General features: G+C 39.8%; 1 protein-coding gene and 2 pseudogenes across 2 annotated transcripts; 1 reads left to right on the forward strand and 2 right to left on the reverse strand.

Annotated features, from left to right (window-relative positions):
- Nucleotides 1-19043: 19043 nt before the first annotated feature.
- Nucleotides 19044-58497, reverse strand: SNX3 (sorting nexin 3). Of its 2 annotated transcripts, XM_045844134.1 has the most exons (4): nucleotides 58128-58487; nucleotides 26412-26507; nucleotides 21170-21294; nucleotides 19044-19792 (listed from the first exon to the last, which is right to left on the reverse strand). In XM_045844134.1, exons 1-4 carry the CDS (start codon nucleotides 58287-58289, stop codon nucleotides 19687-19689), a joined length of 489 nt encoding a protein of 162 aa, XP_045700090.1. In that variant the 5' UTR covers nucleotides 58290-58487; the 3' UTR covers nucleotides 19044-19686. The 2 variants fall into 2 exon arrangements, with proteins under 2 accessions (XP_045700090.1, XP_045700091.1); XM_045844135.1 differs by lacking the exon at nucleotides 21170-21294 and having other exon boundaries at nucleotides 58128-58497.
- Nucleotides 36796-38089, forward strand: LOC123821418 (annotated as a pseudogene).
- On the reverse strand, nucleotides 49395-49645 carry LOC123822181 (annotated as a pseudogene).
- Nucleotides 58498-71749: the final 13252 nt, after the last annotated feature.

Here is a 71749-nt window from a genome sequence, read left to right on the forward strand (position 1 = left end):
TCATTTAATGATCAAAAAAGATAAAGTGTGAAGAACTTTACTGTGGAGTAAAATGGGGAAGGAGCAGTAGGAAGTGCAGTCAGATGTTCCCAGGAAGTCTCAGGGCACTGGGTCCACAGCCAGAGGTCAGGGGTGGAAATCAGAGGCGCCCAAGGCCACGGGCATCATGGATTCCTCTTGGGGAGCAGCCCCAGCAAGTCTGGAGCAGAAGCACTACAACTGTCGGCAAACTGCCCTTGCAGATTGCACGTGTGGCAATCAGCCATGCACTTGTCTGCTGATTCCACAGAGAAGTTAGTCTTAAAGAAAAGCAAGGCACTCAAAGATGTGTGCAGAAATGTTCCTGAAACACTATTCACATTTAACAACTACAGTGTCCACTGACAGAATAGATACATGGTGGGAAATACAGACAGCATCGCAGGAGAGTGAGCAGACTGGAGCCAACAAATCAATAGGAGCGAACCTGAAATACAGCAATACTGGGGAGGGAGGTGAGAAGTGAATCGCAGATGACAGGTGCAGCATGGCATTTCTATACATAGGTCATGTTTATAGAATGTATATAAATGTACAGAAAATGTTTGAATACACACGAGAGTGATAACACTGATTACAGGAGAGTGGTTGACTCTAGGAATAGACAGGATTGGGGGAGGATACCAAGAGGAACCTCAAATGTTTCTGAATGGGCTTCTTTCAAAAGACAAAGAATCAGAAACAAATATGAGATCAATGTCAAGATTTGTTAAAGATGAGTAATGGGTCCAAGACAGTTCACCCATGCATTAGTCAAGCTTTGCTTCAGTAATGCTGAATCATAACCCCAAGCTTACAAGAACAAACCTGTACTTTGCTCATGGGACTGCCAGTCTCCCGTCTCAGCTGGGCCTGGCTCTTGGTTGTGATTTGTGTTCAAGTGTGCTCTAGTGTTTCGTCATTCTGGGCTGATGACTTCCCTAAAGCGATGTCTTTGCCTGGAAGAGGGCAGAAGTGCATGAAGCTGAGCCAAACTATGTGCATGCGTTTAAAGCTGCTGCCCCACGTCATGCTGTTCACTTTCCACTGGCCAAACCCAACCTCAAGTGCTTAGGGAAGTGGACTCCTCTCACGGAGGAGGGAAGGGGGGATATTACTCACCTATAATAAAATCTATCAATCATAATCTACTGTAATCTATTTTAAATAATCTCAGAAAAATTAAAATGAAGTAAGTTGCCTGTGACATGACACAAATACTGATTCCCTCTGGAATTACCTTTGCTTTGGGCATCTCTGTCATTACAAATAAGAATCAAACCTGGTTTGCAACGTTTGAAAAACCCAGAATTAAAAACCCAGCTATCTCTTCTGGGTGTTAAAAAACAGATGCAGCCTGGGTATTTTTTAATCCTCATTCAAGGATATGTTTATTGATTTGAGAGAGAGAGAGAAAGCACTGATTGGTTGCCTCCCACATACACCCCAACTGGGGATTGAACCTGCAATCTAGATATGTGTCCTGACCAGGAATGGAGCCCACAACCTTTTGGTGTATGGGACGATGCTTCAACCAAGTGAGCCACCCAGCCAGGGCCAGCCTAGGTATTTTAAGAACCTCACTGCTTACCTGGATGTTAAGGCTGGTGTTGTGGGGTAGGTGCTGCAGTAGTATTTGAATATATAAATTCAAGATATACAATTTTAATACATGTGATTTAAATACACAAACAAGAGAAGATGAATCCAACCAAATGATTACTGCAGCCAAAAACCAGTCTTCATTGCTTCTCCTTTGACAAATGGTTTTCCGAAGTTTGGAAGTGTCACTTTTCAAAAGTATCATTTATACACTGTGACAACTAGGTATGAAGTTTTACATTTAGGTTTGAGTTCCTTTTTAGTTATTTTTGGATACTAGGGAAGAGGAAGAACAGAGGATGAGTTCAGAAACTGAATTGAGACTCCTAGATTATTTCATTTGGGGATCAAAGTGTTCAATCCAATTTAGGAATTCACAAACTGAATGCATTGGCCAGAGACTTGCACTGTTGTTACTGTGCTTAATCATTTCTATAAAAATGGAAATCTATTTTTCTGCAAGTTATTTTTGTGCATGTGTGTCTCTCCTGTTGGTATATATGGCCCTGACTCATTCTTTTTAACATCTGCCTAGTATTTTATCTTATGGATGTCCTACAGTTTGCTCAACAGATTCCTTATTGCTAGATTCGGGTTGCCTGTAGTGTTTCACTAATACTGTACATGGTAAAGAACCACCCTTCTGTGTACACTTCTGTAGACTTGTGAGGGTATCTCTGTACACTAAGCTCTTAGAAGTGGCATTTCTGGGTCAAAGATTATATGCATTTTTAATTGTGATACATACACACAGCCAAATGGCTCTCCAAAAGGATCGTATCAATTTGCACTCCTGCCAAGAGGGCATGAGAGGAACCATTTCATTGCTCAGAATTTAGAAGTGCTTAATCAGACAGAGGCTTGATGAACACTTCAGAAGCTGTTAGAAAAATACAGAGGATGCATATGTTTCTATGATGAATATGCCTCTGCCACAATGCTTACTGAACTGGGCAAGTAGGTCTCATCCTGTACCCATGGTTAGAGCTTGGGTCCTCAAATTTTGTGGTCCAGGCCCCTTCTGTGAACTTTTGGGAGCACCCACATTAGAGTGAAGGTTGAAGTGATAAATGAAAATGTCGAAGCAGTTGGCAGACCTTCCTGCTGCTAAGATGATGCTCTGAGAATCTCAAGTCATTCCCTTCATGATGGCATTTTTATAATCACAGAAATTGAGGGACAATAACTTTAACTGAATAACTCTAATATCTTTACTGCAAATGACAAATTTTTATGTAGTCTGCATTTTAAATCATGCTTTTGGGTTTTTGAAGCTCATTTTGGAACATGAAGTGGCTCTTTTTTTCTCCAAATATTGCTGACATGCACATAGACCGTGAAGAAAGGTCACCAGGACTTCCAGCTGCCCACTGAGCTCATCAGCAACGTGCAGAGGGAAGTCTCTCCAGTGAGGAAACTGAGATGTTACCAACATAGCATGGGCATCTTTCTGACATGACAGAATATTGCAGCGCTCTGCTGGAAAATGGTGAGTAGGATTAAAGTATTTAGGAGGCCAAGGTCGTAGGTTTGACCTTCAGGCGGAGAAAGGTGTCCTTATTGTGGCCCTTGTGTCTCTAATAAATGGCGATCATTATGTCCCAGGACACTGAGCAAGGGACAGAGGTGTCCTGGACTCCTCTGCCATGAGAGGGGAAGAGTGGCTCCCAGCTCCTGTCTCCACCCCCACCCCACGCCCCGGAGTGTCATCCGGGACACCTTCTTTGCCCTGGCTGAGTGATAAACCCAGTGGAAGGAGCACAAGCCAGGGTGAAAAGGCAGGGTTCTAGTTTTGACCACTGTGATAAGTCAGTTCATATCTCTGCATCTCAGTGTTTCTGGTCCGTGCGAGGAACACTAGGCTCAGTGAGGCCTAATTTCCCTCTTTCTCTTCTCATCACCATCATCTTTAAGTGGGGCCAGGAGACCATGAGAACGAAGTCTCCTTGGCGGCAAGAACTAATCAGATTAAGTGCATTTCCACCTGTGCTCAGCTTTGACTTCTAGCCCCCTAAATCCTTTCATCAAGGCAAGTTGTTCTCCGTCTTGGTTGTACACAGAATCACCTGGGGAGCTGCCGAAACTGTTAGCGCCTAAGCTGCACCCCAGGCCAATCATGCAGTGTCTTGGGCGGAGCCCGGGCATCAGCCTTAGAAAGCTCCACGACAGCCCCAGGGTGCGATTGAGGATGAACAGCAATGATAGTGCCTTTGGCCGGGAGCCCTGGGACAGGGGTTCCTGTTCAGGGTCCAGGATCATCCGTGCCCCTCATCCCTCTTGCCTGGCTGCTGTCCCCGCACTTACTGGTGACCTTTAAAAAAGTTAATTCTTTCCCTTCTTTCCCTGTTCTGGCCTGTCATTGAACTCACCCAGCTGATTGTGGCGCTTATGATTGAGAACCTCTTCTGACCGTCTTTCCCCAGAAATTAACGTGATCATTAAGGCTTATAATTTCACTCACCAGTGCGATCAATCAAGGGGCCTGCGAAACAGAGTTAAGAGTCCTTTTGTAATTGGCAGTAGCCTGTTATTTGGAGCAGCCTGTGGGGAGGTGGGAGGAGGGGAGGGCCTGGTGTGCAGGAAGGGGCTGTGCCCTTGGAATTGACTCCCCAAGCTCTTTATGACCTGCTCCCCACAGGGACCAGCAAGCTCCTAGCCTGTCTGCCTTGAATGTCAAAAGGAGGACGCCAGTTCTTGCCAACAGTGCTACTCCTTACCCAGCCCAGGCTCTCTGCAATGGAAAGCAAGGTCTCTCCAGAAACCAGAAATGGGGAAGATCTGCAGAGTGGTAGGGAGGGCCAGTGGGTCCCGATTATCTGTATTTCACAAGTGGGGTTGAGGCTGTCGGGCCCAAGGGAGCAGCACATTTCTCCCCAACCCCTTGACAGATACCTCAGAACCCTGTAAACAGCAGCTGAGCCTGGAGAAATGCACACTCTGCGTGCCCCTCTCAGCCCAGGTTAACTCCAGGCTTCCTGCTGCCTGCAGGGAGCCGGCAATGGGAGTGGCCCCGGGACTGAAGCTGAGTTTTCCCTCCTGGGAGGGCTGGGCTGGCTGACTCAGTTTCTAACACACACAGCACCCAGTAGAATATTTTTTTACGTACATGGTAGGCATCATATGGGCCAGAGGTGAGAGGCAGTTACTTTATTTCAAATACATTATACAAACATTAAAATTGACTTTCCTTTTCTAGCTATAGGAAATTTTGGAGGGGGAAGAATAGTCTATAATCCCACCTCCCCAATACAACTATTTTCATTTTTGCCTATTTTTCTTAGTTTAAACAGCAATATAATAACATTACAAGCCAGACTACTATTTTGAGTTTTTCAAATCCTTTATTCTCCTCTTTTCAAAGGAGGAACTTAGAGAACCCAGTTCACAGAGCTTTGTAGTGCAGAGAAATTCTGCCTGGCCCATGACAGTGAAGCCAGGAGGTGAGCTACCTGCGGCTTGAGGTAAAGAGGGGAAGTGGGGGGAAAAAAAATCTCCTTATATTTCTTCTTCGCAAATACAATGGGAGAAGGGAAAACAGAGCGAGGCTGAAGCAGAGTGGACCAGAATGAGGTTTATGCCCCAGTTTCCAGACCTTTGACCAGGTGTGGGGGTCTGGAGAAGTGAAGGTAATTTTGAGGGAAGAGTGGTTTGGATCTCCATAACCCACAACACTGGCGCTGCTTCCACGATACTCCTGAGGTGTCCACATCAACCTGTTTACAATGTGTGGAAGGAAAAGCGAGGGGCTAAGGTTTCATTTTCTTTCTGTTCCCCTGCAATGTGGGAGCTGGCCCAAGAGCCATGGGCAGGGCAAGAGGACAGACCAGTCAGCAAAGGGTAGTAAGGCTGGCCCCCTGGGGCTGTCACTGGAGCACTTGGAAGAGATTCAGGAATCTGCAGCCAGCAAGAGCTGAAGTAGGGCCCTGGCAGCAGGGACTACCTGAGGCTGTGGCCAAACCTGGAGACCAGAGTCTACAGTTGCTGTGAAGCGCAGCATGTATGCCTGCTGGTGAGCAGCAGAGACGTCTTTCCGGAGTCCAGCAGGGTGGGGGTGCTGTGCCTGAGGACCCCACTGCTTCCCGCAGCCAGGAGCACATTGCTGTGCACTAGCTTCCATGACATGGACACCTTTTTTGGGAGAAAAAGGGAAAGGGGTCACTCTCTGGAACACTGCAAACTAGAGAAAAGGTTATTTAAGTTAATCCCACAAGAAGAAAGAAAAGTTGATTTTTATCTTTAAGCAGCAGTTGTGAGTTTGTGAAGAAGACCAGGTGCATAGTAGAAAAAAGAAAGAAATCAAATATCTATGCAATTTGTGAGAGGTTCATTTGGGCCCCTGACATTAGCTCAAAACAGCTGGACCAGCCCTTTGAACTGGGGAATGAGGGGTTAAGCAGAGAGACCTCAACTCTGGCCCAGCTGGGGCATTCCAGGGTCATAGTCCAGAGCCAGAACTTTGAATGGGGGAAGAGAATGAGATGCCATAACCCCATGGGTTAGTCATCATCCATTCATCCTTTATCTAGTCATGGTCTTTTTTAAAAAATATATTTTATTGATTATGCTATTACAGTTGTTCCAGTTTGCCCCCTTTGTCCCCCTCCTCCTGGTATCCCCTTTCAGCATTCCGTCCCCTTAGTTCATGTCCATGGGTTGTACATATAAGTTCTTCGGCTTCTCCACTTCCTATAGTATGCTTAACATCGCCCTGCCTATTTTTTACCTACCAATTATGCTTCTTAATCCCTGCACCTTTTCCCCCATTCTTCCCCTTCCCCTTTGCAGATGATAACCCTCCAATGATCTCCATATCTATGATTCTGTTCCTGTTCTGGTTGTTTGCTTAGTTTGATTTTTTAAATTCAGTTGTTAATAGTTGTGAATTTGTTGCTGTTTTACTGTTCCTAGTTTTGATCTTTTTCTTTTACTTAAATAAGTCCCTTTAATATTGCATATCATAATGGCTTGGTGGTGATGAATTCCTTTAGCTTTACCTTGTCTGGGAAATGGAGCAAGTGCCTGGCAAACCTCCAGAAGCCAGGCAGCAGCATTGTCCCCTCCCCAGGTCCTCCCCCCACACAGTCACAATACAGTGAAGGAGGTTGCCTTGCCCTGGTGATTACCTAAGGCTCCACCCCACACAATTGACAAGTGCTTTTTCTACAGTAGGACACAATACTAAGACAAGGAGTCAAAGCATCTCTACCTAATCTTTAGGCCCAACACTTTATCTGCCCTTCCATTCTAAGCAATAGCTTTGCTAGATAGAATGATCTAGGTCATAGGTCCTTTGTTTTCATCACTTTGAATACTTCTCTTTTTATCTTTAACTTTTGGCATTTTAATTATGATGTGTCTTGGTGTGGTTCTCTTTGGGTCCAACTTGGTTGAGACTCTTTGTGCTTCCTGGACTTGTACATCTATTTCCTTCACCGAATTAGGGAAGTGTTATTTCACTATTTTTTCAAATAAGTTTTTAATTTCTTGATCTTCCTCTTCTCCTGGCATCCCTATGATTCAGATGTTGGCACATTTGGAGATGTCCTAGAGGTGCCTTATACTATCCTCATTTTTTAAAAATCTTTTTTCTTCTTGCTGTTTTGGTTGAATACTTACTTCTTCCTTATGTTCCAAATTGTTGGTCTGAACCCTGGCTTCCTCCCCTCCACTGATGTTTCCCTGTAGATTTTTATTTCACTTAGTGGAAACTTCATTTCTTCCTTTATGTTGTTGACATACTTGATGAGTTCTTTGAGCATCTTGCTCACCAGTGTTTTGAACTCTGCATCTGATAGGTTGGTAACCTCTGTTTTGTTTAGTTCTTTTCCTGGAATTTTGATCTGTTCTTTCATTTGGGCCATGTTTCTTTGTCTCCTCAATTTGGCAGTTTTCCTGTGATGTTTCTGTGTGTTAGGTAGAGATGCTTTGACTCCTTGTCTTAGTATTGTGTCCTACTGTAGAAAAAGCACCTGTTAATTGTGTGGGGTGGAGTCTTAGGTAATCGCAGGGCAAGGCAACCTGCTTCACTGTATTGTGACTCTGTGTGGGGGGAGGACCTGGGGAGGGGACAATGCTGCTGCATGGCTTCTGGAGGTTTGCCAGGCACTTGCTCCATTTCCAGTCACTTCACCCACTTCCCATATGCGACTGGCATTCTTCCAGCTGTTGCCCTGGTGGTGAATCACAGAGTGGGAGGGTTGCCTATGTTCTAAGACTGTGCAGGCCCTTTAAAAGGAATCTCCTGAAAATCTAGCAGTTTCTTCCACCATCCCAACTCCCCCTGGTTTTTCCAGTCAGAAGTTATAGGGATCTATCTGACTGGCACTGGAACCCTGGGCTGTGCTGTCTGGCCTGGGACTGGGATCACTCACTCCCAAGGCATCCCTCCCTGTTTTTATCCACCACATGTGAATGTGGCACTGTCTGTTCCATTGCTGACGCCATCCCGGCTCTGTGCCTCTCTGGGCAACTCCACCCCTCCCACCCACCTGGATGAATGTGGCTTTTTTAAATCCTTGGTTGTCGGACTTCCACACAGCTCAGTTTTCTGATGGTTCTGGGTGTTACTTGTTTTGAGATCTGATTGTAATTTTTTCTATAGTTGCATGAGGAGGCGAAGCGCGTGTGCCTATGCATGAGGAGGTGAAGCGCGTGTGCCTATGCCTCCATCTTGACCAGAGGTCCCCCTAGTCACGGTCCTTGTGGGACCACTGCACACCAGACCCGGAGCTCCATGGGGAGGACAGAAATGAATAGTAAGTAAAGTCTTTAGGAGATCATTCGTGGTCCAGTAAGGGAGACCAAGGCACAAAGAATTACCACACAGTAAGATGCTCATCACACATGGAGACACAGACACTGCCTAGGGAACACCAGAAAGGAACACTCAATCTTACCTCTTTCTGAAACAAGCAGGAGGCTTTCACTGAGCCGGCAAAAGTTAGGCTGACTCTTAAATGATGAGCAGGGCTGAGCCAGGGGCGAACAGGTGTAGCTGGAACAGCATGGGTAAATGCCTGGCAGAGTGGCATTTTTAGGTCAAGGCTTCAGAGGCAGGAAGGTATCTTGTTAGAGGCTGAAGATGGGGGCAGGGGGTGGCAGACAGTGTTTGAAACTAGGTTGGAATCACGTTGTATACATCTTGCTTTATGCACCACTTTCTACCTTGAGTTGTTATTTTCAGACATACCTGTGGTCCCCTTGACTGCAACGCTCAGTGCTGTGTGCTGTGCCTCCAAAGCCGTCAACAAGTATTTGTTGACTAAAGAGTTAAATGTCTCTATCTAGAATATATGGGGTCCGAGAAGGTGAATTCTATAAAGCCATTTGACAAGTGCCAAGACCAAATCAATTAAGTTTAGGGATTTCCTCTGGGGAAGTTAGTAAAATTCTGCCGTCACCTTGAATCCCTTTAGGAATTATTGACTTCTGTGTTTCCCACCAAATTATTCAGCCTAATCCAGCATCTGATTTTGCCCAGAGATCCCCCTTTTCCCTGCATTTTCCCAAAGCACTGTACCCTACCATTAAAAAAAATTTGTCTCCTCTGCAAGGGAAACTAGGCTGCTGCTGAAGAAAGAAACTGATAGCAATCCATTCACTGTATACATTGCCACCATTACCATTTAGAAACATAAGCAGTCACCACTGGAGGAGATAAGGCCAGCAGGTTATATTGCCCGAAGAGCTGGCTAAGGCCTGGAAATAGTATCTCTCTTCCAGAGAGCAAGCCAGCAGCAGGACTAGAATGCCAATTTCACCGCCTAGCTGAAAGAGTACACCTACCAGTGAGGCATCTTCTTCAGAGTGAAAGGTGACACAGAATTTTTACAAAAGGCTTTTATGGTAAGTGGGCACGCAACTTCTGTGAAAGATGATTCAGAGACTTGTATCACAAGCCAAAGATATCCATTCATGCCTTCAGATTCACTTTTAAAACTCGGGCTTAAAGAAGAACCTAAAACTTAGCAAGAGCTTTATGCATAAGGAATGCTCACCATAGTGTTATTTATGTTTTTAAGTTGGAAACAATAAACATCTCCAGTTGAATGTGGCACAAAGCCATTTTGTATACCCTCCACATTTATTTTCTCTGCAAAACCATTGTGGTAGTATTATCACCTGAAAATCTACCTAGGAAAAAATGGTAGGAGTATGGGTAAGTTATTCTTTCATCTGTTTGCCAAACAATCTAGAAGATGGTTTTGTTTTTAAAAATTACTTGTATTTATTTTTATTCTTTTTTTTTTAAGATTTTATTCATCCATTTTCAGGGAGGGAAGGAGGGTGGGGTGGGAGAGAGAGAGAGAGAGAGAGAGAGAGACATCAATGTGCAGTTGCTGGGGGTTATGGCCTGCAACCCAGGAATGTACCCTGGCTGGGAATCGAACCTGGGACACTTTGGTTCCCAGCCCGCGCTCAATCCACTGAGCTATGCCAGCCAGGGAGTATTTTTATTCTTAAAAGGATTTTTTCTATTTATTTTTAGAGAGAGGTGAAGGAAGGAGAAAAGTGAGGGAGAGAAACATCAGTGTGAGAGAGAGCATCAATCAGCTGCCTCTGGTACACACCCCCAATGGGGACTGGACCTGCAGCCTGGGTATATGCCCTGACCAGGAATCAAACTGGTGGCTTTTGATTGTGCAGGACGATGTCCAACCAAGCCATACAGGTCAGGGCCTAAATTATTTTTAGTAGCATGGCATATTTATTGTATTGATATATATTGGTGTTTTATTACTTATATTTATTTTATAGTCAAATTTATTTAAAATTTCCAAAGCTAGAGCATTGACTGATTCAGTTTTTTTAAATTTATTTTTTATTGTATTTTTTTCCCCATCACCATCTATCCTTCTCATACCTCCCTTTCCACTGATTTCAGTCTTTTCTGCAAGGAATTCACAGGTGCTGGAGGGTCTGTGGAGACACATTCAGTCTGAGAGTCAATAGCAGGTGCCTGCTTTCTTGGGAATCTCTATGCAAGTTCAGGTAAAACCTGCCCGTCCACAGGAAATACACCTATAGGAGAAACACAGCCATGGGGCTGGAGAGAACTGACGAGGGCGTGACTGTGAGGGAAGAGAGATGCGGGGAGACAGACGGAGCAGAGGGTGCGGGGCTGAGCTGTCCACTCCCATGGCTTCACACCGGAGGCCCAGGAGGTGAGCATCACCTCCCAGGCCGCTCAGCTGCTCTGAGCCCAGAGCTCAGCTCCTTGTACAGCTCCATTTTGCACTCCATGCAAAATCTCAGCCCCTTGCTTCTTAATAAGGGATGTGTCTCGGAGCCCACTTTTCTCCTCATTCCCTCTCACTGTAGCCTTTCCTCCCCTCCCCCATGCTCCTTCCCCGGCTTCCCCTCAGCAGATCGGAGCCTGAGGACTGAGGGCTCAAGTGTCCCCTGGAAGGGAGAGTGTGATCAGTGGTGTCACATTTCAGCACAAGAAAGAAAGATCAAGGATGGAAAAACACACTTTGTTTTCTCGACAAATTCTTTGCAATCAGAACTGCTTCCTCAAAGAACTGTTTGTCTGTTTGTTTGGCCTTTTAAGCAAATTACTGATATATGCAACAACATGGTTGTATCTTAAAACACTCTGAGTGAGAATCTAGACACCCCCATAAAAAAGAGAGTACCTGCTGGCCCAAGGACTCAGAGCTGGGATTTGAACCCAAGTCTGGGTGGCTTTAAAGCTTACCCTCTTTCCACTACTCCCTAGGGACCCCTGACTCACCGCCACCCCCTTGGTTTCTAGTTTGAGCTCTGGGGAGGCACTCAGACAAGTCCCTTCCTGTGTCTGAGAAATGAGAAGCTTGCATTGGATTGCTTCAAAGATTCCTTACCATTCTACCATCCTATGGCTCTGTAAGTTGGATTCTGTGTTAAAATTTACTTATTTTTGACTAGCTAGTAGTAGTCAGATATACAAAATTTCAAAAGTCTGAAGGGCCTCCATGTCAAGGACCACGGAGACTACAGAGACGTGCTGACTAAGTGCAGTGTGGCCTCTGGGGCTGGGTCCTGGAACGGAAAAAGGACATTAGTAGAAAACCTGGCGAAAGTAGGATAAAGTTTGGATCATAGCTGATGGCAATGTACCGCTGGTTTCTTAGTTTTCACAAAAATACCCTGACCATGTAAAATGTCAACACGAGGAGAAACTCAGTGAGGAGGTATATGAGAACTCTTTGTACTGTCTCTACAACTTTTCGGTAAATCTAAAATCACTCCAAAATAAAAAGGTGTGTGTGTTTAGGAGCATATAATGAAATGTTTTCCTCCCTCCTCTTGTCTTGGGGCCACTCAGTCCCCTCAACCAAGCAATCAATGTTATCCATTTCTGATATAATCTTTCAGAGATATTCAATCAATACTCAGAAAATATTATATTCTATAAATACCACTTCTCAAAGTGGAAAGTATGCCGGTGAGACTAATTCCTGGAAGTCAAATCCTGAGCTGGTAGTTTTGATGGTTATTGCCCAGCTGCCCTCCATGGAAGGTGTGCCAATTTCTTCTCCCACCAGATAATGTGTGTAAGGCCCTGTCATCTCAGTAGCACTGACGGCTGTCTGAGACCAATCCACTGCAGTTTAAGGGAGACTGTCCACTCTCAGACCTCTCTGGAATGCCGTCCCAGAACACAGCTGAGGCCAGTGGGGCAGCCTGGGAGCAGTCCGGCCCTGAAGAAGTGATGGCTGAAAGATTAGCCTTCCCAGCATCAATTACTACTGCCCTTGGGCGAAGATGTTCACAGAAGGGCATTGTCTCTGCTCCACAGCACACAAAAAGTCAAGCCTCACGAATTTGTTCATAGTGGGGGGAAAAACACAACAAAACCCCACAGGTCAAAAGTGTTCAGATTACAGGTCCAAGAAAATCCCTTTGCAGAAAGACAGCAAATCCCCAGGGCAGTTGAAAGGACAAAACTTTCTTCACCTCAAGACTCTTCAATGCATAAACCGGTTAAACATGGTCTGGATTTACTGAACATGAAAACAACTGGATTAAAGTATAATCTAGCTAGAAAGGAAAGAAAATGCACTGAGAAAGCTAAGTGACGACAAAGCAGCAGTGTTTACATCTGCCAAGCAGGGATGGCCACTCCAGTTTTATAACCAGGTTCTCTTAAATATTTAACTTTCCTTTAGATGAAGACAAGGAGTCTGCTCTCCTTAGCCTCTTTGATAACAACACTGGTGTCAAGGCAAACTGTGCATGCACCAGGGGCACCGATGCCCAGGAGGCCAGAGGCTCTGCTCAGCAGTCCGCAGGCACTGGCTATCAGGGCCACATGCTGGCACGGGCCCCCACCCCACTGCCCACAGTCTAGCCTCACACAGGCACAGGTGTCGGAATGTCAGGTCCGAAAAACTTGGATTTGAATCCGTTTCATTGTTTACTGGCTGTGTGACCTTGCACAGATGACATCAGCTCTCAGTTCTTCTCTTGGTAAAAGGGGGATAATACCCACTGCATAGGGTTGTTTTGAGAATGAAGTAATAACAATACATGTAAAGAGCCCAGGCTGAAACCTAAGCACTCAAGAGATGGTAGGCTGGCTGTTTTCCAGTCTCTCTCCCTCCTCCTCCACACACAGTGGACAGCAAGCTCCCTGCTCCGCATGGTGCAGACTCTGGGCACTCCCACATCACACTCTGGGGTGGGAGGGTTCAGAATCTGTTATTTCCAGGGCTCCGAACTTTTTTTGTACCAAAGATCCCTACTCAGGTGTTTTTAAAATAATACAATAAAATGTATAGGATTACAGAAGAAACCATTCTGTTAAATACATTTATCAAAGTGTTTTTTTAAACCGGTGATAAAATGTGTCTCTCTTTAACACATTAAGCAAGATCTTGGGGCTGGTGTAATAACTACAATAATTTTCAAGTAGTGAGGGTACATATTTCAAGATCTGCAGCAACAAATGTGATATTCACAACTTTTAACTGGCAACAGTCACAAGATCTGCTTTTCTAGTCTTAATGGTTTGTTCCTATATTCATAATGAAAGAAACACTAAATTTCACTCAGAATAAATACTAAGTATAAAGATGTGACTTTTTTCCTATTCAAATTCAGACTGTAGGTTAATAACTCAGGTGTTATAAAATATCACCAACTCTGGTGATAACATCTCAAAACTACTGATAAAAGGTGTTTCAAAACTGCCAAACCTACAGAGACTTTGCTTGAGGTGGTGTGCAGTGTGCAGATGATGTTTTATCGGGCTGTACACCTGAAACTTATGGTTTTGCAAACCAATGTCACCCAATAAAGTCAGTTAAAAAAAACAAACCTGTCAAACCTGACCCTAGTCAGGTACCTCAGTTAGTTAGAGCATTGTCCCAGTACTCCAAGGTTGTAGGTTCAATCCCCGGTCAGGGCATGTATAGGAATCAACAAATGAATGCACATGTAAGTGGAAAAACAAACCAATATTTCTCGCCGTGGCTGGTGTGGCTGAGTGGATGAGCGTGGGCCTGTGAACCAAAGGGTTGCTGGTTCAATTCCCAGTCAGGGCACATGCCTGGGTTGCGGGCCAGGTTTCTGGTACGGGGCATGGGAGAGGCAACCACACATTGATGTTTCTTTCCCTCTCTTTCTCCCTTCCCCTCTCTCTAAAAATAAGTAATTAAAATCTTTTTAAAAAGTTTCTATCAATAACAAAATTTAAAGAAAATCTGTCAAACCTGCACTGCTTTATTACACACTTTTCCTCTGGCTTTTTCGAGATTTTCTATTGGTTTTGATTTTCTGCAGTTAGAATGAGATGCCTGTGTTGTTTTTTGAAGTTGTTCTCTTAGCTTCCTGGATCTGTCATTTGGTATTTTTAATTTTGAAATATTTTCAACCATTATTACTTCAATAATTTCACTCTGTTTTCTTTTCCTTCTCGTATTCCAATTTACACCTATGTTATACTTTTTGAAAATGATCCCAGTTGTTGGATGTTGTTCTGTGTTTTCTATTTTTTTCTTTGCATTTCATTTTGGGAAACTTCTATTGACCTACCTACACAGTTCAAGTCTTTCCTACACTATTTTGAGTCTATGGATGAATCCGTGAGTCCATGGAAATCATTCACGTCTGTTATGGTGATTTCTAGCACTCCCCTTCTTAAAGTTTCCATTTCGTATTACACAACCTTTCTGTTTTTGCGTGTTGTCTTTTTCCATTAAAATCTTTGACACATTCATCAGTTATTAAAATTCCATTTGATAATTCCAGCATCTGTGTCCTGACTGTGGTTCTGATGATTGCTGTACCTCTCGAGGCTGCTTTGTTCTTGCCTTTTGTCATGACTTGTAATTTTTTATTGAAAGTCAGACACGTTGTACTCAGTAACAGGAACCAAAGTCAGCAGGCCTTCTGTGTGAGGGTTTATCTGGTTAGGGAGTGACTGTGCTTAATGTTCGCTGTGGTTATTGTACCAGAGGCTTCAAATTCTTGTTGTCTTTGCTTTTGTCTCTATCTTAACTTTTGTTACCCCTAATTATTCTTCCTCAAGAGTCTGTCTTGCAGCTTTTACCTGTAATCCACTATGATTACACTGGAGCCCTGATGGAGCGGTGGTAATGGTGGGGGATGGGATTCTAAGCTCCAGGTCAAATCTGTGTTTTGTGGCCTGTGATCTTCACAGGTGTTTCCCTGGTGGTATAGCTTCCCTCCTCCGGCCCTTCGTCCCTTGCCTGCCTGAAGCACTCTCAGTACATTTCCTTTAAGTCTTGACCCCTGTTACATTTTTCCCCCTTAGGTGAGAGAGGAAGGCTAGATGGGCTGGTGTGAGAAGAATGCCCTTCTCCCAACAGGACTAGGGCTCTGGCATCTTTTTTCCTGCACAGTAGGCCTTTGTAATAAAGTTCTATGCATATTTTATGATAATTATTTATCTCCTCCCTGCTAGAGCCATAAGGAAGATCTTTCTTGTTCTTCACTGTGGGACTCTGGTGAGGTTCCTGGAGGTTAAAGCCCAGGAATTTGTGGGGACCCCCCTAAGACTGCGGTCTCCACTCAACCTCCAGCAACTCATCAATATTACCATGTAAGTGTTCCTGCCAGTTTATCGATCCAGCAGTTTCTGCTCTGGGAAAACAGGTTCTGTCTCTAGAAGAGTCTGTTTCTTGAGATTTGGGGGTGGTGGTTTGCCCTGCAACCTCAATTCTCTGATGGGTGGGTACACAAAAAGTCATTTTCAGTCTGTTCAGCTATTTCTTGTGAGGACAAGACCTGCACATTTCAGGCTCTTTAGCCTGACACCACAAGTCCCCTTTATTTCCCTCCCCTCCATCTGAACTCCCGTGTTCTTGTTGTCCTCCTCACATCTGCCACGCCCCCAACCTGGCTGTACCAGCAGTGAATCTTTCAATGACAATGTCCTAACAAGACTGTGTTTCTTGAGAAAAAAGCTCGTGTTTAACTTCTTGTCTATGTTAACACTTTGCACATATAGAATGCCTAATGCTTTTGGATTTTGGGGGGTCTCTTCATTTATGGCGCTCATCTCCCAGTGGAAAGCATCCTCTGAACTGCCTTTTGCACTTTCGAATAAATTTGCCTGGCCTCCAAATGAAGGTCTTATTTTCTTAGCAAGGTTGGAATAAGGCAAACTTCATCTACTATAAGTCACTACTTACGAAGTTATTCCTCAAGATCTGGTAAGTCCTGACTCTTTCTCGATTTCCTGGTGTCTTTGTGTAATGATGTAAGTAGCCAGGTTAAAGTAGCCAAGATAAAATCTGACCAAATTCCTGGAAATCAAAGGGCATCCTAGCTAAGTGCCCAAACCTGGCTGTTTCAAAATTATCTGGGAAGCTTAAAAGAAATCTTGGACTTAATCCTAGAGAGTAATTGTGGTGCACAGCTAAATTTAGGAAAATAAAATACTTCTGATCAGCAAGCTCTTCATGTCCAAAACCAAACTTAAAAACAAAACCAAACCCAGCCATTTAATCACTCGTGTTCAGCCTAAAGGATGTAGGAAATGTTACTGAAAATTCACCCTTCCATTTATTCAATACATTTACTGAACATCAAATAAGGCCTGGGTACCAAATCACAGGCACTGTCCCCAAGAGTCAGATAGACGTATTCCAGGGCCATCAACATCCAGGCTAACCTCAACCATCTTTAAAGGAGAATATTATTTATTTCATAGGAAAGTTCTGTGACAAAGATCACAAAGAAACTTGAGGAAAACTTTTATTCTATCCTTCTAAAACAGTTTCTAACTCGTTTCCCAGTCCAAACACTTGCATACTGTAATAAATCCCAGCTAGCATCTGCATGCCAGACAGTACACTAAGCCCTCTGTCCACCCATACTTCAAACAAATCTTATCTGTCAAGACCTAGGGGCCAGAAGACTCCTCCTTTCATTTGCTACATGTATCCTTGCTCCTGTAACCAGAACAGGCAAAAAAAAGTGCTGAGGCAACAGCACAAGGACTTTTCAAGCAGAGTGGACCATATGTAACAAGAGGGTCAAGTTGAAAAGCCACACGATGTAATAAAGAGATGTTCTCTGGCACCGCGCTCCCCCCCCCCTGCCCCGAGATCTTCATCACTACTGAGGGTCATGATGGCAAAACCTCTAAGGAAGAAACCAAATACCAGCTAAACCCACCCCAAAACAGCCACTCGTTTAGTGGTAACACTTGCTGTTACTACTAATGTACGTCTGATTACCACTGCCCTGATTACCACTGCCATCAGAGAACTATGATTAGGGCTTTATGTGTCTCAGACACTGCTCTCCTATGGATTTGACATTTAGTTCTCGACAACTCTGAGTTATTAAAGGTCCCACAGGGGTTTACCCTCTACAACTGGCAGGAGTTGAGACAAGGAAATTAGGTGCTGAAAAGGCACAGAGCCTTAACTTGTGCTGCATAAGCCACTGCCAAATTCACTTCTATTCTTTTAGGAAGACTCTTAAGGGCTTCTGGAACATCTTCCTATGAGTAGAGTTAACAGCCCCCACAGTTTTACTCTACAGGGTTGAAAGTGCAGTTTTAACATAGACCACAGTTTCAGTTCTTTCCAGTGTTGAGAAACAACACTGGAAAGTACTTTCCCTGGCAGAAACACATTATCTGGAATAGAACAACTTTTCACCTAACTTAAAACCTTCAGCTTTCTTACAGTATGCATGCCCTTAGGAAACTGTAGGGGTTAGAAGGAAGTGGGGCCAGTACAACTCACCCGAGACCACATTATTCCCTCATATATGTGACCAAAATCAGAAGAATTCCATGGTGAGTGGAAACCTCAGCACTACTGACACTGTTCTGTTGTGGGAAGCTATCCTGTGCATCGTAGATTTGGCAGCTTCTCTAACTTCCGCCCACTGGTTTTCAGTGTCATTCTCCAGTTGCGACAAGCAAAAATGCCTCAGGACGTTGCCAAATATCCCCAGGGAGGAAAGTCATCCCCGGATGAGAACCACTGCTTTCGGAGGCATCGTGCCATTTAGCAGCGCTCCCACTACTTTGTTCTGAATACCCAAAACTGACAGACTTTGATTTTATTCTGCTAGCTCAATGATAAAATTCACATTGTTTAGCGTTGTGTGTTAATGCATAGCAACTGAAAGGTCCAGTACTATGGCACTGTGAAATACTAAGGCCTTATTACAGGGCAGCTCTGACTTCTTCCTACGGTTTCCAGCCTTCTTGGTGGACATCCTAGTTGGGCCAAGCTCTAGGCTGGTTTCCTCTCCAATGACTGACCTGTCTCCAGGTGACACTCTGGTGTGGGTGGACAAACCTTCCTTACCTTACACCTTGGGGATTAACTCTAGGTCACAGTGGGTCCCCAAAGCACCAGATGTTGTGCCATTCAAACAAGAGGCCACATTCTGGCCACAACAAAGGTTAGGCACACGAAGGCATGTGTTTTCTCACTTTGTATCACACCAGTCAGGGAGAACACTGTGTCCCTCTCCCTTGGTTAAAGAGGACCAAGACTGCCACTATCCCAAGGCAAACCAGAGAGGAAGCATGAATCTGTTGACTGAATAAGGAGTTATTCCACCTTTGCTAAGTTTGTTTTAGCACGTCATGGAGATGAGCTAGGAAATATTCTTCTAAATAACAGGAGGCATGGCACTGATAACCTTAAAAGGGCTTTTATCAAAAGAATGACTTGAGATTATAAAGCATTTTTCAAATACACAAAGTGCTTCATAACGACTCAAGCCTTAAGGAATGCTTTTTTTTTTTTTTAGTACATTGCTTTTTTAGTTGTTTAAGAGAAAATACCCCATTCAAAGGGTGGTGGCATATTTGATATCACCACTGTTTAAAGAGGATTGAAGTTACAGGAATGAGAAGTATATAATTAGTAAATAATCCCTCTCAACAAGTGAGTTAAGTAGAAAAGCCATAAAAGAAGAAAAGCTGGATGCAACACAATCAGTACATATCAGAAATGCATTTTTATTTTTATTTGAAAACAACTTAAATTTTTAGACAAATGATTTTAGTATATAAATTTGATTTTGTTCTTATACAGAATATAAAGATTTCCCTCACTGATCTCCTATGTGAAGGGCATTGCAAGCCTGCAGGGAGATACTTTCAGCATACGAGTGTGTGTCTGATGTGCAGGATGCTGGCGACCGATGGTGCAGGGCTCCTACACATCAATTAGGTCAAGTGACGTCACATATTAAAAAGGGGATAAGAGAAATATCCTAGTTATTCAAGAAGCAAACATGACACAAAAACTGTGCAGATAAGATCAGGTCAGTAATTTAGTTAGGACACTGGAGCTTATGCTGGAATAACAACGTTGTGAGGCTAGAGAGTGCACCACGTTAGAACAGCAAGGAAGAGTCATTGTACAGAAAGGCTGAAGGAGGGATTTTCACTAAAGCAAATTAACTTCTCGTCAACTGCCCAAACAAAACAAAACAAAACAGAGCATATGAGTGTTAGTATACTAAAGGCATGATATACCAGTTTCTGTGCAGCATGCTAAAGTTAGAACTTCTTCACTGGTGCATACGGATCATTAATAGTCACAGAAAGTTTGTTTTTGTTCCCCTTCTCGCCAAATTTCAGGCATGTCTTATTTTAGATGGAGTATAGCTTTTATCTATTATTTCATCCTGTAAAAACATGTGAAGACAACGTTCATTCTGTGCCAGAGGATGACCAGCGACCCTAGGAATAAAAAAAGACAAATTTAGTCCAATATTTTATAAAAACACATATTTTAAGCTTAGGAAGCATAAACAATTTAGTAATAATAAGTGTTAGTCTGAACTGCCTGTAAATCTATGCTTTACCAACTTAAAGGAAATTCTTTTTACTTTGGTTCACAAGGATAATTTAGAAAACATTCAGTCATGAGCTTTGCACTGCTTCTGGCATATGTACCCAACTCAGCTTCTTTACCTATCAGACGGTGCATTTATAAGAAACTTAAATTAATTTTAAAATTAAAAGTGAGTATGTGCTGACTCTAAGAATCCATGCTGAAGAAGGAGAAGACCCAGGGCTGGAGTCAGAAGTGCAATGGAGCTCGGGGAAGGCCCCAGACAATGACAGGCGCACATGCACAGGGTTCTTGGGAAAAGGGGGGGCGGTGGGGCCGGGGGCCGGGCTGCTGGCTTTTAAAAATTTTAAAGGTTTCCATTAGACTAAACACAAGATCAGACTGGGCAAACAGACTTCTATTTCAGAATTTAAAAACATCTACTCTAGCACTGCCTTCTCTAAAGGGAAAGTTCATAAAAAGACAACGAAGGATGTCTAAAATAACAAAAGTTAAAGGCTTTATTTAACTTCTTTTTCCTGTTTACCCACCACTCACAGATCTTCCAACCACTAGTCAAAAAGTTAAGTGCTTCTAATAAATAGTTCACACAACCACAGTCTCAATGATCTGACCTTATTTGGTTGATTTTAAGGTCAATACTTAACTATAGTGAACCCTTTCCTGGTATAACTCTCACTATCTAGCTTTTTAAAAATGCCTGTATTTTAAATGGAAATAAAATTTAAAGTTACAAATTTTGCTTTGACCTTAGGAGTTTCTAAAGTAAAAGATAACCCCATCTTCTCACATTTCCAAAAGAATACATTTTGCCATGAAAATTTTAAGTGTGCACATTTATAAGACATGCTGATAATACCTCCATCTGCAATCAAACAAAATGATTTCAAGGATATTGTAAGTTTTATTGTTCATACTAGAACATACCTTAAATCAGAAAGAATCATAAGTAAAACTGTATTTTTAAGTGCTATAATTTTAAATGTAACTTGCATAAATTAACCAAGAAAAACAAATACATGCAAAACTTAGGTCAAAACTAAGATACTCATTTCAATCACTTAAGTGTGTTACTATTTATCACATGATATTTAACTTGTTATATACTTTTACTTTGTTTAAATGATACAAAAAGTTAGGAAATGGCCAAAAGGAAAGGCAATATTACAGATTTTAGCTTAATATCAAAATTACTAGCAGTCACATAACATAATCTTAGAGCACTGTCCACTCTTACACCCTGAAAAACAGAAAGAACTTACTTGTTTATAAACTGCTCCAGCCCTTGCTTCCTTTCTTCAATAAAATTGTCATCAAATATTCCATCATCTCCTCTAAAAGGAAGCTGACGCAAAAATGCTTTCCCAGGGAGTGGGGGAACTACAACCTAAAACAACGTAAGGAAAGAAAGTTCTCGAACATGCTGACTGAGTTGTGGACATCTACAGATCCCAACATGAAGAAAAAGTATATCCTCACTATAAGAGCCATCCATCCCACTGTCAAACTTGTTTAAATATAAAAGGGAATTTGTAAAAAACACTGAAAAAATACTCAATTTTTTGGAGGCAAGATAACCAAATGCACAAGAGCTGATCAGAACAACTTTCTCCTCAATAGCTGGGCCCCTAGTTTAATTATCATTTTTCCTGGACTTATTAGCAAAGCACAGTACACAAAGAAAACATTTAAGAATGTTGAGATAAAAGCTACCATGCCCCTCAGACAAGTTCTGATGTCACCTGAGGAAGACAATGCTTCATTACAGTGGAAAAGGTAGAAATCAAAATCAACTCTCAATCCAATAAAGAAAAAATCATGTAGGAACTTCTGGCCAAGTTGGAGGCATAGGTAGATACACTCTGCTTCCTCGTATAACCAAAAGAAGGATAATAACAAATTTAAAAACCAAAAAACAACCAGAATTTCCAAAAATCAAACTGTATGGAAGTCCAACAACCAAGGAGTTAGAGAAGAAACATTCATCCAGACTGGCAGGAAGGGTAGAGACAGGCAGTCAGAGTGGAGAGGACATTTGGCAAGGCAGCGGCTGGTGGTCCCATATTTGCAAGCAGATAAACCAGGATGAACAACTTGGAAGGGAGACAGACCGTGCAACTCAGGGTTCAAGTGAGGGGAAAAAAAGCCTCAAAATCTCTGGGTATAAAAACCTGTGGGGGTTGCAGGGGCAAAAGAAATTCCCAGCTCACAGGAAAAGTGTTAGAGAGACACACAGGGTCCTAGAACGTACACAAACCTATCCACACCTAGGAATCAGCGCCAAAAAAGCTCCAATTTGCTTGTGGGTAGCAGTGGATGTGACTGAAAGCAGCCGAGAGCCCAGCAAATGGCACTGTTCCCTCTTGGACCCCTCCCCCACATACAGTGCCACTAAACAAAGCAATGTGCCCCCCCCCCCACTCTGGTGAACACCTAAGGCTCTGCCCATTACAGGGTAACACACGCACCGAGACAAAGAAATATGGCCCAAGTGAAAGAACAGATCAAAGCTCCAAAAATAGAACTGATGAAGAAGAGATAGCCAACCTATCAGATGCAGAATTCAAAACACTGGTAATCAGGATGCTCACAGAAATGGTTGAGTATGGTACAAAATGGAGGAAAAAGTGAAGGCAATGCAAAGTGAAATAAAGAAAAATATACAGGGAACCAATAGTGATGAGAAGGAAACCAGGACTCAAATCAATGATCTGGAACAGAAGGAAGAAATAATCATTCAACTGGAACAGAATGAAGAAACAAGAATTCAAAAAAAATGAGGAGAGGCTTAGGAACCTCTTGGACAACTTTAAATGTTCCAATACCTGAATCATAGGGGTGCCAGAAGGAGAAGAGGAAGAGCAAGAAATGGAAAACTTATTTGAAAAAATAATGAAGGAAAACTTCCCCAAACTGTGAAAGGAAACAGACTTCCAGGAAGTCTAGGAAGCCCAGAGAGTCCCAAAGAAGTTGGGCGCACAGAAGTACACACGAAGCCACATCATAGTTACATTACTTAAGATTAAAGATAAAGAGAGAATCTTAAAAGCAGCAAGAGAAAAGGAGACAGTTACCTACACAAAGGAGTTCCCATAAGACTGTCAGTTGATTTCTCAAAAGAAACCTTGCAGGCAAGAAGGGGCTGGAAAGAAGTATTCAAAGTCATGAAAGCCAAGGACCTACATCCAAGATTACTCTATCCAGCAAAACTATCATTTAGAATGGAAAGGCAGATAAACTGCCTTCCAGATAAGGTCAAGTTAAAGGGTTTCATCATCACCCAGCCCTTATTATATGAAATGTTAAAGGGACTTATCTAAGAAAAAGACCAAAACTAGGAACAGTAAAATTGACAACATACTCACAACTATCAACAACTGAACCTAAAACAAAAACAAAAAGGAACTAAGCAAACAACTAGAACAGGAACAGAACCACAGAAATGGAGATCACATGAAGGGTTATCAGTGGGGAGTAGAAGAGGGGAAAATGGAAGAAAAGGTACAGGGAATAAAAAACATAAATGGCAGATACAAAATAGACAGGGGGGTGTTAAGAAGAATATAGGAAATGGAGAAGCCAAAGAACTTATATATATGGCCCATGGACATGAACTAAGGGGTGGAAGGGAAAGCTGGTTGGGAGGGGCAGTGCAGGGCGGAGGGGGATAAAGGGAAGAAAAAAAAATGGGACAACTCTAATAGCATAATCAATAAAATATACTTAAAATAAAAAATATAATATTAACAATGTTCAGGCATGGTCAGATAAAAATTCTGTTATTATCAATTTCTTCCACCTCATACCATCTGCACATAGACTTCCCTACTTGTGGTGAGGTGATGCCAAGATCACCAACAACTACTTGTCACCAACTATTCCATTTCCTAGGCTAAGAAACATGTTACCTTCCTCCCAAATCAGCTATCCTATCTTTTCTCAAACCAGTCATTTCTTCCAACACTACAGGAACACCCCAAATTTCCACCTTCAAAGCCTGACTATCCTCTCGAGTCAATTTACACTGATTCCTATCTTCTGGGAACTATTTGGAGCTGAGATATTTGTTTTTGAACACTGTTAAAAGAGCAGCGAGTTATTTATTTTACAGATGAGTCTGGTCTCTATCCTAGTTTTCTTAACCATAGCACTACTATATGATTCCCTGTATTAGAGGAAGGCTTTCTTGTACACTTAGAATGCTTAATAGCATCCCAGGTCTCTACCTGTGGTCTGCTACCATGAGTAGCACTCCTATTTATGGCAATAAAATAGTGAGATATATCAATATATAATATCTCAGATGGTGATATCCTCTTTAAAAATTAAACTAAGAGTTTAAACTAAAAGAGAGCTACTCTCATGTAAGATGGTCAAGGGAAGGCCTCACTTAGAGGTGGCATTTTAGCAGTAGACTTGACAGAAGGCAGTATCTCCTAACTTATTTACAAATCAATAAAATTCTGACAAAATTAATGAGGGTCTTTATAAACTTGCAGATTTATATATGAACTTTAGAATTTGATAAAGCTCAAAAACAGTCAAATTATTTTCAACATGTATTAGGTAACTGAAGACATCAGAACGTATCGTCAGGCTGTTCTGGAGGGCAAATAGATTAGTGGAATGTAATAGAATTTAGAAACTGTCCTGGCCAGCATGGCTCAGTGGATTGAGCACCAGACTGTGAAGCAAAGGGTCACCAGTTTGATTCCCAGTCAGGGCACATGCCTGGGTTGTGGGCTGGGTCCCCGATGGGGGAACATGTGAAAGGCAACCACATATTGATATTTCTCTCCCTCTCTTTCTCCCTCTCTTCTCCCTCTCTAAAAATAAATAAAATCTTTAAAAAAAATAGAAACTGTTCCATGTGTTTATTGGAAATTTTGTTCATAACAAACATAAATTGTTGACCAGTAGAGAAAGGAATTTGTATCCAGTAAATGGGGTTGACAAAACCGCCCCTGTGGAGAACCACCAATCTAGCCTACTGATGCCCTCAAATCAAGGACTCTCTTTCAGGCTACTTATGCTTATTCTGATAAAAGCTGGGCATATTACAGAAGCCTAAATATCTGTTAAATGACCAACCACTTCACTGGAACCTTATCTTACACCAAAATAGAAAAAAGATGGAAGTAAACAATTAAAACAAGGAGAAATATAAATAGTAAACACCAGTAATACAAATTATACCTATCGTAAGGGATAAAACTTCAAATTCTTGGTGCAGAGTTTCTATAACTAGGAATTATCCTAAAACAATAATTCGACAAGGTAAAAAAGGAAAGAGCAACACAACTTCATACAGATCAGCAATGATGATGATAATAATAATAATAAATAAAATTATAAAAACAGCAAAAAAGAAACATAAAACCAAATGCCCTCCCTTTACCAGCACCCAAACTCACCCAACAGAATATAAGCACCATGAAAGTTGGGGACATTAATTTGTTCACAGCTCTGTTACTCAAAGAACACACAGAATGAGCTCTCTTACGTTTATAAAATAAATATATCTTCAAAAGTGAATATTTCAAAGCAAGAATGTAGTATTTTTATTTATTAAGGTCTTTTTCTGTCTTTCAGTGAAGTTTTAAGTTTTCATTACATGGGTCTTATATTTCTAATTTTATTCTTAAGTATTTTATGAATAAAATGGTTTTCTTTTACATTTTGACAGAATGCAATGACTGGCATATGTGCTCTTGTATCGAGCCCCATCTATCTGGTTAAGGAACTTTCCTTCCATTTCTATCTTATTATGCTTCAGAAATAAGCACAAGCTACCCCTTAATCTACTTACAAGCTCCTTATTCCTACTATACTCTAGTCGCAAAATAATTTTTCATCATTCTGGGCACACCATGACCTATGATGTTATTCTGACATAGCTGAAATAGGGTATTAGAGTATGACCATGCTCTGATTTATTTTGCAGCCAAAGCTTATGAGAGAAGACAATTCTTACTGAGGTCTATGACTGTTTTCAAATTACAGGTAGATCATGGTCATCATTTAAAAACACTAATCTGAAGAGTATCAGCATGTATCACAAAGAGTAAGCAAAGTACTAGTTTATAAACTTTTGTTATATGTAAATGTATGATGATGCAAAGTGTATTTATTATGAATCAGTAAAAAATACTACAAATACACTGACCCATGAGATGTATGGAGGGAAGAAACCTGGCTAGGGGTGGAGGGGGAAAGTGGAATAGGAAGATGAGGGAAAGGAAGTAATAGCAAGTAAAGTGTCATCCCAGTGTAAGTCAGCAAAGGCCTTAATTGGGACACTAAAGTAGACAAAAGAAGAAAGATAATTTTATAGAAAAACTATAGACTTCGTCCATCTTGCATGAAATAAGGTAAAACTGAACTCTCTGAAAAGGAGAAATTGTATTTACTTTTACTCATTTTATTCAAGGTAATTCTCCTGAGAAATCATACATAGAAATTTGGAATGCTTTGCTTCAAAGTTGCATTACATATAATTCTTACCTTGCTCTCTCTTTCTAATTCACTTCGTAGCCATTCAAAGTCACTGTATCTCCTTCTAACAGTAGACTCCTTCAGCTTGAAAATAGGCAGATTTGTCTGAAACAAAAAATGTCACTCCTAAGTTGAAGCATATTACAGGGAGTTCAGAACAAAGAGGGGTGAGATGTGTTTGCTTAATTAATGACGTGGCAAGCCTGGTTACCTTAAGATAAAAAATCAAAGTTATTAAGGTGTCATTTTTACCTTCAACAAAATAAAACTTAGCTAACTATTAAAAAACATTATTTACACTAGAAGAAAACTTTCAATATGAATGTTAGCACATATGCTACCCGATGTCGTTCTGCCTGAGGTTAGTTACATAAACAAAGGTCATTTTTTCTATTTCACTGACCTGTAAAAATGTCAACTGAGCAGGGGTGAAGATAAAGCTAGCTGATTGTGATCCATTTTAGATAGCAACTTAATATATAATGCTCAGTGGAGAAACAGACCTTAACTACTTTGAAATAAAATACAAAATACTTTGTTGTTATTTTTTCCACTATATTGCATATTCTTAATGATCTTTAAAAGTGCCAGAAAAATCACTCAATAGAAGTAGGAAATTAGGAGCCATACACTTTATATCAGATTCATAGGTCTACAGCTTTACAGACTGAGGGCAAATTTAAGAATGGGAAACACAATGCCCAGTACTTTGAGGTTACACCAGAGTGGAAGAAAACTTTTATTTAGAGATTATTCCTTACAAGATTGCAAAAATCACTTCTGTCAACTTTTAAACTTAAAAGTAACAAGAAAGATTTCTATTATCTTTTAATGATCTTTAAAAAAGAGAATACATATTACCAAATCCACTGAAAAATGGTTTATGATTAAGGACAATTAGCAGAAGCTGTGTAGCATCACAATTTTACCATCAAAAGTAGATTTTATGAACCCCCATTCATTGCTTGTGGGAATGTAAATGGATTCAGTTACCATGAAAAACAATATGAAGGTTCCTCAAAAAAATTAAGAATAGAGTTACCATATGACCCAACAACCCGTGAGTAGATACCTGGAAAATTTGTTCATAAGAACATATGCACCCCTATGTTCACTGCAGCATTATTCACAGTGGCCAAGACATGGAAACAACCAAAGTTTCTTTTGATAAGTGATTGCATAAAGATGTGATACTTATATACAGTGGAGTACTACTACTCAGCCATAAAGAAAAGATGAAATACCATCATTTCCAACAACACAGAACCTGAGATACCATGCTAAGCAAAATAAATCAGGATATAAAACTGAAAACAACAAATGAACAAACAAGACAAACAAAAAGAAACCCCCCCAGACTCACAGACAGAGAGAACAGTACGGTAGTTACCAGAGGGAAAGGGGGTTAGGGAGCGGTAGTAAATGGTAAAGGGGGTTGAATACAAGATGATAGAGGGAGACTTACTTTGGGTGGTAAACACATGATACAGTATACAGATGATGAATTATAGAACTGTACACTTGAAACATAATTTTATTAACCATTGTCATCCCAATAATTTTAATTAAAAAAGAACAGATTTTAAAATGCACATAATATCACAAAGTTTGGAGGGGACAAAAAGGACCTAACACAAATAATGCTATATCATACTGAAAATGCTATTTAATATTATAGTTGACCTTTGAACGACAGGTCTGAGCTGCACAAGTCCACTTAGGTGTGGCTTCCCCCCTGCCCCCATAAGTACACTGGAAACTTTTTTTTGAGATTTGAAATGATTTGAAAAAAACCCAAACTACTGGCCAAGATGGAGGTGTAAGTAGATACACTATACCTCCTTGCACAACCAAAAGGAGGACAACAACCAAAAAGAAAACCAAAATAAGGACAAAAACTAATTTGAAACAAAAAACTACCAGAGCTGCCAGAAAATCAAAATCAAACTGTATGGAAGCCCCAAAAGCAAGGAGTTAAAGAAGAAACATTCATTCAGACTGGTAGGAGGGGGCAGAGAGGTCGTACGGCAAGGCAGCGGCTGGCGGTCCCACGTATGTGTGCAGATAAATCGGGAGGAACAACCGGGGAGTGAGAGAGACTGCACAATCCAGGGTTCCAGTGTGGTTAAAGAAGGCCTCAAAACCTCTGGCTGTAAAAACCTGTGGCAGTTGAGGCAGCTGGAGAAACTCCCAGCCTCAAAGGAGAGTTTGTTAGACAGACAGACCCACAGTGTCCTAGAAAGTACACAAACCCACCCACCTGGGAATCAGCACCAGAAGGGCTCAATTTGCTTGTGGGAGGTGACTGAAAGCCAGCTGAGAGCCGAGCAAGCAGCATTGTTTCCTCTTGGACCCTTCCTCCACATATAGCACCACAACAAAGTGACACAGGTTCCCCCTCCTTAGCCAACACCTAAGATTCTGCCCCTTACAAGATAACACATGCAGTGAGACAAAGAAATATGGCCCAAATGAAAGAACAGATCAAAGCTCCAAGCACGGAACTAAGTGGCAAAGAGACAGCCAACCTATCAGATGCACAGTTCAAAACACTGGTAATTAAGATGCTCACAGAAATGGCTGAGTATGGTCACAAAATGGAGGAAAAGTGAAGGCAATGCAAAGTGAAATAAAGAAAAATATACAGGGAACCAACAGTGTTGGGAAGGAAACCAGGACTCACATCAATGATCTGGAACAGAAGGAAGAAATAAACTTTCAAAAAAGTGAGGAGAGGCTTAGGAACCTCTGGGACGACTTTAAACATCCCATCATCCAAATTGTAGGGGTGCCAGAAGGAGAAGAGGAGGAACAAGATATTGAAAACTTAATTGAACAAATAACGAAGGGACTTCCCCAATCTGGCAAATGAAACAGACTTCCAGGAAGTCCAGGAAGCTCAGAGAGTTTCAAAGAAGTTGGACCAAGGAAGCACACACCAAGGCACATCATAATTACATTGCCCAAGATTAAAGATAAGAAGAGATTCTTAAATGCAGCAAGAGAAAAGGAGACAGTTACCTACAAAGGAGTTCCCACAAGACTGTCAGCTGATTTCTCAAAAGAGACCTTGCAGGCAAGAAGGGGCTGGAAAGAAGTATTCAAAGTCATGAAAGCCAAGGACCTGCATCCAAGATTACTCTATCCAGCAAAACTATCATTTAGAATGGAAGGGCAGATAAACTGCCTCCCAGATAAGGTCAAGTTAAAGGATTTCATCATCACCCAGCCCTTATCATATGAAATGTTAAAGGGACTTATCTAAGAAAAAAAAGATCAAAACTAGGAATAGTAAAATTGACAACATTCTCACAACTATCAACAACTGAACCTAAAACAAAAACAAAAAGGAACTAAGCAAACAACTAGAACAGGAAGAGAATCACAAAAATGGAGGTCACATGGAGGGTTATCACGGAGGGGCGGGGGAGAAGAATTGTAGTAAAGGCACAAAGAAAAAGAGGCATAAATGGTAGGTACAAAATAGACAGGGAGATGTTAAGAAGAATATAGGAAATGGAGAAGCCAAAGAACTTATAGGTATGACCGACCCATGGACATGAACTAAGGGGATGGGTGGAGGGTGCTGGTGGGATGGGGTAACAATGGAGGGGAATAAAGGGGAGAAAGAAATGGGACAACTGTAATAGCATAATGTATAAAATACACTTTAGAAGAAAAAGACCTCACTCATTAGCCATGTAGCCTAGAAATATCAAACATATTAAGTGGCACATTATGAACGCATTAATTATATAAATACTAGTCTATTTTACCATTTACTGCCATAAAACATATACAAATCTATTGTAAAAAATTAACAGACACACACTTACAGACCATACATGGTGATACTGGCTGTCAAGAGAAATGTAAACAAGTGTAAGGATTAAGTCACAACTGCATAAAATTAACTACAGTACATACTATGCTACTGTAACAATTTCATAGTTACCTCCTATTGTATTAGTTACACTAGGCTACTATAAAGCAATCACATATGCTGGTTATCAATGCATGAATCTTTATACCTGTAATAAATATGGATTTCTTTTTCATAGTATCTTTTCATTTTTGAAAATTACTAGTATAATACCTGTATACTATATACTAGTATACTGATATTATACTAGTATAGTATCTATAGTGTTTTATATCACATATGACAATATTGATGTAGGTACTGACAAAGATTCACTTAGAAACAGATGACAGACTTAATGGTATCAATAAAGAGTGCTGCAAATGTAGTTTATTATCCTTATGATTTTCTGTTTTCTGTAGCTTACTTTATTGTAAGCATATAGCATGTAATACATACAACATACAAAACATGTGTTAATAGTGTTTGTGCTATTGGTAAGGCACCTTTTCAGTCAACAATACGCCATTAGTACTTAGGTTCTGGGGGAGTCAAGTTATTGGTGGATTTTTAACTGTGTGGGAGATTGGTACCCTTACCCTCAGCATTATTCCAGAGTCAACTGTATATACCTTGAGATTATATTTTGTCCTTTAATCAATCTTTGTAGTCGTAGAACTGAAAACTCTCTTACAGCTGAAAAGTTAAGTGCCACTAGAAGGAAACATTGGCTTCCTATGTTGTACACAGGAACATCGTTATTATATAAAATTCACTCGTAAGAAGATTCCAATCATTTGTTAAACTTAATGCCACTGGTAATTGTCATTCAGCTAAAGAAAAGCTTTGTATGTAGGATCTTAAACCTACTTTGTACTGGTCTAATTTTTTTCCAAAGTGTATTAACTTCTCTATGTTGTATACCTTATAGCTTGGAATCTTCTACAGATGCTATTGGGCATAACACTGTATAGGTTTCAAGCATGAAACCAAATCTCACAAGAGGTTTAAAAGCACTTGAATTTTCTTTCCCAGGTAACCACAACATTTGTTCATTGTATTAATGACCAGGAGCAAATTGTACCTAACAAGACTCTTATTATACTAGAAGTCAAGCTTATATTTAGAGATGCTGGCTTGCTGTACAGAGAGGTATTCTCATTACCCACAGGGAATAAAATTAGGTCCCCTGGAGAGTAGGATGATAATTCCCAGAAAGAAAGCACTGGATTATTTATCTCTAATTTCACCCATTGGCTTTTTAACCAAGTTCAACCTTCCGCATTAAAATATTAAGTCTTTGTAAGTGTCTAAAGGTAGAAAGGCCTTTACAGAATTGAGTGTTTTCTGCAGGTGAGATTTTACATTTTGAATTCCCTCTTCTCAAATTACTTTACAAAGGGGATTAGCTGCTCTCTTTATTCAATATGTTAAGATCAAGCTTGTGAAAAGCGTTCCCTAAGAATTTTCATACTTCTGGGCACGGAAGTCTATAAAGTTAATCTCTGAAACAACATATCAAGCTTACAGGTACAATGTTGGGGGGAAGAGTGCCAAACCAGCTCATTTTACCTTCCATTTTCCCTTTTGAACTTTTGACATAATCATGATTATATCTCATTCACTTTAATAGAAAGGGGGGGTGGGTGGGAGGGAGAAAATCCAATCCTTTCTACGATTAGCTAATAGTTTGACAGATTATACATTAAAAAAGGATCATGGTTAGTTTAAGAAAATTCTTTTATTTAGTTTTCGCAGCTGGCTATGATTTCTCTTTATACGAAGACAAACTATACTTTTGATGAAGTCTCAAGTAATTCTTAATATTATTTGCTCATTACACTTAGAGTGGTCAATTTGCCTGTTAATGTCTTCCTTGCCATCATAAGGAATTTCAGTTCAACCTGATCAAAATACAAGTGAAAAATGTGGAGATTTTTTGTTTAAGTCACTGAGCTATCACCACTGATTACAAACTCTTATGATTGGTCACTTTCAACTTGTTAAACACATAAAATGTTCTACTTTGGTTTTTAAAGAATGAAGAGTAAGGACAATAATTTTTCCTATAGTTTTAGGAGGATTCAACTGTTATTACAGTTGGAAGCATCTGTAGCAGGGCATAGTGCTAGGTAAGGTGGGGGATATAGTAAGATGTCCTGGCTCTCAAGAAACTTATGTTAGCAAGGTTAAGACAAAAGTATATAAAAAGTTACATTTACATGGTTAAAAATACCGTGCACCTAAACAAAAACAAAGCTGAAACAACAAGAATAAGCTGTAGACAAATACCTGCAACATAAAACAAAGAGACAACTTCATTAAAAGATAAAGAACTTAGAAAACAGTGAGAAAGATGAATAACCTGACAAATAAACATGCAGAACAGAGAAAAAGGTGTATCTCCAATGAATAATCTAACATCCCACCTTGAGAAACACGCTAAACACAAAACAAGTAGAAGAGAGGAAATATTGAAGCAGAAATAAATGAAATACAAAACAAAAACAATAGGAAAAACAAATGAAAAACAATGCTTCAATAAAGAAATGGGAGACTTTTAATCAAATTTGAGATTATTTTTGATATGTTGTTTTACAAAACTTTTGACATAAGTCAGTCATACTATTTCTTCTATAGAAGAAAATCAAACTTAGTGACCCTAATAACTCTTTCTCATTCTTACCTTCAAATTTAGAAATTCATTCATTCAGTATAAAACTATGTACTTTCTAATATTCTGTATTATAGTGGTTAAAAGCTCTATCTCTGTGTAGGGTCAAATTCCCAGCAATGCCACTTAGCTATGTGAGTTGGGCAAGTTACTGTATTTTTTGGACTATAAAACACCTCCCCCCCCAAATTTGGGAGGAAAGGGGGGTTGCGTTTTATAGTCCGAATGTAGCTTACCTGGCTCACGGTGGGGGGGGAGGGGTGGAGCGGGGTGTCACAGGCTATTAAATATTTTATCACATTTTTTGCCTCAAAATTTTTTTCCTATTTTTCTCCTCTAAAACCTAGGTGCATCTAATGGTCCGGTGTGTCTTATAGTCCTAAAAATACGGTAATCTCTTTCTCAATTTGCTCACTTAAAACTAGAAATAATAGTGTGAATGTGTATCAAAACAGATGATTTAGAAGTTAAACTAACCTAGATGATTTCTTTTCTACTACTTGGGAAATCATACAAAAGAGAACTATCTTAAAATAAATAAGATTTATAATACTGTCATATTCTTATAATCCTACCTCAGAGTTGCAATGATGAAATGAGGTAATATATATACACATGCTTAGAACTAAACCTGTCACCCAATAATTGTACCACAAGTTTTTTATTTCTTTGTTTTTCTTACATTACCCATATTGTGTCTTTTTAAACCTAGCAAAAAGTTCTATTATTATAATACTATCCTTATACCTTTAACCAATTGTTATTGTTATATTTTGCTCTACACAGTTAATTTAGCTAAACCATTTGAGAGTAAACTGCAGACATCATAACGCTTTACAACTAAATACACTTCAGTATGCATTTCCTAAAGACATTCTCTTATATAATCACAGAACAAGGACTAAATACAGCACATTTAATATTGACATACAGCCCATATTAAATTTTTACCAGTTGCCCCAACACTATCTTTTATAACTTCTTAAAACCCAGAATCCCATGAAGAATCAAACACTTCCCTCGTTAGTACTTTAGTCTCTTTTAATCCAGAACAGTTATCCTGCCTTTTAGCCATTCAAGTCACTGACAGTTTTAAAGAGTGCAGGCCAGACATCTGAAATACATGACACATCTGACTTTGGCTGTTTCCTCAGGGCCAGTTTCACGTCCTGCATTTTTGGCAGGAATGTTGAAGCCTTCTCAGTGCATCACATTAGAAGGCACATGATGTCAGTTTCTCTTAGCATTGGATCACTTGGTTATGATTAGGTAAGCTAGGTTTTTCTTAAGTCACCTTTTTCCCTCTTTATTGTAAATTTTTCTTAGTCTTGCACTTGCCTTCATAATAAAATTTAGAGCCATCTGAAATTTACCCAGCTAAATTTAAAACTTATAGAACTAAAAAAAAAATTTGCTTCTTGCAAAAATCACACTTTTAGGTAAAGTTACTTGCTTGATTTAGCCATTAGGAGAGAGGCTGGATTATTGCAGGAAATCCCTACTCTTTGCCATATATAGTGTGAACATGCAGAATCAGAAGAAGATTTATAGTCTTTCCGGCTATATAATGGAGCCATGGATATTTGTACTTGCCTCAGGAGAAATTAATGGCAATTCTCAAGCTTCTGTACATCTTGCTTTTTTATGTGCATAGGTTTTGCGTAGCTCATGAAAAAGTAAGTGATGGACTGTTTACATAAGATACCTGGGAAGTACAGAAAACTAGAAAAAAAACAAGCCTAAATATCTGGAGACAACTGTTCAATATTGTTTTGTTGCTGCTCACTTGTTCTAATACTATACCAGAAACAAAACTCCAAGGAGATGAAATGCTATGATGACTGTATGCCTGATATCCTTAAACTGCTATTTATATAAAAGAGATCCAGCTGTTTCCCACAAAGTATTACTAATCACATGGCATAAAATCATCAGGAATCTAAACACACTATAGACAAAAGAACAGATTTTTGAAACCATGTTACAGAGCCCTAAAACAAGTGCTTCCTTCACATCTAAGCAGAGGAAACTGCCACGTTAGTAGTCTCCAAAAAGCTGGGTCTTACACACTTACACAGGCTGACCTATTAAAGTCAGCAGCTCACAAATACCCTATATGTAACCTGATTATCACTGATAGCCAAGCAGAAAGCCAAGCCTCAAAATGTAATAGCCTGAATCTAGTTTAACAATAGATATTAAAAAAATGTTTACTAGGCGTTTCTAGTATTTCTTCAGATAGTGTCACGTGTACATTTGAAAAGAGACTGGCAACGACATCAAACGTATACTCAATAGACCATACTCTATTCAGTCAATCCTAAGAGATGTAAATGGATGCCTCACTACAGTTCTCATTAAACGGTTGCATTTCTCCAAATATCTACATCTAGAGATAAAGGATAAGCTGAGAAGTGCTTAAGCTATTACCTCGCCCTTCAGTACTTTTGATACTTGTTTTACCCAATCTGGAACAGCATGAATAATTGGAGATATGGTTTATAACCTAGATGAACTCTAAATATGTCTGGGGAGAAGTCATTTAAGTGAAGAATAAGCTTTTAGTCTGGTGAACCTTTGAAATGTAGATTGTTACTAAGCCAAGGTATTCAGTTTTCTTTCTTTCTTTTTCTTTCTCTCCCTCTCTTTTTTTAAAATAAGGATATGGCCTTCCAGTGATATAATTTCCTGTTATTTTAAAAGAAGTATTCTTTATGGTATAATTTCCAAAACTGTAGAGAAGAAATTATCTAAACTGCTTTAATGCATAAACCAAGTAGTTTCATATACTTTCTTCTTCGTCCCTATTCATTTGTGAAACTGGCAACAAGAATCATTTACAAGCTCATGCAAGGTTTTCAATGAGCAACCTTTAATGGACTTGTGCAACAATAATTCCACAGTAAGGAAAAATTCACTCGTATTATTTCACTAACATGTACACAATCCAACAGACTTCTACTGAAAGAAACACGCCTATTAAGACCTTTTCTGAACAACTTTAAAAGTGCAAAACTATTTCCTATATCTTCCCAATTTGCCTATTCCTAAGAATTGCCTCAAGAATTTTGAAACACCACCCACCCTCACACACCCCAAGCACTACTTCCTACAAAATCTCATTCAAATCAGTCTGGGATGGAATCTGAACATCAATAGTTTTAAGTGATTCTAAGGTGCAAGAACCACTGTCCTTGACCTACCAAATGTAGAAATGCTGAGGGGTGCAGGGGGTCCAGGTGGGAAGGGTCAGTGGTCAGGAATTGGTATAATCACCAAGTGATTCTAGATTAGTGGGGACAGATCTGGGCAAATATATATTTCACCTCCTTAAGGATAACGATTTGGAAGTAACACTGTGAGAATACTGAACTGGAAATGGGATGCAAAGTCATTGTAAGTAAAACTCTGAAGTGGGAACCAATGAAAGAAAATTAATAAGCTCTACTGAGTAAGTGTATTACTCAATACACTTACAGTGTTAGGCACATATAACTACAGGGATCTAAAACAAATACCCTCAAGAGATATTCATAGCATGAAATAAGGGGGACAGTTACAACCATTATCATCATGGACCTTTACTGTTTAGAAACAGTAATCAGAGTAGAAATAGATATAAAACAAATACATAGGAATATACTAGATTAAGTCTGTATGGTAGGTTCATAAAAAGTATCCTTACAATTAAAAAAAATAGAATATGTTCATTTGTAGATTTCATTTTGATAATATCCTTTCAGACTCATATATATACAAATTTTATTCTGGCTAAATATACCTACATTTTTAGCTCCTCATCTGATATAGTTAACATGATTGCACAGATGGCACACATGAGACAAAGTGTAAGTACAATGGTAAAGCGCAAAGCTCTGGAGCCTGACGATCTGACTTTAACCCCAACTCCTGCATTAACCAGCTATCTGACCCTGGGCAAAATGCTATGGATGACAGCTAGATGAAACCTTGATACAGATCCAAGTAATTCATATACTCTCTTTGGCACAAACCCCTAAAGGTGAAATTACTGGGCCAATGGCTATGAATGTTAAGGCTTCAAAATGTCTTTCAGAGAGGCCACTTTGCTGTAGACTGAAGAGGTGCGTAAGTGTAGCAGGCTATTACTTTGGTGGCCCACAATAAACTGTGCCTCTTGGTATCTTTCTGTCTGTTTCCTCTCCAGTATTGACTTGGCCATATGACTGCCTTTGATCAACAGTACATAAGCAAATATTTGTGAATTGCAGCTTGTCTTCATGAGACATTTAAGGAAAAAATTTTGTTTCTGGAACCCAGTCACCATTATTCTGTTCAAAGTCTAGCTATCCACATGGAGGAAAACTCAGGACCCAATCAACAGCCCTAGCTGAGCTCCCAGGTGTTAGTCAACACTAACTTGCCAGCCAGCCATACAACTGTGTAACCTTAGAAATAAATCTTCCAGCTCCAGTCAAGCTGCTCCAGCAAATGTCAAGGAGAACAGAGATAGCTCTTCCTCCTAAGACCTGACGAAACAGCACAACTGTGATAAAGTGAATAACTGTTATTTTAAGCCACCAACTTTTAGAGTTATCGGTTATATAGAAATAGATAACTGAATCAGTAACCTAATTAGGGAGAATTATGCTAAATAAGAAACAGATTGAGGTCTTCTCCGCACTGGGAGCAACTCTCCTGCCACAGCCCCTCATTCCCTGAAAATATACACCTGTGCCAAGTTTGTCTCCATCCCTACCTTGGCCAGGAGCTCCTCTCAGCTGCTGAGCTGGTCACTATCTGCAGTGGTGCTGAAAGGAACAGACACTGATAGATGAGAGCCTCAGCAGCTTGGCAGTCTCACGTCCTCTGACCTCACTTATTTCTAGCTGCAGCTTCCAAACCAGCGCCATTGCAAGGGACTCGACACAGAAGCCAAATTCATTGGGGCTGGGGCTGCCACAGTAGGAGTGGCAGGCTCTGGGGATGGAACTGGGACTGTGTTTGGGAACCTCATTATTGCTTATGCCAGGAAGCCCTTCTCTGAAGCAACAGCTCTTCTCGTACGCCATTCTGTGCTTTGCCATCTCAGAGGCCATGGAGCTTTTTTGCCTGATGGTGGCTTTCCTCATCCTCTTCACCATGGGAAAGAGCCGTCACCAGCTCCCATAATTCTTCCTCCCATGTCTTGTCTGCCCTGTATGTTCTTTTTCCTATACCTCCTTAGGCAGCCTGGGGAAAGTGGCTGGCTCAGGATTTGACAGAGGAAAGACAAATAAATATTGTGTTAATAATAATAATAAAAAAGAAACAGATTGAGGACAGTATTCCATACAAAAATGTGTATATATCCCTTTTATGCTATATATAGTGTACTATATATAGAAACTTTACAATTTTTAAATAAAAAGTAGAGACAAATTTTTTTTATATAAAAAGTATACTGACCTTAAAATTTTCAAACTCTTTGCTGTTTACATTTTTGCTTCCTTTTCAGCTCTTGACTATGAACTGAGTAGCAGAGGTTCCTAGAAAATCACTGATTCTGGATTACTCAGTAAAGGAAGTATCCCTCCATGATTTAAGAAGCTCATGAGCTAAACTGAAGGTTTTCTACTCTAAACAAAAGTTTGAAAATAAAACTTGTAATTTGACTGAATTGCTTTCTCTACAGTAACTTGATAAACCTCTAGAACAGACAGTATGAAATAATTTGCCACCTATATTATAAAAAAAAGAAGCTGAGGTGTTTCTTTAAAGAATGAAATACTACCTGGAAAACCGATCTATGGTGTGGCCACATACAGGAGACAACTAACTGACACTTCTTTCTTGCATCGATGTTTCTATCTTTCCCTTCCCTTCCCTCTATCTAACAAGCAATGAAAAAATGTCCTCAGGTGAGGAAGGAACAAACTAAGAAACAAGCAAATGACTCCCTTCTCTTCTAGTCAGAGTAATTAGCTATATATAAGAGCAACTGTACAATGACATTAAACATATTACATGCACATTTTAAGTTTACAGATTGACTACCAGCACCATTGTAATACTTTATTCCTTTCGTAAATCCACAAATGATTATTGTTCTAATAACCTGAAAGTACTCAAATCACTAACACAAAATCTTTTTACTAGAAATAGTAAGAATCCTTATAATAAACCATGGCTGAGAATACAGGTCACAAGTAGCTGCAAATGGTCATCAAAGGTTTCAATACATTAATAATTAGGTCGGTCTAATTTAAAATTTTTTCTGGGCAGCGTATACTCTTTAACTGTTGAGTACAATTAGTGTTTGAGGTGGGGCTGGAGAGCAGGGCATTCTGGATTTTTTTCTCATAATTTAAGTTCATTTCTAAGTACTTTGTCTAGCCTTTTTCCCCTCACAATTCCCCTTCCTTGCCCTCTCCTCTGAGTAATGAGGTTTGTAAGAAAAGGAAATCATTTCAGATCCTTCACCTCTAGCCCCCAAACCATACTTGTAAGTATAGTAAAGAAGATATTTTAAGTCATGACATTTATAAACATTAATTATGAAGTCTCATAAGCCAACAAATTGATGTTACTTAGAATGCCAATAAGTATAAAAGGTGTTGAGAATCTACCATGAACACTGACCAAGTGTATGGATAGGTTCCCTGACTTAAGACTTTATATACTGACAAGGACAGGTCAGGGGAAGGAGAGGTAGTAAGGATACTGGAATATCATGGGGGAAGTTTTTCTAAGAGAGTACACGATTTGTCCTGATAATGATTTATCGTTATTATGATAAACACACGTATGTAAAATCTTTTAGGCTTAAAGCCTTTAAAAGGTAAGAGAAAATGTTTTCAAGTATACTTTTATGGCTGCTTACACCATTATGAATCACAAGTTTTCAAGTTTAGATGTTCAACTATATAGATGAAGAGTTTGAAGTCCCTGTGTTTTTCCATTCACCTAAGATATATTTTTAAAAGATTTTATTTACTTTTAGAGAAAGGGGAAGGGAAGGAGAAAGAGAGGGAGAAAAAGATCAATGTGTGGTTGCCTCTTGCATGCCCCTCACTGAGGACATGGTCCTCAACCCAGGCATGTGTCCTGACTGAAAATTGAACTAGAGACTGGTTCGCAGGCTGGCGCTCAATCCACTGAGCTACACCAACTAGGGCTATTCACCTAAGATATTCAAGGTTAGAGACATTAAGATTATATCTTAGAGAGACACATAAGGTTCAAACAATTGCTATACCACTTTTAGTGGTGGAAGTTCCTAACATGCTATATTGTTGAGGGGAAAACACAAGCAAATATACGAGGCCTGTCCTGAAAAAGTCCCACTGTTAACATAATGAGAACGGTTTGCGTAACATTGATGTAACCTGGCAGTCAAGGAGAGTGTACTAGAATGCACATGCATGAACAATGACAACGTCACTGTACTAGTCAGTGGGTGCAATGGATGCCCTTTTTAAAATAGAGAGCAAAGCTTGCCACCTGCATCAGCACCACGCACCAGCGCCCAGCCTCCTGTTCCAGCAAATCACTTTTTTTTTAAGATTTTATTTTTATTTATTTTTAGAGAGGGAAGAGAGGGAGGGAGGGAGGCAGGGAGGGAGAGAGAGAGAGAGAAACATCTATGTGCGGTTGCTGGGGGCCATGGTCTGCAACCCAGGCATGTGCCCTGAGTGGAAATCGAACCTGCGATGCTTTGGTTTGCAGCCTGCACTCAATCCACTGAGCTACGCCAGCCAGGGCTGCAATGGATGCCCTTGAATAGGTATGTGTACTGCATAGCCACTGCATTCAAAATGTACGAGCACAGCAACAGATCTGCATCATATTTTGTGTTAAGCTTGAACATTTCTCTGCAGAAACCATTCGGATGATTCAGACAGCCACAACTATGGGTAACTGGTCACGACAACATGCCTGCTCATAAATGTCTCATTCAGAGTTTTTTGGCAAAACATCAAATCACCCAGGTGACTCAGATTTGTCTGAGATTTGTCACCCAGGTGACTGGGCTGTACTACAGCCCAGATTTGGTACCCTGTGACTTCTGGCTTTTCCTAAAACTAAAATCACCTGTGAAAGCTTATATACGAGGTCTGTCCAGAAGGTATCCAGCCATCTGATATGGAAAGGAGAGACATTTATAAAAGAAGATACAAGAAACATTTGTTCACAGGACAATGAGGCCTCAGTTCCCCTCAAAGTAGGCACCTTGGAATCTCAGTTCTCCCAATCACCATCAGCTGCCCTGCTGTATTTTCCTGAATCTCATCGACTGTCTGAAATTTCTTCCCTTTCAAATGCTACTTGAGTCCAATGATGAGAATGATAGAGTCAAATGTGAAAATGAAAGTGATCTAGAAGATAAAGCCTATGTGGAAGTTCATTCAGAAGATTTTGATACCAAGCAAGATATTTCTAGTGAAGAAAGTGAAGATGAATTTGACATGAATGAAAAGTATGTGCTTTTTTTTTTTTAGAAAGGACAAAGAAAATGGAAGAAAAATCCAGTAAGACGACAAATTAGAAAACAACCACAGAAAATGTTGTGTCAACTTCTATTAGTTCGGCCAAACAAAAAATACAGAGACAGAACTGGAAACTTGGCACTTGCTTTATCATAAATGGTATTTCAGATCTAATCTTATTATATTCAAATAAACATATTAATTCTATCTGAGCCGGTTTTCACAAGAAAGAGTTGCTAAACAAATAAACAAAACCAAACAAAGTATTTTTAGGCCTCTTACAGCTATCTGGTTAACAGGGCAGCAACTGGCTAAATCTGCAGGATTTATGGGCTACAGATAGTAGTGGCACTGAACTTTTTAGACTTACAATATCTTTACAGAGATTTAGATTTATTTGTAATTTTATCAGGTTTGATGACAAACTCCTCTGAAAGTGGAGAAATAGTGGCTATTAGAGACATTTTCTCAGCATTTGTAGAAAATTTTAAATTATGTTACTCTATGGGACACAATGTAAACAATACACAAAATGTCACCTGGATTTAGAGGCAAATGTGGGGTTAGACAATATATTCCATCAGAGGCCAGGAAATATGATGTAAAAGTTTTTGCTATGGTTGATTCAAAAGTATTTTACACTAGAAATCTTGAAATATGACAGTAAGCAGCCCAAAGGCCTTTACCTGATTACTAATAAGCCAGCAGAAGTAGTCAAGAGGTATTTCACTCATCAGGATGTAACATTACAGCAGTTACCAGGTTCACTGATACAAATTGTATCTCTGACTTGAAAAAGAAGCGACTTTCAAATTTAGGTACTGTTTATAATAAACCCCAACTCCCCCTGAATTTGTGTTTTCTAAAAACAGTCCCGAAAAATCCAACCTACTTGCTTTTGGTGCGGAGTGCACACTTGTATATCACATACCCAAAAAGGGAAAAAACCGTAACTTTAGTTTCATGTATACATTTCAATGATGCCATAACTTTAGAGTCACAAAAGCATGATGTAGTAGAATATTAAAACCAAACAAAGTCAGGAGTTAACACTGTAGACCAAATGATAGGTACATGTAGTGTGATCAGGAGCACCAGAAGATGGCCTATATTATATTCTATACGATTTTGAGTACTGCAGGAATAAATGCTCAGTTACTCACATGCTGTTTGTGAAAATAAAATATAGAATATTTATTAGAAATCTCATAATGCAGTTAGTGTCAGAACAAATAAAAAGGTGTTCTGAACTCTCTACAGATGTGCATGAGCTTTTACACCTGAAACTTCATCAATTTCAAATGCAAATTGAAGGAATTGCTAATGATGACATAAATATGGCTCCCCCCACAAGCAGAAAAAGAAAGAAACATTAGGTGCTATGCATCCAAAACGAATGGCTTTTCAAAATATTTTAACAAGGGCTGTGAAAAATATTTATGCCTTGAGCACAGCAATATTGTCTCTGATGTCTGTTACAAACATTTTTGCAAAGCCAGTTATTGAAGACTCTGATTAATTAATGTTAAAGAACGTTTTTGGTTGAATTTTTTAGCAATATCCAAGCTTCTGTTATTTGGAAAGAAAAAGTTTTTATTATGTTTTTATAGTTCTTTGTTTAAAAATTTCTAGATTGTAACTGTAAATAAAAAATCATGTATTTTAGTATATAAATACAATTAATGCAAATTTGGCCCAGGCTGGTATTGCTCAGTGGATTGAGTGCCAGCCTGTGAACTGAAGAGTTGCTGGTTTGATTCCCAGTCAGGGCACATGCCTGGGTTGCAGGCCAGGTCCCTGGTTGGGGGAGCACAAGAGGCAACCAACAGTGATGTTTCTTTCCCTCCCTTCCTTTTTCTCTAAAAAATAAATAAATAAAATCTTTTAAAAAGTAAATGCAAATTTGCAGTTTTTAATTTTTTTCACATTTCAGCACATACTAGTAACGAATACATCTCTTGGATACATGTGATTATGCTGTAATTTTTTTGACGACCTTAGCAGGGTTAAAAGTGGGCTTTAGTTTCTGTGAGATCAAGGAAATTTTCCCACTAGCCTTGAAAAGGAAGACTATTTCTTTAGCTGCAAGAATTAACAACAACCATGTGAGCCAAGAAAGAATCCTGAGCCTCAGATGAGACCACAGCCCTTGACTAGAGACTTTGTGAGAGCTCAGTAAATGGCTCAGTTAAGCCATGTTTGGATTTTTGAGTTACAGAAAACTGATGAGGTAATATTTTAAGATGCTACATTTCTAATAATTGTTAATGCAGCTATAGAAAATAGAAAACAAATACAACCAACAAAACTATCCTTTAAAACTAAAGATTAAATAAGACATTTCAAGATGAACAAAGACTGTAAGAATTCATAATAAGTATATTTGCCTTACAAGAAATACTACAAAAAAGCCCTTCATGCTGAAATGACACCAGATGGTAACTGATATCCACACGAGGAAATAAAGAGCAGCAGTCAATACTTAAGTAAATACATACGTAAGACATAAAAAATATTCTCCTCTGTTCTTGTCTTAGCTGATTAAAAAGGCAATTGCATAAAACAGTTGTAAAACTATATGATTACCTTCACATAAAGGTGCAAGGAACATGACAACAGCATAAAGGAAGAGGGAGTGGAGGTATACAGGAGCAAAGTTTCTATATTTTTTAATTTTTTTTAAAAAAGGCTTTATTTACTTATTTTTAGAGAGGGGAAGGGAGGGAGAAAGAGAGGGAGAGAAACATCAATGGGTGGTTGCCTCTCACATGCCCCCTACTGGGGACCTGGCCTGCAACCCAGGCATGTGCCCTAACTGGGAAGTGAACCAGCAACACTTTGGTTTGCAGGCTGGCACTCAATCCACTGAGTCACACAAACCAGGGCCATAGTTTCTATATTTTAGAAGAATTAAGTTAGTATTACTCTGAAGTACACTGTGAAAAGCTAAGTATAAGATAAATCATAGATCAAACAAAAATATTAATTTTTAAAAAGTTAAAGTCTCAGAAATTAAGATGGAACACTTAGGAAATACCTATTTAACACAAAAAGAAGTATAAAAGACAGAGACTGTCAGACTAAATAAAAAGAAAATCCCATTATAAATCTTTCACAATAATATTCAAAATGAGCCCTGGCTGGCATAGCTCAGTGGATTGAGCACAGGCTGCGAACCAGGTATCGCAGGTTCAATTCCCAGTCAGGGCACATGCCTGGGTTGCAGGCCATGGCCCCCAGCAACTGCACATTGATGTTTCTCTCTTTCTCTCCCTCTCTCCCTCCCTCCCTCTCTCTCTCTCTCTCTCTCTCTCTCTCCCCCCCTCTCCCCCCCCCCACTTCCCTCTCTAAAAAATAAATAAACAAAATCTTTTTAAAAAATAAAAATAAAAAATTGGTTTCTAAAAAAAAAATAATATTCAAAATGAAAAACAGGTTAAAAAGTGACTTCCATTTATTGCTAGTCAGATGGCAATAAATTAAAAAGCTATTTGAAAAAATAACTCCCAGAAAACTCCCCTAACTTGGTGAAGGAAATAGACATGTAAGTACAGGAGGCTCCGAGAGTCCCAAACAAGATGAACTCAAAGAGGCCCACACCTAGACACATCATAATTAAATGCCAAAGGTTAAAGATAAAGAGAGAATCTTAAAAGCAGCATGAGAAAAGCAGTTAGTTACCTATAAGGGCGATCCCATGTCAGCCAATTTCTCTATGAAATTTTGCAGGCTAGAAGGGATTGGCAAGAAATATTCAAAGTGATGAAAAGCAGAGTCCTACAGCCAAGATTACCCAGCAAAGCTATCATTTAAAATCAAAGGACATAGAAAGTGGTTCCCAGACAAGAAAAAGCTAAAGGAGTTCATCATCACAAAGCCAGTTTTATATAAAAATGTTAAAGGATCTTTCTTAAGAAGATCAAAACTATGAATATAAAATAGTAATAAATACACATCTATCAACAATTGAATCTAAAAAGCAAATGAACAAGCAGAACAGAAAGAGAGTCATAGCTACAGAGAACATTTTGAGGGTTGCCAGATGGGAGGGGGGTTGAGGAGATGGGTGACAGACAGAAAGATGGGCAGAGGCTATTGCTAGTTTTCTGAGCCCTCTCCACAACAGAGCCACAGATCCCACTGGCTGGTACCATATCTGAGACTCCATCAACCTGGCTAATCCTGCCCCAGCTCTAGAGATTCCCCGAGACTCTGCCCCACCCAACTTAGGGGCCCACCCAAATTACTTTTCCATATGAATGGCTGGCCTTGGCTCATGCTTTGAAACTTCCTAAATCCTCTCAAACAGCAACAGCCAGCCTCAGTGAGACCTGAATCCCCATATGCCTTCCTAAGTGGCCCCAGGCATGGCACTAGCAGCAGCTAGCCTATATTCACAGCTTGGCTTCACCTGGGGCTCTCCAAGCCCAGCACAAGTAGCAGCCATCTCAGACTGCTTCATAGTTCAGGCAGGGTGGCCCTGGCAAAATACAGGTGGGTCTTGTACCACTTGGAACCCCTAGAGCATGCACACCATGTTGACAGCTACAGACCACATCATAGCACCACTACCCTGCCCCTGCACAGTTGATCCTCTACAGAGGGCAGAGGTTGGTGGTCAGTGGTCACAGCTAGTCCTTGTAGTTGACTGGCCTTGGTAAATCCCTCCCATTGACCTGCCAATAGCAATCAAAGCTCAACTACAGGAGAATCGTGTACTCAGCCCATACAGAGGGCACACCTACTACATCAGGCCATGCTACCAAGACGGAGTCATAGCAACTCTACCTAATACATAGAAACAAACAGAGGGAGGCTGCCAAAATGAGGAGACAAAGACACATGACCCAAATCACAGAACAGATCAGAAGTTCAGAAAAAGAGCTAAACAAAATGAAAATAAGCAACCTATCAGAGACAGAGCTCAAAACACTGGTTATGAGGATGCGCAAGGAACTTAGGAGCTGAACAGCATAAAACAGATCTAGTCAGAAATGAAGGATACACTAATTGAAATAAAGAACAATTTACAGTGAAACAGCAGTCGAGTGGATGAAGCCAAGAATCAAATCAATGATTTGGAACATAAGGAAGCAAAAACCAACCAATCAGAACAAGAAGAAAAACAAATCCAAAAAAATAAGGATACTAAAGCAGCCCCTGGGACAACTTAAAATGTTCCAAGTGAATTTTTTTGACCCCTCTTTCAACACATTTGCCCATTTTATGGTAGGTGATTTATGAGGACACCTGCCCACACCATGTGGAGTGTTGAGCAGTTTTTCACCAAAAATGGCATGACCCCAGTGCCCCACACTCCCTATTAACCTTATCTCACCCTGAGCAACTTTTTTTGTTTGTTTCCCCAGATAAGAAAAGCCATCCAAGGGAAACATTTTGCTGATGTGGAAGAGGTGAAACAAAAAATAGCAGAAGCACTAAGAGGCATCAAAATCAATGAGTTCAAAACTGAGCAGTGGAAAAAATGTCTCAATAGTTGTACTGCATCAAATAGAGAGTACTCTGAAGGTGACTGATGTTTAAACATGTAAGAACAAATGCACAATGTTTTATAAATAAAGTGTTTTTTTGAGTCCTCCCTCATATCAACATCATCTGCCCTTTTAAACTAAGATGAAAATTCTATCACTTTACTATATTGTCCCATTTTAATAGTTGATATCACAGTCCTGGCCAGGTTGCTCAGTTAGCTGAAGCATCATCCCATATACCAAAAAGTAGGTGGGTTTGATACCTGGTCAGGGCCCATACCTAGGTTGCAGGTTCAATCCCTGGTTGGGTACGTATGGGAGGCAACTGATCAATATTTCTCTCTCTCCCTCTTCCTCTCTCTAAAATCAATAAATATATCCTTGGGTGAGAATTAAAAAAAAAAGACAATGACAAGTTAATATCAGTTTCTCAATTTTCAACTTCACCCCTTTCTATAACCCAGACATTAAACTTACCGATGTCAGTTCAACCAATTTAAATATTAAAGATCATTTAATAATGGCATACTGCCATATTATATAGAGGGTTTACACCTAAGAACACAAAATGTTAGTGGTGATATGGTATAAGAAATGACTTCTGGAGTAGAAAATATGTAAACCATGATGCTGGCTAGAAATGATTATAGTCAGTTCTGTCAGGCATCATTTTCATTTTGCCACTGGTTTATAATGACCCCAAAAGCACCATAATCCAGTTGCCTATTAGTTTTATCAGCAGCAATTTCTTGTCTTTAAATAGCTATTCAAAGACATTTACATAAACCTTCAGATGGGAACATAAGCTTTTTAAATGGAAAATCCTTGTGGTTGGCCTTAATATGAGTAGTAGATGTAATCAAATAACTCACAAAGTTAGATTTTGTCTCTGCAGAAGAAAAGAATGGTGTCTTAATGATTTCATTCAGCACCCGGCAATAGGGCTACACTGGAAAATTCTATTAGTATTTGATGAATGTGTAGGGAAAAAACCTAACTAGCAGTATTATATTTAACTACCATTTCCTCAATCATTTGAAATTAAGACTCGCCAAGTGTTTTTCATTTCCATTATGCCTCATAATCTCTAGACTAGGGATTGGCAAACTTTCACAAAGGGCACGACAGTAAATATTTTACTGTTGTCAAAACTACTCATCTCTGCCATTAGTGCAAAAGTGGTCATAAATAACATGTAAACAAACAAGTATGCTGTGTTCCAATAAAATGTTACAAAAACAGGGAAGCCCTCAGCTTGCTGCCCCCTGCTCTAGGCTCATTAGTGTCTTAAGAATGTTCTCGGTGATACAATATGGGAGAAATTTTTGGGTGTAAATTTAAACAAAGACCTGGTGATACATAAATGCCTAGCCAACAAGATTTTTATGTACTTCTGTTTCCACCTGGAGATAATCAATAATGCCAAGGCAAAACAAGACTGAGACACTCAGAACTAGACACAAGGAGAGGCGCTTTGAGACTCTTTTGCTTCTCTGTATGGACCAGAATTCCCAAACTTACAACAGAATGGAGAAGCCCACAAAGGCAGAAATGGAAAAAAACAGAAAGCAAACAAGGTAAAGAGGGCAGGTACGGAAATAATTTTAGAAAAGCCAAGTAAATAGAGACATTAGTGACAAAATCAAACTCTAGAGCCAAAGAATTAGAAAGTGATCATTCCAATATTGTGAGACACAAAGAAATTTTATAAAAATTATTTTCAGTCTTCCTAAGATTCTCTGGTTGAGACACTGATATCACTTATTTTGGTGGCTCAAATTACATATTCCATCATTTAATGTCATCAATTAAAATGCTGGACTTAAGATGCCTACGTAGTTTTAACCAGCCACTGAAGCCAACAACAACAAAAATGTTAATTACCTACTTTCAGTACCTCTAACCTGACTCAACCCTATGATATATTCCTGTCAGATTTAGCATGTCTTCATGCTTGTCTCCTTTTTCTACCCATCAACATTAATTCTCCGGAAGGGATAAAAATTCATTCACATTGAAGGTTAACAAAACTAATGAATGCTCAATTTATTCCTTCCAAATCCAGTGAACTTTCTCAAAACTTTTAAATTTCAGACATCAGCAAAAAAGAGAAAGAATTAGGAGAGATGGTCAGAATGTTGTTAAAGCCACACCCTAAAAAAGCCAATCCCAATCACTTTCTTGCTACTGTGGCAGAGCAAACAACAGTGTCTGTTCTTCCTTTCTTCTCAGGGCTGCCCAACTAGACTAAATTTTCCAGCTTCCCTTGTGGCTTTATGTGGCAACAGGCAGGAATATGCCTTTCCCTTGGCTAGAATGTGGATACGATATTGAAGGCCATTAGCCACAGTATCAGCCATGCATTGTGTGAGAACTCTTCATGTGAAAAAAATAAACTCTGCTTTTATTTTTCAAACCTCTGTGAGAACAGACCAAACTACATTCTTTTTTTTTTTTTTTTTTAAATCCAAAGGTGTTTGTTGGATAGTTCCCCACTCATCTTGATTCAGGGTGCTTTTAATGCTGCTTCCTTCTCAAGAAGCATCCTTCTGTAAGCCTTGCTTTTTCTCCTGTGGGCTGACAGAGGGCAGTGGAGCAGCCAACACACAAAAAACTACCGTTTGTGTGTGGCTAAAGATGGTGGTGATTTATAGCATCCTGGGCATTTCACATCCATGAAGTAGGAATTGAGGCTCTGCACCAGGAGCTTCTCAAAGTTTCCTCTTCTCTTCTGGAGAGGGATGAAGGAGATCCTTAGCGAGAGGCATGATGCCGTGGGGAGGTTGTCACTGCCAGAAAGGCTACATTCTAATAGATACAACTTTTCTGGCAAGCTGTAGCCAATGTCACACTTTACTACCATGTCCAAATTCCTAAGTTAAATATTTATTTAAAGAAGTAGGACACAGCAGTTCCAAGATTATAGTATTGCTTTTTCTTTGACACCATCTTCCTCATCTGATGTTCAAAAAACTGCTGACTCCACTTACATGGAAGCAGAATATGGTACAAACATCAAAGTATCTAAAAATAACAGTTCAGTGCCTCTTTCCTTTTTTTTTCTTCTGCCTTTCCTCCTTCCTTTCCCTCCCTCTCTCCTTCCCTCTCTCTCTTTCTCCCCCTTTCTTTCATAAGTAGGATTATGAAAGTGAGGAGAGGAAAACCACTACTACATGGAATCACTGTGAGAGCTAAATGTTAAGCCCTTTTAGACTTTCTCCTTTAAAGCTGTAGAGTGTAGACATTAATAAAATATAAAGATTTATGTCTTAAATGGATATATATTTTGTCTTTTCTTGACTTCTGGCTTACTTCCATGATTATTAAACAGGAATATGAACATGGATGGTGCAAGACAGGCAAAAAAATTTGGTATGGCTGAATATAGTCAATGGCTCCCTTCTTCCCCCAAAACTAGGTTGTATGGGTTGGCATGCTTTCAGATAGTATCCAAATTGCCTCCCCTCTAAAAAACAGTTTTCTGCCCTTTAAAAAAAATCCTCACCCAGGATATGTTTTTACAGATTTTATAGAGAGAGTGAGGAAGGGAGGGAAGAATGGAGGAAAGGAAGGAGGGAGAGGGGAGAGAGGAAGATGGAAGGAGGGAGGAAAGGTGGTGGGAGGGGAAGGAGAGAGAAACATTCCCAACCAGGTCCTCTAGGAGCTTACAGTGGAAGATACAGGAACCAAAGGTGTTGGGAACCACCCTGCCTGGTTTCAGAAGCTGTAACCCCCCCATGGCTAAGGCTGAGTGAGAGACATTGGGACCTTAAGCCACTAAGAGACAAAGCTTATCTCCCTGGCAGGGGCGCTGCCTCTGCCCCCTTTACTGCACCCTGCTTGGCCCCGGGCCTGGCCAGTTAGCCAATGATGGGTAAGATTCCTCAAGGGAGGGATGACCTAAGACAGGCATGGTCATGAAGGGGCCCCCAGGGAAGGATCTGGGGAGCTATAGAAAAAGTAGGTGAAGGACCCTTGCCCCTCGGCTTTCATATAGCCTGAGTCCTCATTCTCTCTGTAAGAAGTCTCCTAATCTCTTAGCTGCCTTACTTCCCCTGTCTGACTTAAGCCTGAAACAATGACAGAGGGCAGTGGATCCCTGTTCTGGAAAGGGCAGGTTCCCTGGGATGATCCAGCCTAAGAAAGAATATGTAAAAATCCTGTGAAACCTACTTTGCTAAGAATGCTCTCAATTTTCTGACAAGGGTCCAAGCAGGAAATGAGTTTGTTTCCCAAAGTTTTGTAGCCCCTTAGCTAACTGACCCTGATTCAGAATAAGCCCTCCTAGTTCTTTTCCTTAGTGCCTGACAATGATCGATAAGCTTTACCTGTATTCCTGTGTAAACTGAACCCAATAAAAGCCCACTGAGGAACAGGTTCCTGGCCCTTTTTCTTCAAGAGATTGGCCACCTGTCCTCCCCAAGCAGATCATGTCTTGGTTGACTTATTCTCATCTGTGGTGGATGGAAGGCCCTGCGTTCAGAGCCCCCTCCCCCTATAAAGGAAGCTACAGACAATGAAACAAACTTACTTTGGATAGACAACCTCTGTGCCTTGGTTCCCTAATCTGTTAAAATGAACAATATAGAATAGAGTCCCTAATAACTCAGATATAACAGGGTTACCTTTTAATTGCCACTGCTTCCCTTCCCCCCACCTTAAGGAATGCATTAGGTAAGAATCTTCAAAGGTGGCCACATGCCTCTCCTTAACAGAGATCCTGGAAGTCAGCCATAGCTGGCAGCTAAGATGTGTATCACACAACATCTCATGGTCAACTGAAAAAGCCACATTTATTGTACAGATGTCCTTTGGCACCAAAATGCCTTGATTGTCCAAAATATTATTTTGGCTCTCTAATAAATACATGCTTATAAATCCTAAAAACAAGTCTAAAAATTAATTTATTCCTCAGCTCTCAATTTGGATATTAATGGCTTCCAATGAAAAATTAGGGACTCAATCCTTTTGGCCAAAATGGAGGCATTGGTAGATACACTTTGCCTCCTCACATAATAAAAGAAGGAAAACAAATTTCAAAACAAAAAATAACCAGAACTGCCAGAAGTCTGAACTGTATGGAAGTCTGACAACCAAGGAGTTAAAGAAAAAACATTCATCCAGACCGGTAAGAGGGGTGGAAACAGGAAGTCAGATGGAAAGGATGTGGGGAAAGGATGCTCAGAGAGGCTGGGGCTGAAGCACACAGGGTGGCTGGCAGATGGGCAGTCCCACATTTGCGAGCAGATAAACTGGGAATGACTGGGGAGCAATATAGACTGCACAACCCAAGGTTCCAGCACAGGGAAATAAAGCCTCAAAACCTCTGGCTGTAAAAATCTGTGGGGTTTGCAGTGGTGGGGGAAACTCCCAGCCTCACAGGAGAGTTCATTGGAAAAATCCATGGGGTTCCAGAACATACACAAAACCACCCACCCACCCCAGAATCAGCACCAGAAGGGCCCAATTTACTTGTGGGTAGCAGTGGATGTGACTGAAAGCTGAAAACTGAACAATGCCACTTGCAGAGAGCAAGTGGCATTGTTCCCTCTCGGACCCCTCCCCATATTCAGCCCCACAACAGCTAAGTGGGTTGCTCCCCCTCGGTGAATACCTAAGGCTCCGCCCCTTATACTGTAACACATGCACCAACAAAGAGATGAGGCCTAAATGAAAGAACAGATCAAAGCTCCAAACACAGAACTAAGCAATGAAGAGATAGCCAATCTATCAGATGCAGAGTTCAAAACAGTGGTAATCAGGATTCTCACAGAAATGTTTGATAATGGTTGCAAATAGAGGAAAAAGTGAAGGCTGTACAAAGGGAAATAAAGAAAAATATACAAGAAACTAACAGTGAAGGGAAGGAAATCAGGACTCAAATGAACAATTTGGAGCAGAAGGAAGAAATAAACATTCAACCATAAAAGAATAAAGAAACAAGAATTCAAAAAAAGGAGAGGCTTAGGAAGCTCTGGGACAACTTTAAACACTCCAACATCCAAATCACTGGGGTGCCAGAAGAAGAGGAAGAGCAAGAAATGGAAAACTCATTTGAAAAAATAATGAAAGAAAACCTCCCCAATCTGGCAAAGGAAATAGACTTCCAGGAAGTCCAGGAAGCCCGGAGAGTCCCAAAGTAGTTGGGCCCAAGGAAGCAAACACCAAGGCACAACATAATCACATTACCCAAGATTAAAGATGAGGAGAATATCTTAAAAGCAGCAAGAGAAAAGGAGACAGTTACCTGCAAAGGAGTTCCCAGAAGACTACCAGTTGATTTCTCAAAAGAAACCTTACAGGCAAGAAGGGGCAAGGACCTACATCCAAGATTACCCTATCCAGCAAAGCTACATTTAGAATGGGAGTGCAGACAAAGTGCTTCCCAGATAAGGTCAAGTTAAAGGAGTTCATCATCACCATGCTCTTATTATATGAAATGTTAAAGGGACTTATCTAAGAAAAAGATGATTATAAAAAATATGAACAGTAGTCCTGGCTGGTGTGGTTCAGTGGTTGAGTGCTGGCCAGCAAACCAAAGGGTCGCTGGTTTGATTTCCAGTCAGGGCACATGCCTGGGTTGCAGGCCACATCCCCAGTGGGTGACGCGTGAGAGGCAACCACACACTGATGTTTCTCTTCCTCTCTCCCTTCCCCTCTCTAAAAATAAATTTTAAAAAATCTTTAAAATAAATTTAAAAAAATATGAACAGTAAATGACAACAAACTCACAAGTATCAATAACTGAACCAAAAACAAAAACAAAAACAGACTAAGCAAACAACTAGAACAGGAATAGAATCACAGAAATAGAGATCACATAGAGGGTTATCAGTGGGAGGGGGGATGGGGGGAAAATGGTGATCATTTCACAAATGGTGGTAAAGGCACAGGGAATAGAAGCATAAATGGTAGGTACAAAATAGACAGAGGGAGGTTAAGAATAATACAGGAAAAGGAGAAGCCAAAGAACTTATACGTACGACCCATGGACATGAACTAAGGAGGAGAAAAAAATGGGACAACTGTAATACCATAATCAATAAAATATATATATTTTTTAAATTAGAGGATTCACTCAAGAAAAATCACCAACACAGGTTTAGAAAGGTAAACACTAGCAAGATGTTACTTTTACTAACCATCTCTCGTTATAATTTTATTAGCAAACTTTACTCAGCTTTATTTTGACATATGCCTCAATTTCAAAAGGCTACTTGTATAATTATGTGAGGTGATGAATATTAACTAAATTTGTTGTGGTGATCATTTCACAATATATCATAACAAATCATTAAATTATATACCCTGAACAAATACAATGTTGTATTTCAATTTTATCTCAATAAAACTGGAAAAATACTAGTAAAATAAGAGCAATAATACCTTAAAATATGGAATATTCTATTTAAAATTTTCTGTCTTTAATATGTCATTTCCCACATACTAAATGGCATTAAAACTTTCCACGTGGAATCACACAAAATATAATTAAATGTGAAACATTAAACAAAAAACCCTACTTGATTAAATACTAAACAGGATGGCTTTTTTAAAGTACCACATATGAGGGGGGACCCAAAAAACCCCCAGAATTTATTTATAAAGAATTTCGTATTTATTCGTACATGTTTAAACTTCAGTCACCTGCAAAGTACTCTCCATTTGATTCAATACACCTATCAAGATGTTTTTTTCCACTGCTCAAAAGTTCTTGAACTCATCAATTTTGATGCCTTTTGGTTTTTTATTTCGCTTCTTCCATATTGTCAAAATGTTTCCCTTGGAGGACTTCTTTCATCCGGGGACACAAAGAAAAAAAGTTGCTCAAGGTGAGACTGGGTAAATGAGGGGTGGGGCACTGGGGTCATGCCATTTTTTTTGGCCAAACACTGCTCAACACTCCACATAGTGTGGTGTGGGCAGGTGTGCTCATAAAATCACCTATCATGAAATGGGCAAACACAATGAAAGAATGGTCCAAAAAAATCCACTGAAGCTGAACGCAGACTCCCACAACAACCCCAGCTGGTACAGTGATACAGATGGATCCCTAGGATATTCACCCAGTGGGGAAAGCCAGTACTATATATGGGGCCCATCCTCAAGAAGATAATTCCTTTTTTCTTTTTTAGGTGCCACCTTGTATGCCTCAATGAAAGTATACTTTCATGCCAAGTAGGCTTCTTGATGGGATAATCTAACAGTTTTAGTAACTCACCTGCGTATTAACCCAGATAATGTAGCTGTTCAGTGACTTTTAATTTAGAAGATATTTGTATTTAGAAAGAGGTAACCTTTAGGAAACTTGACTTTGGGGGGTGAACATACGATGTAAATACAGATGGTGTGTTATAGAATGTACACTTGAAACCTATATAATTTTATTAACCAATGTCACCCCAATAAATTCAATGAAAATGTTTAAAGAAAGGAAAAAAGAGAAAAGTAACTTTTGAGTGCTTGTTATGTACCAGTCGCTGTGCTAAAGAGAGTCGTGCACATTATCTCACCTACTCCTGTGAGGTAGGTACTATTATTGGCATACCTCTTCTACCACGGGAGGGTGGAGTTTAGATTTTGTACTTAACTCTGCTAACAAATAATAAATCCAGTCTTTCAAGTCAGAGCTCCAGAAAGATCCTTAACTTAACTACTGTTCAAAACAGTTGTCTCTTGGTACAACACTTTCAGTAAAATCTCCAGAAAATTAAAGTTACATTATAGCACAAACTTCATAGGTGGTGACTGAATTTCTCCTTTAGACTTCTCTTTAATGTGCCAAAATAATTCTAGACCCTGAGCTTTCCTAAAGCTTTCATCATTTATGGTGCTCTCTGCTGTACCTACCTATTAGAATAATTTAAAAAAACATTAACACTACCAATTATTTCCAAAAGCCCAAAGATACTAATCAAGCTATCCTAATAGTCTTAAACGCTATCCTCAAACCAAAAGATAAATGGAGATGGAGAAACTTGCATTCTAAAGTGCCACCATCCAGATAAAATTACTCTGTGAATTAGGGTAATTTCAATCAGATCCTATAAATTGAACATTTTTCTCAAGACCAGCATTAAAGAGTAACTATAAGACAGTTTAAGGGCCCAAACTCTGGAAAGTAAAATTGGCTTGCCACATGACAAATTCAATAGCAAAAGGTGGGCAGTGGGGGCCTGGGAGAGCAGGAACAGTTTAGAAGAGCAATAATAAAAACAATTACAAAATGATTTATTTATTCAAATTTCACTGGTCATTCTGCCTTAATATGATTAATTACTCTCAAAAACTATATGCAGCTTAAAATAAGGCCTAATATCTTACTAAATAGTGTCCTGAATTTTCACACATTACATATTAAGAGAAACCACAATGGCATTTTGTAGCACTAGAAACCCAATTACATTTTCTTATAGGGCACCTGTATTTATGATTGTAACAGTCATTAACACACAACAAACTGTTTTATATAATACAAACCAGTGTATGTGTACACTGTTATTTCTGTAGCTTCAAAAGGATTATTTCCTTTAAAATGCAAATGATCACACCATAAACACAACTTATAAGTGTCACATCAGCTGTTTGGTAATGAGTATCAGATATATTTTTAAAATAATTAAATTATCAGATTAGAGTCTTTTAATATAAGGCACTCAGCAAGATAAACACAAAATTATTAACTGGAGGAAGGAAGTGTAGGCAGGAGATTCCACTTCAGTTGTGTGACAGGAAGTTCTAGCTATGGAAATTTAGAAACAGGAATACCAAGTTCTGTTTCAGCAAAAGAAAGGAAGGTGAATAAGGGTAAAAGAGGAAGTTCTTTTTAGTCAACAATATGCCATACATTCAAGACAATCCAAAGTCATTGCAAAAGTTTTACAAAAGGCCCAGTTTTTCACTAGGTTTAGGTGGTAATGTACTTCCCTAGATACAATGGAGCCTGGGTTTGCAGTTTCACTGTAACAAGACTGGTTATGGGTCACATTTTACACATCTGTGTAGGGAGGTATGGGTCGCTTGTATCATTAAATTGTTAGTGTCAAATTGATAGTGTCAAACTAAAGTTTGAAGATTAATTTTTTAGCAACATTACATAAGTAAATCATTTTTAAAAAGTGCGTAAGTTTCACAACACTATGAATATACTTAACACTACTGAACTGTACACTTAAAAATGGTTAAGAAAGTAAATTTCACATTGTTTTTACCACAAAGTGCGTAAGTTAAGGAGAAACTATTCCTCTTAAATGTTAATAGTAACTTGTTATGTAAATTTTGATTACTCTAAATTCTTATTACGCTTAATTTTTAATAAAATAATTTGTTGTCATCTTTAACAGCTGGATCCATTTTATGTAATTAATTTTTAAAGATATACACATGAGGATGAACTACAGCGTGAAAATGAAGCACTATTCTCAATTAGCATCTTTCAAATCATCTGAATTCCTTATTGCCAACAAACACTGGTTATAAAATTACAAGTGTGTTTCTACTTCAGCTGATTCATTCATTCAGTGAAGAGCAAATCTCGAAATTAATGCAGCAAGATCCTTAACTGAATAGGCTTTTGTTAAAGCGCTGTAGTTTTGGATTGTGAGGTAGGCAACACTCCCTACACCTCAGACGCTGGCGGCCCAGAACGCTAAGGTCAATCATTTCCAATCACTGTCTCAGCTGGCTCAACCCTACCAAATTTGTCAGGCTTTTGTGAACTTCTATCAGGTTCTGTTCAGAAAAGTGTACAAACAAGCTTAGTCTGGTGGCTTGGGAAGAGCCAGAAGCAACCTAGCTTGGCTCGGCCACCTCTGGGAGAAGTGTCCAGGAAAAGAAAACTGGGAAGGATCCAACTTTGCGCAAACCCCCTATCTCAGTCACATCTACCTCCCTTCCTGAAGGGCTGTGTTCTGCGTTCTCGAAAGATCTACCCCTTTCCAACTCAAATGTCATTCCCAGATCAGCTGATTGAAGGGCAAGCGGCGTCCAACCCACGCCCTTTTCTTCGAACACCTTCTCCAAGTGCCAGCACTGGGTTCAGCTCAATCTGTAACTCCCATCCAAGCCCTACACGAAAAGGAGCCCTGGCCCACGACCCCGCCCGCGGACACGGCTGCCCTACAGAGTCAGCCGGCCGATCCTGGCCTGGGCTGCTTCAGCTGCCTGAGGGGATCTGCTTCTGGGTCTGCTAAGGGTGACCCGGGACGGCCGGGAGGGTCTCACTGTTACAGGGTGGAAAGATGGCCTCACCTTGACTCTGATTTCATAGGTGGTGAAGCGGCCCCGGCCGACCCCCACTGTCTGAGGGTTGCTCACATCGATCTCAAGGAAGTTGCTGGGCGGCCCGTAGGCGTCGTTCAGGTTCTGCGGCTTGGTGATTAGTCGCCGGGTGTCCGCCACTGTCTCCGCCATTTCGCAGTCGCAGCAGCCGCTGCTGTGGGCTCCCTTCGCCCCCGCTGCGTTCCACGACGCCGCCGCTGCTGCTGGCCGCCGCCGCCGCTGCTGCTGGCCGCCGCCGCGGGGACACCGGGCTCGCGCAGCAGTGGCGAAGTGAACGAGCACGCAGGGAGGGCGTTCACCCCGAGCGTTCACCAAGCTCCTCCCCACTGCCCCTCCGGCTTCCGCCCAGTGTGCCCAAGGAAGAGACAGCTGACTCGGGGGAACGCCTCACCGGGGCCAGGAGGCCCAGCTGAGGCCTCAGAGGAGCAGGGCCGACACGGCGGAGTAGTAGGGGCTCACGGGACTTGTAGTTATGGGCAGGGTCGGGCCAGACTACAGCGCCCACAATGCACCGGGCAAGCGTGTTGCTGTGGGAATGCGGAAGGGGTGCAGCAGGACCCAGGGATGCGGGGGCGGGTGCTTCCAGTCCTTCTGTGTCGTCCTGGGCCTGGAGCACTGGGAAGAATGATGGAATTGGTTTAGCGCCGTTTGCAACTGTGGGGACAAAATTTAAAAGGCAAGATATGAGAGGTTTGCGGGGTATAGAAACAAACTGCCTCCGCTAACTCTATGCCAGTCTATTCACTGTCTCACCTTGAAGCACTGAATGTGCCTTTCGAGATAACCATTAAACATGCCTCAATAATTTTGACACCAACTTTGAGAGTTGCACCAGACACGTGTCTGCTTTAATAAATTGAAGGCACGTGTCTCCTTTAATAAATTAAATTACGTAAAATAGGACAGTGGGATAAAAAAATTGCGAAATCACAGCACTAACATCAAACCGTCTTTGACTGGTGGACCCTCTGAAACAAGATGACAGATTGTAGGTAGGATAAAACCTGCCTTGAACGCGGTATGTTTGGGTGGTCGGCAACTTTTTTTCTTTCATTTGCCATAGTCCCGGTAAGATAAAAATTTTAAAACTGGTATGCGTATCTCTACAGCATTTGAAATGAAACTCAAATAAAACTTTATAAAAAATGAAAAGTAGACAAAAGTATAACATAGTTCATATGTAGTGAATGCAGGTTTTGAGCACTGAGGTAGAAGGATAAATTTCTGTTCCTGCCTGGAGAGTTAGTTCCCTTAATGTTATATAGTCCCTCAACTCTTTTTGAATTTTTTATGTTGTTTCAGAAACCAACTTACTTTAAACGATCTGTCCCTTAAAATGGAAAGTTGTCCAGATCACTAGCAACCATTTCTAATAACACTAAGAACAGTTGAAATACACAAATTACTTAAATATGATATGATTATTCCCAAAAAACCCTCAACATTCACTGATTCAACAAACATTGAAAGCCTACTAGGTATTTTCAATTCTAGATACTAGATGAATAAGGGTAAGACATGGAAATTCTCTGATCTCATTGGATTTATAGTCTAATATATCTTGGGGGAGACAAATAAATAATTTACCTGCCAATATGATTGGTGTTATAAAGAAAAAAAATGGGATGATGTGATAGGGACTGAGGCAAGCTCATTAGACAGGGTGGTCAGGGGAGTCCTCCCTGAGTATATCCCTCTTTGAAAGTACAGGGGTGGCCCTGGCTGGTGTAGCTCAGTGGATTGAGCGCAGGCTGCGAACCAAAGTGTTGCAGGTTTGATTCCCAGCCAGTGTACATGCCTGGGTTGCAGGCTATAACCTCCAGCAACCGCACATTGATGTTTCTCTCTATCTCCCTCCCTTCCCACTCTGAAAATAAATAAATAAAATCTTTTAAAAAAAAAGGAAAGTACAAGGGTAATATCAGAATAAATATGCCCAGATAGGACTCCCTGCTGGGTCTGTCTCCTGTTGCAAGAGACCAAATGAGAACTTGACTGGTATGCTTAAAGCAGTGAGCTCAAGAAATGAGTATAGATGACTTTGAATTTAAGAGACCGGGAACCACACTGTATTGTGTTGTTATCCTTGACATCTGAACAAAACAATCATGGTGTAGTTTCATAAAAAGCTTCTGCCTCATTCATTGCAGGCCACATTAGAGCAGCCACAGGCAGTACAGTTGAGAGCTGTGGGAGAACAGCTACAGAGGAGAGCAGCATAACAAGCAGCATAGCACAGTCATACAGCCTAAAGAAGAGCTTCCTAGTATAAACGTCAGGAAAAACTTAGCTTCATGTTTTTGGTGGTATTCCTAGAAAAACACAAAAAGAATAAGCTACTAGAATTAACTAGAGAATTTAGCGGCTGAATAACAGTAAAGAATTTAATCTCTAACTTTTCTCTGTCTAGGAAATGTGTAGTTAGAATGGAGATGGAAAAAAATATCCTATTCACAACATTGACTAAAAGTTAAAAAAAAATATCCTATAAGGGAGGGAACAGGATCTAGAAGAACAAAATTATAAATTTTTATTAAAGGCCGTAAATCAAAACTTGTATAAAAAAGAGTCCATGTTTCTGTATAGAAGGAATTAATATCAGAAAAATGTCACTTCATCCAAAATTAATGAGGCAATTATAATTAGAAAACCAATGTGGTTGGTTTACCCTCCCCTCTGCCTTTGGGTGGGTAGGTGGTACTGGACAAGATTTTTTTTTTTACATTCACATGTTGGAGAATAACCAAGAAGATTTTGAAAGTAAAAAAAACTAAAGTGGGGTTTGCTTTACCAGATGTTAAAATTTACTATAAAACTACTATAAACAAGAGTGTGGTTTTGGCTCTATGTAAAATAGAGTATAGAAACAGATCTCAGTAGAGAATGTAATATATAACAAGAAGCATTTCAGTTCCTTGGGGAGACGGTGTTGACACAGTTGGATGTCCAATAAGATATTTTTTATCTTACCAGGACTCTGGGAAATGAAAGAAAAAAGTTGCAGATCACCAAACATAGGAATAGAGGGGACCACAGAGATGGTCCCCTCCATTATATCATATATGAAAAAAATTCCAGATTTAAATGAAAAAAATACGTACATTAGGGAAAAAAAATTGGGAGGAAGTTGTATAACCTTGAATAAGAAAGTGCTTCCTAAGCAATGTGGGAAAGAAGCTATAAAGAAAAAGTCATTTAAGTACATTAATTTTTCAATAAAAATTATATAGTAAAAAGCATAATAAAAATTGAAGGAGCTATATGTGTATATAGCAAATAGAATAGTAAAAAGCTAATATTCCTAATATAAAAACTCTCATAAATTGATAAGAAAAAGACAACCTCATAGAAAAATAGGCAAAGAATGTAAGTACTCTTCTACATGTTTTTTTCATAATAAACATCAAATCAGAATGATCTTATAAGTGAATACCATTATTGTCCCCATTTCACAAATGGGTAAACTGAGGCACAGAGGGTAAATAAATTAACGATCATTTGACACAAAGTGGCAAAACTAGATCCAGAATTTATATACTTAAACACTATTTCATGCTGTTTCTTAGATAAAGAAATTCAAATGCACAATAAGCATAAAAATGTTCAACCTCAATAATCAAATGAATACGTTAAAGCAAACATGAAATACTATTTTCTACCATACTGGCAAAAATAAAGAACATTAGCATGCAGTGTTAGGGGCAGTGTAAAGAAACAGGCACTCTCACTTTGATGACATGAGTGTGAGTTGTTGTAACCTTTGGGAAATGTAATTTGATTGTATTTAGCAAAATTAAAAATATTCAGGACACTTTGATCCCCCAATCTAACTTTTGCTGCAAGAGGCCTTAGTATTACGCATGTAAGTACAGGTATATTTATTACAGCTCTATTTGTAGTGGCAAAAACTGTAAATAGCTTGAAGCCCTATTAATAAGAAAATGCTTGACATATAGTATATTCAAATTATATAATACTTTGAGCAAACAGAATAGTCCTGTTTTTATTTCTTGAAATATTAGAACTATTTTTAGTTATTAGAATTACAAAAGGAATACCCATGATGTATTGGTAAGTGAGGGTCACAGAATAAACTGTGTAGTATGATTCCATTTTGCTAAATAAACAAAACCCTGTGGGTTTATATATGTACTTTTATATGTGCATATTTTTGTGTGAAAGGATACATTTCAGGCTGTTAACACTGGTAATTCTAGAAAGGGTGGCAATCAAAGTTGGGGGGAGGGATCGGAAGACTTGAACATATTGTAAAGATGGGTTAAAATGTTACCGAGAAACATATAACCAATTTTATGTTTTCCTAACCAACAAATTCTAGAAAAGTAATTTGTCAGTGTGCTTGTATTACTGTGGGCACCTTGAGAGTTGTGTTCCTTGATTAGATTATGTTATCACAGCTTGATGTCTTTGGTCCTTGAGATTCCTCTTCTTTCCGCAATCACCGAACAGTTAGCTGATAGTAATGGTCATTTCCTGTAATGACTTTCTTATAGGCAAAAGGAGATGCTGTCTTGTGGCAGCAGTTGTTTTATATTTTCACTTTAAATTTGTACAGTGGAGTTCTGTTTTACCAACCAGTCTCTTGTGGGTTTGACTAATGCATCACTCTCCCAGACCTGATCACCTCTGAGGAAAGTGATTAAACCAAATAGCTGGACCTCCAAAGAGTCAGACTCTGGAATTGTGGGCAAACATAATGCAGACTTGGAAACTTCTCAAGGGCCAGACATGGCCACTTTCATATCATCTTTCCAGTTCAAAGCATTTCAATTCTCACTCTGACTTACTGACTAAACCTACCTCCCTGACTTCTGAGCATTCCCAAAGAAAATCCCAAACCAACTAGCACCTTTGCAAATTTATGGTTTCCAACTTCAGTTCACCCTTCAGCATACTTCAGATATCTCTTATTTTATCCTCTCCTTTTCTCTTATTTGTACCTCTTTTCTTTACTCTGAGCAAGTCACCTCACTTCATGCTGCACAAGGAAAAGTAAAAACCATGAAGCTCAGTATCTCTTTCCTCACCAGTGAACCAACAGCTTACAACATGTCACCCTCAGAACTTCTCAGAGTGTGAGGCAAGTCCAGGTCACTCCAGCTTTTAAGGTGTGGGAATTTTTGAATTTGGCATTGAGGAAATTATTTATAAACACTGTGGTTTGCTTGTTAATTTTAAGTAAAGCATTTACATGATTCCAAAGTCAAAATGCATTTAGATTATTCATGGAAAAATCTGCCTTCCATCCCTATCACTAGCCATCTACTTCCCCTTTGTATTGACAGCCACCATTACTAATTTCTTGTGTATCTTTGGATTCTTCCAGAAAGATTCTAGCATGTAAAATGTATGTGTATGCATATATTCACAGGAATGGCTTAATAGGATACACCTTTGTACTTTATTTCCTCTAATAATATCTTGAAGATAGACCCACATCTGTATACCAGCAAAGTACTTCATTACATGATATACCATAATTTAATTTGTCCCCTACTGATGAAATATGTATATGGTGATATACTTTCACTTTCTGCCTTTCACTGTTACAATGCTGCAAGAATAACCTCAAATATAATGTCATCTCAAACATGTAGGATGAAATTTGTAGGATAAATTTTTATAAATAGAATCATTGGACCAAAGGATATATGCATTTATGAAATATTGTAAAATTTCCTTTGGTATAGGTTTTACCAGTATCAAATTATCAAAGCTGAGGGGGAAGGGGTCATGAGTTTGAGCCTCTAATTTGTAGTTATCTGGAAAGAAGTGGGTAACTTAGGCATCCCATTTGTGGCTGGTGTCTTAAGTAGGGACAGTCTTGTGGGACTGAGTCCTTAAATTTGGGGTCTATGCTAACTCCAGGCAGTTAGTGTCAGAACTGAACTGTTAGACACCAAATAAGATTCCAGTATCAGGTTTTGGAGATGATGTCAATCTGTTCTAGTAGCATATCAAATACTCTTTCTCCTCTCAAAGGTTAACTCCTCTACTTCCATGGTCAGGGAGAAGTCAGCACATGGTTGCTCCCTGGACAGTCTGAGTTTGGAGTCTCTCAGAGGCCTGTACTTTACCTGAACACATCTTCATACTGATTTATTTGTATATTTGTTCACAGTTTTATTTAAAGAAGAAACTGTGTTTCCCAGGAGCTAGCCAGGCCTTGCCAGCCTGCCCCATTCGGCAAAATAAGCCTGCTGGTACCTGGACTCGCACTCTCAGTGAGCAGATTGGGGTCTAGGCATGCATGATTGCCCTTGGAGCAGTCTTTCCCGCCCTGAGATCCTTTACAAAATTTCTTTTCCAAAATACACAAAATCCTACCCTTGTTATATTTTTTGTGATTTAGTGCCTCTTCTGTATTGGCAAATTAGGTAGTGCCAGGCTGGTTGTATCAAAATCAGAGCCATCCTATCTTGCTTTTTTCAGGTTCTTCTCCATCAATTACTCCATTTTTCCTATATCTTTCTCTTTGTGGTAGCCATGAGAATGTGCCTCTCAGATCTCCAGCTTCAGGAAATACAGCCTACGGCCTCAGCTGCTGTGCTCTGAAATTCATTACTGTGTTTGTTTTGAGGCTGCATTTCCCATGGGCTGTTTCTAGCCAAATGCTGAGTATATCAATCAAAGGCTGAGAAATGCTCAGACATCAGGGATATAAGGCAGATCCATCCCTGGGAGAAGAGAGACTGCTCTGATAGATGACATTGGATCTAATGTCTGTGAGAGTCAAAAGCAGCCATGAGTGAGCAATTTCTGTCCCCAGTCAAGTGTTTGACTTCTGAGAAAAGGAGGCACAGGATTCCTTTGGAGATAGAAGAACCCTAACATCAGGCAGAGTGTTTGATTTCAACCATGTAACGCCAGACAAGGTTAGTGTAAACCTGGATCAGGGTGAAAATAAACAAGTCCTCAGCTTGGGGAATACTGGTAACCAGACACTGCATTCTTTCTTTCAAAAAAATGGATTACCAACTTTTGGAGTAAAGAACCACTAATGTTAACTACAGTAGTGAGTTTCTCAAACATTAATATACATATTAATCACTTGAGGACCTAAAAATGCAAGTTCTGATCCAGGAGCTTTAGGATAAGGACTGAGATTTTGCATTTCCAGTTAATTCCAGTGCTACTGGTCCCCAGAACACACTGAGTAGCAAGGATCTAGAGAATCTCAGGAATGCCAGATCGGTGCTAGGGCAGGAGGGAACCAGAGAAGAGGGACAGTGGTAAACAAGGTTCTGTTTTTACTGTCAGCATCTTTCAGTCTGATCATAGGGACATGTCTGTAGAGTGTGATGAGGGTCACATAGCCCAGTCTTGGGGGTAGCGGGAGGAATTCCAGGAGGAAGTGACAATAAAACTGAGACATGGAGTTGATGTCTGACAGGCAAAGTGCCTGTGGTTTGGGTGTGCCTTGTGTGTGGGAAGTATGTTTTGGAGACAGAGATAAGCACTTGCAGAGGCTCAGAGGAAAGAGCTATACTTAGTTCAGTGCTACTGGAACGAAAGAAAAATATGCCAAGGACAAATGCCAGAGGGACAAGGCTATGAAGGGTATCACAGTCTATACTTATGGTTCTGGACATTATCTAAAGACATTCTAAAGGAAACCTCTGAATGGAAGTGACTTAATCTGATTTTTAGTTTAGAAGATCACTCTGTAAGAACTAAGGTAATAGCGGTGGGAATGCAAAGAAGTGAATGGACTTGAGAAATAGGTCCCCCTGTTTCTCTGGTTTGACCTGAAGTAACACTGCACTAAACAACTGAGGACTGCTCAGCCTGGAAGTCTGTGAGACACCAGGTCAGAGGAGGATGTTGGTGTGCAAAGCACACCATGACATTTATTGGGAGATGAGGGCCCTGACAGGTCTGTGTGGATTGGTGTTAATGTTCTAGTGAAAGGCCTTAACCACAGGGGTATATACTCCTGAGCATATCAGGTTTGATTTGTAGTAGTATTTGCGAGGGAATCAGGCTCTTCTAACTATTCATTTGGGAACACATCCTCATAGGAGGTATATTTGCCCAGAACCTGTGTTTGGTTTGGTAGAGAGACTGACAGGCCTGCTAGTCCAAGGTTGGATCCACTGAGCTTTTAATGCTCCCAAATCTATTCTTAACTTCAACCTTGAGTATAGGCACATCACCACAATGTTTGGCACCTATCACACCACACACTCATACAGGCACACATACGCTATTTCTGTTTGTTGTCCTATTGACTAATTCAGACTCACATGTCTCAAATCAGTCTCATCCCCTTTACCCCCAAGTTATTCCCAATATTTACATCCTTTTTGGTATAATTATTATCATTATTTTTCAGATCACTTGGGCTTATGATTCACCTACAGTGAGTCATCTTTTTTTCTTTGTTTCTCATCTGTCCTTTATTCCCCCCGCCATATCTTAGCTTCAGGTAGTGCTAGACTGCAGAGGTCTCCATGTTGCCTATTTTCTCTGATCTCTCTTATCCATTATCCACAATACTAGCATGCTTTACATATTGCCATTCAGATATGTTTTATATTTATGTTAAATTTTGCTTGACTAGAATTTTATATTTATACAAATACACCTAAGTTGAAGAGAATACAATGAGCAAATCAATTCTATTTAATCAGGGCTTGGTAGAAGAGATGGACAGATTCCTTAGTGTCTACATAACCCTAGAAAAGTTACTTTACCTATCTGTGCCTTCATTTCTTTAGGTATGAAGTATGGACAACACTATCTACCCCACAGTATTGTTATAAGCCTTGAAAGTCTTAATATTTTAAAAGCATTTAGAATAGTGCCAGACACAGTGGTAAGCCCTGACATACCTAGAATCTGCATAGGAATTAATAGGGAAACAATCTTATTTAGAAAAAAAAGAGAAAGAAGATGGATGAAAAATCACAAGATGAGGCCTTGAATGCTATGCTAAGGAGTACCTGAGGGTGTTCAGCTAGGTTTGGGAGCAGAGGACATTGAACAAATGTTCTGTCCAGACGACTGTGATAGTGGGAAGCCTGTGATCCTCTTGACAAGAAACCTGAACTTAAATCTATTGACAGAATGTTTTGAAGACTTGACTTCTTTACTGTTGTTCTAGATTCAAAACATTGGTTTTCACAGGCATTTTCAGTCTAAAACTTACACAGGGGTGTCCAACCTGCAGCCCATGGGCTGCATGCAGCCCAAGATGGCTAAGAATGCGGCCCAACACAAAATCGTAAATTTGCTTAAAACATTATGAGACTTTTTTGTCATTACATGTTGCAATGTATTTAATGTGTGGCCCAGAGAGGCCAAAAGGTTGGACACCCTAGCAATGTCAATTCATTTAGGCCTCATGTAAAACAGCTGTCACTGGAGATTTATATTACCATAGCTTGCATTTGAGAAAGTCAAATTTTTCAAAATATGGTTAGTTCCAAAGTACATTTTTAATAAACTAGCTTGAATACTTCATTGTGGATAACAAGGTTAAATAAAGGTTCTAATAAGACAAACAACGACAATTTAAATAAATCAGATGTTTTTGTCGAAGATTACTCTGTGATTTTCTCCAATTATTCATGACATTTCACCCATTCATATTGTGATCTGCTTTAATAGTGGAAGGGAAAAAAAACCTCTTGTCTCCTTGTTTATTCTTTGTTCTCAAGGAGATAAGCTGTTTATAAAGATGCTATTTGTTATTTAAATCACTTTTACTGAAGTTGTTTATTTCCTTGTTTCAGTTTCTAAAAATATTGCAACAATTGTAATGCTTCTTAGAGATGTCTATTCAACTCACAGTGATTTGTACTGAAATTCTTTGGTAAATGGGCACAGGTGCTGATGTGTATAACATGCTAGAGTGAGTTAAAACTAATAAATGCTTTTAAAAAAGATAACAGGGATATACTTATATCAACTTTTGAAATCTGTGATTAAAAACATTTTTGACCTCAAGTCTCATTTATTTGTAAAGGTATACCTTTATACCTGCCAAATCATAAGTATTTAATAGTAGTAATAATAATAATAATGATAATAATAATAAATTATATAACACCAAAACTATAAGCAGAAAAATTGCTTAATTTAAATCCAGAAATCTATTTCTTAGAAAATGCCCTTTAATCACTTTGCAGATTTTCAAGATCATAATTATTACATAAAAGTAATTACATTAAAAGATAATTTACTTAATAGTAAAGTGTCAAACCTGAAAAACTACTTGTAAACAGAATTACATTTTTAAGAAAACTGTTCAACAGCAAAATAGGAAATTATATCTACTGCTTTTCTCTTTGCTTTGCATAAAATTACCTTCAGAGTAAGTTTTGGTAATTTGATACTACTATAAAGATACATAGTCTAGCGTGCAGCTCTGTATTACATGTCTTGCATATCAATCTATAAAACTAAAAAACCATAGGTAATGGTTTATCATAGGCTTATCATAGGTAATGAACAGAATTGATGTGTGAAATAAAGCCAAGAAGATTTGATATTTTAAGGGACAGTTGATTATTTCTAAGAACTGAAGCTTCAAACTCCAGCTGAGTTGATGTGGACTAAAGAAATGAAGCTTGGTTCCATAAATTATAGTATGTATTCCTGCTGAGTAAGCCCTGGGTACTGAAAACTCGGGTCTGTGGATGCACATCTCTCCCTTTGAAGCTGATGAGGATTTCTGGGCCTAAGTGAGATACATGCTGGGAAAATTGGGCCCTTACATTTGGTGTGTATAGACATTAGAGGTCTCGACACTGTACTCATCTGGTCCCTTAGTTTTCCCCAGTCTTGGTTTTCACAGAAGACACTCAACTTTATAATAAATCCTTCTTGAAGTAGATATGCCCCATGACTAAAAGGTATTCAGGTTTTATCATCTAGAGAGTCTAGACTGAGAACTTTGTTACTAGTCAACTTGGGCAAATACAGCTCACCTTGATTTAAAATGTACTCAAGTAATTCCCAAAGATGTCCACTTGAAAACAGCAAAACACAGCACTCAGGTTATTCCATTGAGGTCCAAGCCAAATCATGGCTAATACCGAGTGGAGTGCCCTGGTACAAGGACTAATACTTATAAACAAATGAGCTCATGTAGTTTTATCATTTCATTTTTGAGTTTTGAAGATTGGCAGCATTTCAGGCCAATTTTGATTCCTCAGAATAAGAAGTCTATACAACTGAAAAATGTTCAGTCTATTTGATTGCCTAAATGCACTGTTTCAAATCCAACTTACTAACCAAAAAAACTAGATTAGTTATGACAATCATTTAGTGGCAATCAAAATTCTATGCGGCATGGTTTACTTTTTGTCTAGACAGACATCCGTTTCAAGAGTCATTAAAGAACTATCTCATTGAACAGAGGAGCTTCCAGTCCCTATTACTGTTCAGTTAACTTCAAGAAGGGGTAGAAGTTATGTTACTTTGGGCAAGTTACTTACTTTATCTCTCAGAATCTTTGAGTCTTAACATGTAGAATGGCTGGGTCAAAATTGGAACATCTTTCAGGTCTCTTGAAGATCTAAAAATAATTTTGGGGATTTTTCTGCGCCTCTTTCTCACATCACACACTTGTCTCAGTCGCACTTTTGGTAAGTCCACATGCTAAGCCTAGACAAAATGTATAAGAAACAAACATCACTGGAGAGCTTCTTTGAAAAGTGGGAAAGGGCCAATAATGAGACAGCAGAAACTGTAAGATGGCCAACAAAAAGAAAACTGCATTTAAAAGAAAATACCACGAGTCCTACTTAAACTATAGGTTCATTACAATAGGTAATTCATATTCTCCAAGCCTGCTTTGTGTAATACATGACAACTGGCTATCCAAAAAAGCCATTGTCACAGGTGGACACAGGCAACCAGGTTCTTGGTGATAGGGACAAAGAATGGAACCGAACACAAAGAGTTAATAGCAGAGAACATGGGAACTTGCCAACTCCAAGCAGAGATTGACCTCATGGGCTGTAGGTCCATTCTATGTTATAGAGCGGATCCTTCCTGGCTAGTTTTGGTGGGCTTCTATTGCACATGTACAAGTAGTTGTATTACTTTAAAGTTACTGCACATGTGGTCTCCCATGATTTTCCTAGACTGGAGAAGAGGTCACACAACATTACCAAATGGACCCCTCCCTTCTCCTGAGTTCCTCCTGTACTAGGTTTGCCTTGCCCACTGCCAGGGAATTATAGCTCTCAATGTCATAGATTAACGAAAAGGAAAGGAATTATTTACTCAAAAGTTAGAGACTTAAGAGTAATGACTTAATGTCTTCATTAAAATCCAAAAGTCCCTTAAAACACGCACAAACACACACAGTCAGTCCTTTTCCCCTTTGCTCAGTCAGGGGTATCATATCTCAGGAAAAAAATAGAAGTCCGTGGCTCAGCTAGCCCCTGGTCCTTCCTGGTAATCTGTGCTTGGCTAGTAGGCCTCCCTCAGTTCCCAGCACCATCAGCTGTGTCACTGGGATCTCCAGTTCCTAAATCCAAAACCACATGGCACCTTCTCATGGCTCACCAGCAAGAGTCCTTTCACCCCTTTCCTTCCTGCAGTGTCTCTCCTGCATTCTTCCAAACTGTTAAGAGAGAGCTCTGCATTGCTGCTACATCTTGCTTTCTGGCTCCCTATGCTGCGTTGCAAAGAGAAACCCAAATCCACGTGGTTCTTCTTATCATGGCTGTCGCACCTGGGTTTAAATCCCAGCGCTGATCTTCCTCTGCAGCCCCATTTCCGACTCCCCCCACAACTGGCTACACCTGTCAGCATTCCAGAATTTTTTTCCAGATTTTCTGGGCTGCCATAGTAAGTCTGACAGGTGTGACTCTGTGACGTGAAGCCAATCATCTCCAAGCTCTTACGCAGGTGCTGTAACTAGGGGAAGTTGCCTCCCAGTAACCTCTTGGGTGGAAGTCACTCCCATCTCCCTGGTTCAAAGCAAGGCCACAGCTATTTAACATATCTATGTAACCAGTTAAAGGTTATAGATCTGTTAAATGACTGTTCTTGAGGTTACTTGCAAAACTGTTGTTATGCAAAACAAATCTCAATGGCCCTGCTCCTGTGTCCCATCCTCCAGTTCAGACTTGTGGGGGTGAGAACATCCTGTATTTTTAATATTTCCTGAACACCTTGAGATCTGGACTCCATTACAAATCCCTCTTTGAGGGGGTCCCCTGGCTGCACCCTCTTACACCATGAAACCTTCAAAACTGCTTTGGTTTTGGTCCTGGTGACTCTTGGTCATGAGGAGACCAAGCATCCTGCATTAAAAGACAAACCTTTGGAGTTTTTCAAAAGAAAAGAACGTGAACACAACAGAAGCAATTATGGAAGGCCACCACTTCAAATGAGTCTGCACTGAGCATCATCTTTGTGGCTAACTGCATTGCTAAAACTGAGAAGCCCTTTACTATTGGTGAGCAGTTGATCCTACCTGATGCTAAGGACATTTGTCATAAACTTTTTTAAAATTATATTTTATTGATTATGCTATTGCAGTTGTCCCATTTTTTTCTCTGCTTTATTTCCCTCCACCCTTCAGCCCTCCTCCCACCAGCATTTCCCAC

This window comes from Phyllostomus hastatus, unplaced genomic scaffold (assembly GCF_019186645.2).
Source record: "Phyllostomus hastatus isolate PE091 unplaced genomic scaffold, TTU_PhHast_1.1 phas_contig_40, whole genome shotgun sequence".
NCBI classification, from domain to species: Eukaryota; Metazoa; Chordata; class Mammalia; order Chiroptera; family Phyllostomidae; genus Phyllostomus; species Phyllostomus hastatus.

What these genes read in the sequence shown, in the direction of transcription:
- SNX3 (XM_045844134.1), bottom strand. Translation starts at nt 58,289, where the DNA reads ATGGCGGAGACAGTGGCGGACACCCGGCGACTAATCACCAAGCCGCAG. An exon ending in CCTATGAAATCAGAGTCAAG is followed by an intron (nt 26,508 to 58,127) that starts GTGAGGCCATCT and finishes TTTTTGTTTCAG; the next exon opens with ACAAATCTGCCTATTTTCAA. An exon ending in AATTAGAAAGAGAGAGCAAG is followed by an intron (nt 21,295 to 26,411) that starts GTAAGAATTATA and finishes ACGTTGTTTTAG; the next exon opens with GTTGTAGTTCCCCCACTCCC.